The 68,770-nt window shown below is 48.5% G+C and overlaps 2 protein-coding genes and 1 pseudogene across 3 annotated transcripts; all 3 read right to left on the bottom strand.

Annotated features, from left to right (window-relative positions):
* Positions 1-8,757: 8,757 nt before the first annotated feature.
* On the bottom strand, positions 8,758-13,047 carry Serpina6 (serpin family A member 6). Of its 2 annotated transcripts, none has more exons than XM_004665619.2 (4): positions 12,438-13,047; positions 11,751-12,024; positions 10,747-10,897; positions 8,758-8,943 (listed from the first exon to the last, which is right to left on the bottom strand). In XM_004665619.2, the coding sequence occupies exons 1-4, from the start codon at positions 13,045-13,047 to the stop codon at positions 8,758-8,760; spliced, it is 1,221 nt and encodes a 406-aa protein (XP_004665676.2). The 2 variants fall into 2 exon arrangements, with proteins under 2 accessions (XP_004665676.2, XP_045011415.1); XM_045155480.1 differs by having other exon boundaries at positions 10,747-10,894.
* A 24,332-nt stretch (positions 13,048-37,379) lies between these two features.
* Positions 37,380-44,899, bottom strand: LOC101615284 (alpha-1-antitrypsin-like). Its single transcript, XM_045155603.1, has 4 exons — positions 44,281-44,899; positions 41,245-41,515; positions 38,968-39,118; positions 37,380-37,571 (listed from the first exon to the last, which is right to left on the bottom strand). Exons 1-4 carry the CDS (start codon positions 44,897-44,899, stop codon positions 37,380-37,382), a joined length of 1,233 nt encoding a protein of 410 aa, XP_045011538.1.
* A 7,782-nt stretch (positions 44,900-52,681) lies between these two features.
* Positions 52,682-53,139, bottom strand: LOC101611608 (annotated as a pseudogene).
* Positions 53,140-68,770: the final 15,631 nt, after the last annotated feature.

Below are 68,770 nucleotides of genomic sequence, written 5' to 3'. Positions count from 1 at the left end.
ATTGGCCTAGAGGCAGGTTTTGTGAGAGGATGGCTGCACTATCCTGAGAACTTAAGCAAAGCTAAATTTAAAAGTAATAGAGCTATGCGTGGTGGCACACACCTTTAATCCCAGCACTCAGGAAGCAGAGGTAGGAGGATCACTGTGAGTTGGAGGCCACCCTGAGACTAGTGAATTCCATGTCAGTCTTGGCCAGGGTGAGACCCTACCTCAAAAAAACCATTAAAAAAAAAGTAATGATAGAACATATAATAGAAGGAGATAGAAATAAAGAAATGAAAGTTTGGGGCAGGAGGCAGCAGTCTGCTTCTTCTGTAATTGTTTGTGAGTTTGCCACCATTGAGATTGGGACAGCTGTCCTGCATTCGGACAGCAAGAAGAATGCTAATTCTTTTGAAACTAGGGAGCCTGAAGGAAGAATGCTGAAGGTATTTTCCTCTTCTTGCAATTGGCTTTATTCTCTGCTGGATTCCCAATTTTGCAGCAAAGCCATCTGGTACTGGTTTTGGAAGTATAACACATGTAGGAAAGAGCCATTTGGATTTGCCTCTTTTGGAGCCGGCCATGAACAATGTGAGGTAGGGGTGCTGGGCTCCCTGCATGGAGGACTGAAGAGTCAGGGCATAGATGAACCACGAGCTACAGTGGGGACCCCAGGATTTTGGAGACGCAGGAAATATAGAGCAGCCACCCAGGAGAGCTGCCAGTTTGGATGGAGTTTTTTTGCCCAGTCTGGCTGGTGGGATGTAATTAGAACCCCAGAGACTTTGTCACGGGTCACGTTTGTCAGACACAGAGCTGCGGGATTTGATGTCTGCCCTGTTTTAGATCTTGCATTGCTTCAATCTTTCCTTGCTGTGCCCAGTGGCATCTTTTGTAGTGTGGATGTTTGCTGTGTGCCATCAAGTGTATTTAACTTGTGTTTTAATTTTACAGTCTTATAGTTAAGAGAATGTCTTGAGTCTCAGATGAGACCTTGGATTTGGACTTTTGAACATTGTTGGGGGTTGACAAAAAAAATCTACGAGGACTTTTAGAGTTGGACTGAATGTATTTTCACATCTTGAGATGCTCATGAACCTTATAGAAGCCAGGGGTGGACTGTGGTGGCCTGAATCATATATCCCCCATAAGTTCATATGTTCTAAATGTTTGGTCCTAAGCTGGAGGCAATTTGGGAAGTGGAGCCTTGTTGGAGATGTGTTTGGGGGATGGGGTTAGGGAATTTTATAGCCATCTTCCCCTTGCCCCCAAAGAGTGTCACTAAATGGGTACCATGTATTCAAATTCACACATCTGAACCCCTATGGGGCATTTTATATTCAAACCCGAACGTTCTGCTCCTGCCACCCGCAGACTCGTGGGCCAATGCTGGGATTGAAGGTGAGGTCCGCCCTCCTGGCAATGTCAAATTTCTTTTTTTTTTTTTTAACTTTATTTATTTGAGAGCGACAGACACAGAGAGAAAGACAGATAGAGGGAGAGAGAGAGAGAATGGGCGCGCCAGGGCTTCCAGCCTCTGCAAATGAACTCCAGACGCGTGTGCCCCCTTGTGCATCTGGCTAACGTGGGACCTGGGGAACCGAGCCTTGAACCGGGGTCCTTAGGCTTCACAGGCAAGCGCTTAACCACTAAGCCATCTCTCCAGCCCTCAAATTTCTTAATATGGCCTACTCCACTAGTATGTTAATATATTCATATACCAGTACCACAGTTTTAGCTAAAAGTCTGGAAGAGCCCCTCACCTTTTTCTTAGTCCTGCAGTTTTCCATTTTTATTGTCCTGAACATTCTATCACCTATCTATCTATCTATCTATCTATCTATCTATCTATCTATCTACCTACCTACCTACCTATTATCTATCTATCTAAAATCTATCTATCAAACATCTATCTATCTACCTACCTACCTACCTACCTACCTACCTATTATCTATCTATCTAAAATCTATCTATCAAACATCTATCTATCTATCTATCTATCTATCTATCTATCTATCTATCTATATATCTATCATCATCATCATCATCTATGTATCTATGTATCTATCCATCCATCTGATTACCTGTTATCTAGCTTTCTAGCTTTTTGTTCTCTTTACTTTGCGGGGTACCAGGAAAGGAACCTATTTCCTCCTGCACTTCTGCAGTGTCTCTCTACTGCCCTCTACTGACTAAGTCTGGCATAATGTCCAAATGAAGCAAAAATACTGACAGATCAGACATCGCAGAGCAGCAACTAAGAGAGGATGGGAGCAAAAGCAGGAAGTGGATGACAAGCAGACCGAAATATGTTCTTACTGTTTCTTCTCCAGGCATTCACATTTAAAGATAGTTTTGTATATACTCAGCACACAACCACTCTATAATGGTCAAAACAAGAAAATTGCAGGGATACTATGTTATATAAGTAACATTCATTATTCAGATTTTTCTTTTCTTTCTGGCTCATACCTTCCTTTTTGTGGGGCTCAAATTTCAGGTGGTAACATTATGTTGAAGGCTTAGGTCACATGGGATTTTACTTGCATTGCTGTTGGTTTTTAGTATGTTGGGAAGATGTGCAAGAAATTAATATTCAGTTACCTACCATTATTACTGGGCCAACCAAGAAATCTCATTATGGGCCTTTTAAAATAGCTGGCTTGCCAGGCATGGTGGCACACACCTTTAATTCCAGCGTTCGGGGGGCAGAGGTAGGAGAATTGCCACGAGTTCAAGGCCACTCTGAGACTACAAAGTGAATTCCAGATCAGCCTGGACTAGAGTGAAACTCTACCTTGAAGAAACCAAAAAATCTGAAACAAACAAACAAACAAAAATCAGGTGGCTTGTAGAAGAAATGGGTTCTTTTCATCAGTTTGTCATTTGTCTTTGAAATTCAATTAACTTTGTTTACATAGCTAAATGTGTCAGCCTTTTCTTTAATAGTTGTGGTTGTTTTCAGCACTTTTTGATAAGTCTTTCTCCTTCTGAAATTATTCTTAGAATAATCACATCTACATTTTATTCTATGCTTTAATAATTTCAAATTTTAAGTTATTATTTTTTAAAAATTTATTTATTTGAAGCCAGGCATGGTGGCACACACCTTTCACCCCAGCATTCAGGAGGCAGAGGTAGGAGGCTCACTGTGAGTTTGAGGACACCCTGAGACTACATAGTCAATTCCAGGTCAGCCTGGGCTAGAGCAAGACCCTACCTCGAAAAACCAAAAAAAGTATTTCTTCTTAAATTTGTTTTTGAGAGAGGCTGACAGAGAGAGAGAGAGAGAGAGAGAGAGAGAGAGAGAGAGAGAGAGAGAGTGAGTATGGGCATACCAGGGCTTCCTGTCACTGCAAATGAAGTCCAGGTGCATGTGCCACTTAGTTCATCTGGCTTTACATGGGTACTGGGGAATTGAGCTCTAGTCCTTAGGCTTTAAAGACAAGCACCTTAACTGCTGAGCCATCTCTCCAGCACTTAAATTGTTTTTTTTTACGTCTGTGTACATCATGCGTGTGGTATGGAATGTGTGATGTGTGGTGTACACGTGTGTGTGTGTGTGTGTGTGTGTGTGTGCAGATGCAGGTGCACCATGTGCATGTTGAGGTCAGAAGGAATGCAGGTGTTCTCTTACCATTTGTCTATGTGTTTCTTGAAATGAGGTCTCTTCCACAGCCTGGAACTGCTGGTTTTGACCAGCAAGTCTCTGTGGTTTGCTAGTCTTCACCTCCTGTGGACTGGGCTTACAATCTGTGGCCATGCCCAGCTTAAAAAAACCTTTTGGGTTGGAGAGATGGCTTAGTGGTTAAGGTACTTGCCTGCAAAGCCAAAGGATCCCAGTTGACGACTCTCCAGGACCCACATAAGCCAGATGCACAAGGGGCGCATGTGTCTGGAGTTCATTTGCAGTGGCTGGAGGCCCTGGGCCCCTTCTTTCTCTCTCTGCATCTTTCTCACATAAATAAATAAATAAAACATATTAAAAAACTTTTGTTAAAATGTCCATGAATATAGACAATATAGCATGATCATAATCTCCTCCCACAGTCCTCCCTTTTCCCCTTCCCAAAAGCCCATCCATTGAATCCTTTCTAACCAGTTTCTCTTTTAATTTGATGTCATCATTTCCCTCTTCCATTATGCAGGTCTTATGTAGGTAGTGTCAGGCACTGTGAGGTCATGAGCATCAAGGTCACTTTGAGTGTGGAAGACAGCATTGTAAGCACTCCTCCCTTTTGTTTTTAGCTCTTACGTTCTTTCTGCCACCTCTTCTGCAAGGGTCCCTGAGCCTTGACGGGTGTGATAGAGATGTCTCACTTAGTGCTGAACATTCCACTGTCACTTTCTCTCAGCACTTTGGTGAATTTTGGTCATTGACATCTTAAAAGAGAAGCTTCTCTAAGTTGAGAGTAGCATTATATATGGGCATAAAAATAAGTGTTTAGAGGAAAGTTACGTGGCCATACTATATCCATTTAATCAAACAATAGAGATAGTTTCCCCCTAAGGCTTATTATCTCCTTAGCCCCAGGATTTTGACTAGATTTCCAGTACCAGGCATGAATTCCCTCCCATGGAGTAGACCTCAAGTCAATCAGAGAGCAGTTGGTTCCCCACCCAAAAGACATGCTACTATTGTACCAGTTAGTATGTCTGGCCTGGTTGCCCAGCTATAAAATTTGCAAGGTCCACTGCTGGTTAAGATCATTGATGACTTTTCTCCTCCCAAAGGTTTTATAGCTCTTTCAAGCATCCTGATAGCTAGTTAATAGGGAGGAGGCTTCCAGCTCAGCTCCAACTTGATTCCTCAGTGACCTGCAGATCAAGCATGTGGAGTCTTCAGCAATAGGGTCTTGCCATCTAATTTGGGTATGTAACCAAGAGACTAGGCAATAACCTGTAACATTTTGGGGACATCAGAGGCATCCCTGACCAATAGCTCACCGGAAGGTATCCCACCTCTGACACTGAAAATTTTCTGGTAATAATCTATTGCTTAAGGGCACACTTTATCCATCTCTACAAAATACTTCTGCCCAACTTCTCTCTTTTTAAATACATTTTATTAGCTAGTGAAGAAGTAGGTTCTCATATGGCTTATTTATACCATCGTGAATTTTGAGTGACCTTCCTCCCAACCGCTGCTCTCCTCCATTACCTCTCTTGATCCCATTTGGACCCTTTCACCCCCAGCATTACGCCCCTCTACTTACATATCTATTATGTCCTCCCCTTAATCCCTCCCAGCACCTCCCTTCCTCAGAGCCCCTTTCTAGCTTCCTGGCCCCTACTTCTGACTTTTACTCCAACTCACGTATAAATGTAAGCATTAGAAGCTAGGATCTACCTATGACAGAGAACGTGCACATGCCCAGCTCTTTATGTGGATCCTGGGGAGTCAACTTTGGTGGTCTCTGATCCAAAAGGCCTTCATACTTAAGTGGCAAGCTCTTTTAACTACTGAGCCATTTTCATCTTTTTAACATTAATTCTTTGGATGCATCTGGAATTGGTGTAAGAATGAGAGTGACTCCATATCTAGTTTCTTTCACAGCTGATCTCCTGGGGGTTTCCAAACAACTTCAAATAAATACTCCTTGTATGGCCTCATTTCGTTTCTCTGTGCATGTATTTATATGGTGCACATGTGCACACATGTTCACGTGCATGGGTGTGAATGTGGGCATGTGGAGGTCGAAGGGTGACATCCAGCATTTTCCTCAATTACTCTCTGCCTTTTTGTTTTTTGAGGTAGGGTCTCACTCTGGTCCAGGCTGACCTGGAATTCACTATGGAGTCTCAGGGTGGCCTTGAACTCATGGCAATCTTCTTACCTCTGCCTCCTGAGTGCTGGGATTAACAGCATACACCACCACGCCTGGCCCTTTCTGCCTTATTTTTTGAGAGAGGGTTCCTCACTGAACCCAGAGCTCAGCTATCCATCGAGACCCCTGGCCGCTTGCCCCTGGGGAGCAGTCTGTGTCTGACTCCCCAGCACCAAGATCACAGGTCCGTGCTGTCATGGCTGGCCTTCTCATGGGTGCCGAGGATCTGAACTTGTGTGACAAGAACATTATCAATTGAACTGTTTCCCCAGACCCCAAATAAACACAGCATCCTTACTACTGCTTTCAAGTAGCACTTCTGACTTATTCTAAGCTTTCATTAATAAAAAAGCAGCTTGTGAAATTATATTATGCAAAATTACATACACACACACACGTGTGTGTGTGTGTTTAGAAGGGTAGAATTAAGAGAAAGGAAATTTATAAACTGTGTTTGACCCAAAAATGAGCAATTTAAAGCAAGATTTGAAAAACAAAATGAACAAGGGACTGGGAAGATGGCTCAGTCAGAATAGTGCTCGCATTGCAAGCGCAAACCTGAGCTTGACCCCCAGAAGCCGCGTGAACCTGCACAGTGTGGTGCTGGATGCTTGTAAGCCTAGCGCTGGAGGCAGAAGCAAGTAGCTCCATTGACTAGTCAGTCCAGCCTAACGAGTGAGCTGCAGGCTACTGGGACAACCTGTCTCAAAAAAGTTAAAAATAAAAGTTAAAAAGATGGCTGGAGGGCTGGGAAGGTGGCTCGGTAGGTAAAGGTGCTTGCTTGCAAGTCTGCTGACCTGGGTTCAACTCCTCAGCGACCCATGTAAAGCCAGATAGACATGCTATTGTTTTGCATTGGCAAGAGACCCCAGCGGACTCCCCCACAAACAGACATGCAGATGCATACACAGACAGACAGACATATGCAAATACATAACTTTTTGTATTTTGTTTAATTAAAAAAAATTTTTTTTTTTTAAATTTGAGAGCGACAGACACAGAGAGAAAGACAGATAGAGGGAGAGAGAGAGAATGGGCGCGCCAGGGCTTCTAGCCTCTGCAAACGAACTCCAGACGCGTGCGCCCCCTTGTGCATCTGGCTAACGTGGGACCTGGGGAACCGAGCCTCGAACTGGGGTCCTTAGGCTTCACAGGCAAGCGCTTAACCGCTAAGCCATCTCTCCAGCCCATGAATTTTGTTTAATTTTTTATTTGAGAGCGAGAGCGAGAGCGAGCGAGCGAGCGAGCAAGAGAGAGAGAGCGAGAGAGCGAGAGAGAGAGAGAGAGAGATGGGCACACCAGGGCCTCCAGCCTCTACAAACGAACTCCAGATACATGACCACCTTGTGCATCTGGCTTACGTGGGTACTGGGAAATCAAGCCTTGAATTGGGGTCCTTAGGCTTCACAGGCAAGCGCTTTACCACTAAGCCATTTCTCCATCCCCAAATAAATAATTTTAAAAGGAAGGTGGTTAGTGCCTTAGAGGAATGACATCCAGAGTAGTTGTTTAGCCTTCACATGCATGTGTACACATGTCACACACACGAGCACGCACACACATACAAAACAAACACAGCAATAGAACAATGAAGCAAATGGCAATTGCCTGCCAAACAGAAGCGGTACTCTGTGCACTTGAGGACGCCATCATGCCGGGCTGGGGGCGGGGCCACCACCTCAAGATGGCTGACCCAAGCCTCCCCCTGCCTTCCCCACCCCAGGCTTTGGATCAGTGAGCATGTGTATTGTCTTTGTAAATAAGAACAGAACACCAATGAGTCACAAGTGACCCTGCACACTTGCTTCCTTATTTCTGGGATGAGACTGGACCACTCATGCATGACAAGCTGCATATGTCAGACTTGTTGGGAGTCTAGAAAGTTCTAAACCCCTCTCCCAACCTTAGAAAAAAACCAGTCACCACAGCAGCTCACCTGTCATGACCTGGATGAGCTCCTGCCTCAGACCATTCTTATTTGGAAGCCTTGCTCTTTCCCATACTCCTCACTCACTACACTGAGTCCTGGACCCATGACTGGTTCCAGATGCTCTGTCTTCCAGGGCCCGTCATGGAGAGGGGTGGGTTTGTTGGCTGTTGGCTCCTCCTGCTGTGGATTAAATGTGCCCAAATTTAACTTGAAACTCAAGGTGCAGGTTGTTAGCATTCAAGGCCTATCAGAGCCTGAGGACAGGGATTAGGTCATGAGGAATGGGACAGTGCTGTAGTAGAGAAGCATCCAGAAGTTCTTTTTGCTCTTCCTTCCATATGAGGGAAGCAAGGAGGCGCCATCTGAGCCAGCAAGGTGCCTGTGGTGGTTTGTATAAGATGACCCCCATAATCTCCTGGGTTTGGAAGATGGAGCCTTGCTGGAGGAGGTGTGTTTCTGGGAGTGGGCTTAGGGGTGTCATAGACAGCTCCTCCTTAACAGAACTTGGATCACTCTCCTCCTGCTGTGTCCACCCACTGTGGCAGAGGTGATGTCCAGCCTCTGCTCATACCATGCTGCTCCCTGCCATCATGAAGCTCCTCCTTGAGACTGTAAGCCAAAATAAGCCCTTTCCTCCCACAAACTGATTTTGGTCAGGTGTTTTGTCCTAGCAACTAGAAGGTAACAGAACCCTTACCAGAACCCAGCCAAACTGGCTGGTCTCGGTCTTCTGGCCTCCAGAACTGTTAGAAACAAGATCCTGTTGTGAAGTCATGATCGCTAATCTGTGATGTGCTGTTATGGCAGTCCCAGTGGGCCTGCACAGGAGGTCTAAAGTTTTGCAAATCCATCCTGTTCCCAATGCCTCCCCTCTCAAGAGTTGCAGCAACTGTTATTTATTACAAGATACTTAAAAGTGGTAACAAGGGGCTGGATGGGGAGACCCTGGAGGACACTGGAGGAAGGCTCCCATTCTCTCAAAGTCAGATGGCAGCAGGGTTTTTGGGATGCAGCTCTCAGGCTGGGTTCACAACCTTGCCCAAAAACAAGGTACTCCATGTGAAGTGGTCAAAGATGAGGATGAGGAAGGGCCGGTCGAAGCGGAGGGTGACTGGCTCAGACGTCAGAGGCAGGGCGTTCTTTGTGGGGGCAGCGGGCGCCATGCCTCTCTCATCCAGTTGCAGCATGGCCTTGTGGATCACCTGTTAGCAACACACCAGAGATGCGAGATGAGTCCCCGCTGTGGGACAGGCACTGTTCATGCCTTATCATGTGAACACCTCACATGCTCTGCTCTGCCGAAGGTGACGCCAAGGTACCCGGAGCAGCACGTGCTGGCCCCTTGTCTGAGCTGCAGCCTCGGGCTGCGCCTACGCTTCCTGCCTCTTGGTAGGGCAGATGGTACCTGTCACAGTTCAGAGAGACTGTGCTTCATGGTCCATCCTGGGTGCTCCTTATGAGGACCCAGGCTGACAATGACTTCAAGCTTGTCTACCATGTTAAGATGAAATGTTTGCAATGAGCTTCTGCTACCTTTGCAGGGGAAAACCCAGCCAGAAGCTCAGATGCAACTCTCTCACTATTGATAGGTTCCTCCTTGTGATCAAGTGAGACAGGATTCTGAAACCAGCCATGTGGCTGCCTAGCCAATACAGGAAACCATGGTCAGATCACACCTACATAACAGGTGGCCTCAGTGCCCTCACAGCACACCATGGGACAAAAGCTGCACTTCACACAGCAGGCCTTCGTGGCTTGGCGTGGCGTGTCTGTGTGATAGAAACAGAATGAGCTGGGGTGTGACCCCCCGGCCCCAGTGGATCTTGAGAGGATGAGGTTTTGAGTTAACACACCCAAGGTCGAAGGCTGCGCTGCTATTTGATAGCTCGGTGAGCACGGGCGGGCCCTCCACCCTCCCCGTGTCGCAGATCCCCAGCGGCTGAGGGAACGGAACGCCCACCTCCCGTTAGAAACGCAAAGCGCTAGTCACTGTTCTTCAGGGCTGAGGACATTTGGCCCCAGTGTTTCCAGTGTCGTTGTACTGAGTGAGCTAAGTCCCTTTCCTGCTTTTCAAAGGAGAAAGAAGAATGGAAGGAAGCAAAGAAGGAAGGAAAGGAGGGAGGGAAGAAGGGAGGAAAGAAAGGAGGCAGTTGCGCTGTGTGTCTAATCGCTGTAATCGCGCAGCATACATTTCACTGAGCAAGCCCTTCCACCATCCCAAAGCCCTTGTGCTGTGAGGACAGTGGCCTCCTCTCAGTAACGGAAACAAACCCAGGGCCTGGCACAGGCTGATATGCATCATAGGTGGTCAGTAAAAATTTTCTAAATGCATTTGTTTTCTGAAGCTGAAGAATGATGAATGGACTTGAATGGGAGACTCAGTGTGACCTCGGATAGACTTACCATACCCCTGCTGCTTCTTGCCAGGGGCTGCTCACACGTCTCCCATGATCACTTTGTTTTCCAGTGTCTCCTTGTGGTGGTTTCAGTCAGGGGTCCCCAATAAACTCAGGTGTTCTGAATGCTAGGTTCCTAGCTGATGGAGATTTGGGAATTAACGCCTCCTGGAGGCAGTGTATTGGTGGGGGAGGGCTTATGGGTGTTCTAGCCAGTTTGGCACACTCTCCTGTTGCTATTGTCCACCTGATGTTGACCGGGGGTGATGTCCACCCTCTCTGCTCATACCTTTGTTTTCCCTGCCATCATGGAGCTTCCCCTTGAGTCTAGAAGCCAAAACAAACCTTTTCTCCCACAAGCTGCTCTTGGTTGGGTGATTTCTCCAGCAATGTGAACCTGACTGTGACACCCCTCCTTGTCCCCTCCTGTGTGATTGTTTTCTAGCTGAGCCTTTGTTTATCCCCTGTGGATGGAGAGGTTGGACTTGGGGTTCTCAGCCTTGGATTTAGGGGTCCATTCACAAATGGGTTACATTGCTTGCTGTCATGACTTTTAGTGTAAGTTGTGGAGAGAGAGAGAGAGAAAATATGGGCTCCTAAGACATTTACCTGTGACATGCTTGGTGGAGCCTTCTGGGTAATGCCCGAGAAATTTGCTTGGTTGGAGAACAAGTCTGAAATGCCCATGTCCACCAGCACACTCTTGAGGTCATATGTGCCGGAGATGGAGACCTTGGGGATATACAGGTCCACTTGGCTGCTCAGGGATAAGCAGAAGAGGTTATGTAGTCCAAGGCTGGGCCTGGAAGTGGGCAACAAGATATCCTTCCCCAGCCAGGTGTTCACCCAGCAAAACCAGCCCTGGAGCTCTGTCCAGGAGAAAGGCCACCAGCCAAGTCTAAGGTTTAAGCCATTTTTTTTTCCCGAGGTATCTCCCTGTAGCCCAGGCTGACCTGAAATTCACTATGTAGTCTCAAGGTGGCCTCAAACTCATGGCGATCCTCCTAACTCAGCCCCCCCCCCACCCCCCCGTGCTGAGATTAAAGGTATGCACCACCACACCCAACTTGAAGCCACAGTTTTGGAAAGGAGTTGAGAGTTATCAAAGAGAAGTGGGATATGTAACTTTTCCTGTTGTGGGTGGAATGATTTGGATATGAAGTATGCTTTCAAAAGAGTTGTGTGTGGGAAACTTTTTGTCTTGAGAGTACTACCTTCACCAGCAGATCAATCTATGAGTGAGTTTATAGCTGAATGGGATGTTAGGAAGTGGGCCCCGCAGGAGGAAGTAGGTCACTAAAGGCAGGCCTTTAAAGATAAATCTTGTCCCTCGCCCTTGACCTGTGCTCCCGCCGTCATTCTCTCCTCACTAGCATACAAACAAGAAAGCAGTTTCCAAACTTGGAATCAACCCCTCCAGTTTCCAGATTGAAAGACTAAAACTCCTAGTGACTGAGGAATTGTCCTAAAGCTACTGCTGGAAGGAAGCAGACCAGAGAAGATTGAGACTGACACTTCCTGGCTGCTCCTGGCGTCATGGTTCTGCAAAAGCGAGACCGTGGGGCTGCGGGGCCCCCGTTTCTGCCTGGCCCCATGCCGGTTGGTGGGCTTACTTCCTGAGGGTCAGAGTGGTGGACCATCTCTGAATCGTGTCCCGGCTCAATGCTGCGATGACCGTGTCCATGTGCCCCTTGTCCGGGAGAATGAAGAACACAGTCCCATTTCCCACGTAGTTGAGCTGCACCACCTGGCAGGGGACCACTGAGTCATGAAGGTACAGCATGACGCGGGACTGGGACATCATGGGCACCTTGACCTTGCTGGTCTCATTCACATAGAAGCTCTTCTCTTTGGTGTTTTCTGGATCAAAGGGGTATGCCCATGTACCTAGAAACAAGGGAGAAAGGGGGCAGAAGTCAGACCTGCAGGCCCAAGAAGTGACAGAGGCCACATAGCCTCAGCGGCAGCGCCAGAAAACCACTCGTGTCCAGACACACGCTTTGTGGCAGCCTTCAGCATGCCTGGAGTATCCTTGCTGGGGCGCAACTTTAGCCTTCCATAATCCCAGCACTCAGGAAATAGTGGGAGGAGGATCAGGAGTTCAAGGTCACCTTCAGCTACATAATGAGTTTGACGCCATCATGGGCTACTTGAAACCCCGTGTCAGAAATAAGTATCTCTGAAAATGTTTGTCACGAGCACTGGAAACCCAGTTCAGATCTGGGAGAGGTTGGAGTTTGGTGCAGCAGGCTCTGAGCTCTGGGTCTATGTGTGCTGGGAAGAGGAATGGGGAAAGGTACCTTTGAGGAACATGTAGTTGACCAGGATGAGGGTAGCTAGGCTATCCAGGTCTGAAGACACATCCACAATCTTCCCCTTTGTCTTATTCCTGACATACTCATTGATCTCTCTACTGGCTCTCTCCCAGTCCTGGAAATCTGTGGCCAAGGCCTCTGACTCATAGTAGTGTTTGATGTCTGCCGAGAAGGATTCCAGCAGCTCCAGATTATGGTCAAGGAACAGAGCATTGCCCATGATCATCTCCAAGCTTCTTTCCAACTCCCCGAGGAGATGGTGGAGGTACTGGAAGCCCTGGTGGATCTCTGCTTCAGATATCGCTGTGAGGTTGAAGCCCAGGCCCTGGAGAAGCTGGCTCCGTGTGCGGCTGCCAGAGCCTAGGGACAGCATGGCCAGGGTCATGGAGATGCTCACTGGGGAGATGAAGATATTCTTATTGGGAGCCCAAGCTACTAGGTGCTGAAACAGGTCAAAGGCAAAGTCGACGTTGGTTGGAGCCAGGCCCCGGTGAGGGCTCCTTGCACTCACAACAGCACTTGGGTCCATGGCCTGGACAGTCCAGAGGCCACTGGTGGAAAGCCAGAAGAGACAGGTGTACAGGACAAGTGGCATTGTACAGTATGGCCAGGACCTGTCAAATAAGAGTGCTTGTTATACAGTGTGGAGACGCTGGAGTCAGGGGACATGGTGCCACAGGAGGTGGGCAGAAGACCCACTCGAGAGGCTGTGGGGAAGGTTCAGCTGGTAAAGCCCTTGCTGCGTGAGTGTGAAGACTGAGTTCAGTTCCTGAGCGCTGTGTGAACACAGAGCATGGCGGCCCGCCTATACTCCCAGCAAGTGGGAGTTAGGACAAGCTGACTAGCTAGCTAGTCATAATGATGGGTTCTGGGTTCTAGCAAGAGACTCTATCTCAATAAGCCAGGTAGAGAGTGATTAGGGAAGTCACCTGACATCAACCTTTGGTCTTCAAACACACACACACATATGCACATGCACCTGCACACATACATGTGCCCCCACACATGTGAACACACATAGATGTATACACATACCATGCACACACACAAAAATAGCTCCAAAGACTGGATGCCACTCTGACTTCTGTTCCTTCATGCACATTGGTCTTTTGACCCTGGGAAAGCCACAGCCGGAGTCTGGGCTTTGGTCTCCTGGTCTGAAGACATAAATTATGCTGTGATCAGTCAAATGCTGCCTTGTACCCAACACCAATCTAGCCATTTTGCTCACAGTCTGTCATGTAACTTCCATCAAAACCCTCTAAGTCAATATTAATAGCCTGACTTTTGGCAGCTAGCTCAGAGAGGTTCAATATCCATCTACCTTATATATTCAACATACCAAGAGAAAAATAAAAACAGTCAACCCAAGATCTTGCATCTGGCCCAACTCCCCTTCAAAAATGGAGAGGAGGGCTGGGGAGACGCCCCAGTGCTAAGCATGTGTGTTGCTTAGGCGTGAGGAGGACCCAAGACTACTTGAGTTCATTCAGTTCCCCAAAACCACCAAAAGCTGCGCATGGCCACACACATGTGTAACCTTGTTGCGTGAGAGGAGACTGGAGAATCACTGCGGCTCGGTGACCAACAATGGCAGCTCTGGGTTGGGGGAGGGGCACTGTATGGAAGAAGTACATGGGTGATTTGGTAGAAAAGGACCCCCAAACCTCTCCTCTGGCCTCCGCACACATGGGCGTGCATGCCACTCATGTAGCTATATACACACATTCATGCACTACAGCACACACACTCTTCACAGGCATGTGCAAAAAAGAAGAAAAAAAAAGAGCAAATGAAGACATTTGTTGATAAAGCCCAGAGAGCTCAATTACTACATTGCAGCCCTGCCAGAATGAGCTTGATTTTGATTTCAGATCAGAGTGAAGACGCTGAACATGAACGAGTATGCGATGAAGAGGCAAAGACACCTGATAAGTGAAAGTGTGCAGGCAGTCACCAAGGCTAGAACGATTGCAACTTTACTTTGCAGTCCCACCTTTTATATTCTGTGATCGAAAAGACTATTGGGTTAACCAATGATCAGTTCTGAATCAGTAACTGAAAGGGACCTGGGATGCTTCCACGGAGAAGCAGACTTTTCAATGTCTCCCTGGTGTCCACAAAAAGTTGAGACTCACTGATGTGGCCCAGGGAGCCTCCTGACCCAGTGCCTGATGACAACTTGGCCTTGGCCTTGATTGTGACTACTTGAGATCTCAGTCACAACAGTGCAGAGGTTCCCGCTGGCACATGCCAGACTTTCACCCTGCCTCAGGGCAGGGCAGGGCAGGGCAGGGCAGATCATTACAGTCTCCACCGTTTGTTGAAACCTGTTGTGGCTCGACACCTGGACATAAAGATGGCCAAGGACCAGGCCTACCTATGTGGCTCATCTTGTAGGCTCATCTCCTCCCTGCCTGGCCTAGCTCATTCTCTAGTAGTTTTTGAGACAGGCGCCAGATCACCTTCTCTAGGAAGTCCTGCATCTGTCCTTCTCTCTACCCTGTGTGTATATTGCACACAAAGACATATTTGTTTCAGCAATAGGTCATACCTCTCTGAACCCCTATGGGTCTCCCGTAAAAAAGGCTAGGAGCAGGCTGGACATTACTTCTCCTACTGCTGTTTCCATGGCCACAGAGCGCCTGCCTCCTCCACATCAGTCCTCCCAAGACTGCTGTTTCCAGGGCCCCTGTGCGCCTGCCTCCTCCACATCAGTCCTCCCAAGACTGCTGTTTCCAGGGCCCCTGTGTGCCTGCCTCCTCCACATCAGTCCTCCCAAGACAGCTGTGTCCAGGGCCTCGGTGCTCCTGCCTCTTCCACATCAGTCCTCCCAAGACTGCTGTTTCCAGGGCCTCTGTGTGCCTGCCTCCTCCACATCAGTCCTCTCAAGACTGCTGTTTTCAGGGAAGCTGAGCACCTGCCTCCTCCATATCAGTCCTACCAAGACTGCTGTTTCCAGGGCCTCTGTGCGCCTGCTTCCTCCACATCAGTCCTACCAAGACTGCTGTTTCCAGGGCCTCTGTGCGCCTGCTTCCTCCACATCAGTCCTCCCAAGACTGCTGTTTCCAGGGCAGCTGAGCACCTGCCTCCTCCACATCAGTCCTCCCAAGACTGCTGTTTCCAGAGCTGCTGTGTGCCTGCCTCCTCCACATCAGTCCTCCCAAGCCTGCTGTTTCCAGGATCCCTGTGCGCCTGCCTCCACCACATCAGTCCTCCCAAGACTGCTGTTTCCAGGGCCCCTGTGAGCCTGCGTCCTCCACAACAGTCCTCCCAAGACTGCTGTTTCCAGGGTCCCTGTGCGCCTGCCTCCTCCACATCAGTCCTCCCAAGACTGCTGTTTCCAGGGCCTCTGTGCGCCTGCCTCCTCCACATTAGTCCTCCCAAGAATGCTGTTTCCAGGGCAGCTGAGCACCTGCCTCCTCCACATCAGTCCTCCCAAGACTGCTGTTTCCAGGCCCTCTGTGCGCCTGCCTCCTCCACATCAGTCCTCCCAAGAATGCTGTTTCCAGGTCCTCTGTGCGCCTGCCTCCTCCACATCAGTCCTCCCAAGACTGCTGTTTCCAGGGCCTCTGTGCGCCTGCCTCCTCCACATCAGTCCTCCCAAGACTGCTGTTTCCAGGGCCTCTGTGTGCCTGCCTCCTCCACATCAGTCCTCCCAAGACTGCTGTTTCCAGGGCCCCTGTGCACCTGCCTCCTCCACATCAGTCCTCCCAAGACTGCTGTTTCCAGGGCCACTGTGAACCTGCCTCCTCCACATCAGTCCACCCAAGACTGCTGTTTCCAGGGCCTCTGTGCGCCTGCCTCCTCCACATCAGTCCTACCAAGACTGCTGTTTCCAGGGCCGCTGTGTGCCTGCCTCCTCCACATCAGTCCTCGCAAGACTGCTGTTTCCAGGGTCCCTGTGCGCCTGCCTCCTCCACATCAGTCCTCCAAAGACTGCTGTTTCCAGGGCCGCTGAGCACCTGCCTCCTCCACATCATTCCTCCCAAGACTGCTGTTTCCAGGGCCGCTGTGCGCCTGCCTCCTCCACATCAGTCCTCCCAAGACTGCTGTTTCCAGCGCCCCTGTGCGCCTGCCTTCTCCACATCAGTCCTCCCAAGACTGCTGTTTCCAGGGCTGATGTGCACCTGCCTCCTCCACTCAGTCCTCCCAATACTGATGTTTCCAGGCCCTCTGTCCGCCTGCCTCCTCCACATCAGTCCTCCCAAGATTGCTCTTTCCAGGGCCTCTGTGCACATGCCTCCTCCACATCAGTCCTCCCAAGACCTCTGTTTCCAGGGCCCCTGTGCGCCTTCCTCCTCCACATCAGTCCTCCCAAGACTGCTGTTTCCAGAGCCCGTGTGCGCCTGCCTCCTCCACATCAGTCCTCCCAAGACTGCTGTTTCCAGAGCCCGTGTGCGCCTGCCTCCTCCACATCAGTCCTTACAAGCGTGCTGTGAGTGCCAGTCATGGCTGTTGTCCATGCTTGGCTTGTACTGCATGGGTCACCCTGGGACCAATTTGGTGGATTGGGAAACAGCTTGACCAACCAGAGCATCCCATGCCTGGCAGTGTGCCTTCAGAGCCTTTGCCACTGCACGCTGTCTGTCTCTCCAGAAAGCTACCTCTTGAGCCAAGTGGCTCTTTAATTACTTGCCTTTTAAAAAATGCTGAGGGTTAATTCTCTTCGTGTATTTCATTTCAGAAACACCCTCCTTAGTTCTCTCGTCACTGAAATGATTCAGGGTGTAAATGCTCCTTGTGGTCCCCCCCGTGGGCCTGGCAGGGCCTTAGAACACGTGGCACGACACCGACGATTCATGCAGACCCTCCCTTCTACTTGTCTCATAGCTTCCCAGGGTTGCTGTGGACAGCTATGGTAGCGTGGTGCGAAGGACTCTTTAGAATCTCCCTTCACAGTACCAGCTGCGTGCTCCAACCCCACCCTAGTTGCATCCTCCACCAGGGTACTGCCGGGCAGTGCTCCATCCCAGCTCTCAGATGCCCACAAGGCTGTTGTCACTGCTCCGCCAGGCTTAAGAGCATCAGTCATGTGACATGTGGGGTGGAGCTCAGCGCAAGGCCCTTGCAAGACAAGAGCCCAGGCTACATCAAAACCCTAGCGGGCAACCCATAGACTCCACGGACCTGGAACGATCTTCACAGGGCTGCCTCCTGTCACACAGCTGCCTGTCCTCATGTTCAGTGCCAACAAGCGGGCTGCAGATATGACTCTACCCTGGAGGGCAGGCCGGGACAGGGCGGGAGGCCCAGAACCCTGTCCAGGGATTACTCACCACGGTGCGCTCAGGCTTCTAGCTCTGGCTCTGTCCTGCTGCCCGGGAGCATAACCCACGTACAGTAGGCTGGTGAGGAGACCGCTGGCTAAATCTTGTTTGCCAGTTCTCTGCTGGTTAATGGTTAGAGGGAGGGGGACAGTGGCCTTCACCATTTGGTGGTCCCCGCCCCCCATCCATCGACCAATGGAAAGCTTTTTAGAAAATGAGAGTAAACACAGCGATGATGCAAATTAACTTTCTCTGAAGTTTTCTTTTTAATATCAAAATGTGGCTGAGTTGTGTCAATGTTTGTGGTGGCCTCATGGCAGTGGACAGAAAAGTCACCCATGTGTTTAATAAGCGCTATGCTATGAACTCCAAGAGGAACCGGGTGCCCAACTCCGGGTGGGAATGAACTCAGCCAGGTCTTGCCTTCAAGGGGGCTTTAGTCTGGAGGGATAGGCAGGCATGCGCCATAGTCACCCTAGGGCTCCTATGAATTGACTGATGTTAGTATTCTTCTTATGATATAGAAACCAAGACACATGAGGCTGAGTGAGCTATCCTGTCATCCAAGACCATTCCACTCTAACGCCTAGCACTTTCCCCATTACCCACGTGTTTATCCAGTAGTTTTCTTTTGTTGCAGGAGACAGGCATCAGCGTCAAAGCATTTTACAGCAAAGGGGAATGCTTATTTGGTTTCATGAACTGGAGTTCCAAAGAATGGGTCCCTCCCCCCCAGAATCTGTGTGTATGTGTTCATATATGTGAGTGCAGGCTTGAATGTGCCACACTGTGTAGTCTCAGGGTGACCTCCAACTCACGGCGCTCCTCCTACCTCTGCCTCCTGAGTGCTGGGGTTAAAGGCACCTTTATCTGCTTTGCCATATGTGCGCTGGGATCACAGATGCTTGCTACTGAGCCTGGCTTTTCATGGCTTCTGGGGATCTGAACTCAGGTCCTCAGGCTTGCACAGTAAGTGCTTTAGCCACTGGCCATCCCCTCAACCCTGTCCATCTTTTAATGAGTCTGGTCCTCTCACTAGCCTGTAGTTTGTGAATTAGGCTAGATTAGCTGGCCAGCTAGCCCCAAGGATCCTCCTCTCTCTGCCTCCCCAGTGCTGTGATTACTTGTGAGCGTGCCACGCCAGGTTTGCTGTGATTATGCGCATGCGTGCCTTGCCAGGTTTGAAGTGGGCTTTGGGGCTCCAAACTCAGGTACTTATGCTTGTGGGCCAAGCACCTTACCCACTGAGCTATCTCCCAGTCTTACCCTCCTTTTCTGTTTTCTGGAGACAAATGCTTAGCTTCCTGCTTTAGTCAGCTTTTGCATCACTGTGACTAAAACCTTGACAGCAGGAGCTTGAAGGAGGAAGGATTTATTTCAGCTTCTGGTTTCAGATGAGTTCAGTCCATCATGGCAGGAGGGGGTGGCAGAGCGCCTTAGTTCACATCTTGGCTGGCCAAGAAGCCACGAGACAGGGAATGCTGATGTGGACCAACTTTGTCCTTGGCCCCTTTTATTCAGTCTTGGACCCCAGTGCATGGCATAGTGCCACCCACACTCAAGTTGGGTCTTTCTCCCTCCTTTAATCTTCTAGGAGAACGCTTTCATGGACACACCCAGAAGTAAGCCTTGATCTCCTAGGTAATTCTAAATCTGGTCGGGTTGACAATGAAGATTAACCACCACAAGGCCATTCTTGGTCAGCAATGTCACTTTAAGCCATTGTATTCAATCTCTGGTTCCCAAAGCTCATGCCCATGTCATAATACAAAATATATTCAGTCTACCTCAAAGAGTCCCAACAGTCTTAACAGTCATAACATTGTTCAAAGCCCAAGTGCAGAGTCTCTGCTGAGACTGAGGGAGGTCTCTCAGCCACGGACTGTCATAAAAACAGGTTAGTTAAATACTTCCAATGTACAATGACACAGACCCACATTCCTATTCATAATAAAAGAGTAAGAAAGGACCAAAGTAAAACAGAAACCTAGCAGAGCAAGCATGAAATCCTATGGCTCCATGAATGGTATTTGCAGCAGACAGCTTCAGGTTGCTGGGATGAACCTCCAGACCAGACACAGTTATGAGACGAAGGGAATTTATTGAAGCTTACAGATCCAGGGGAAGTTCCATAATAGCAGAAGAAGCTGGCCTACTTTCATGGGTCCATACACAGAGAGAAAAGCAACAACCACTCCAAAGCAACCACACACTGGGAACCCCAGGGAAAGCTCAAGCACTCTGCATATCTTAGGCTAGAATTCCAAATTCACCCCCACACCTTAGGGCTGGCCCTAGGATCCACCCACGGTGACACTAAGTTATAAGCTTGAATGAAACTCATTTTTAATGTTTTTTTTCCCCCTCAATTTTTATTAACATTTTCCATGAAAAACTCTTGAATCTACTGGGGTACATCCATTCAAACTACCGCAGTATCTGGGGCACATGCTGGCAGGATGTGAATTCCAACAGGTTTCAGTGGCCTTGGCCCTGTGACCTTGCTGTTTGCTGCCCACAGGGCCTCTCTCCTGGGCTGGCCTCCCTCACTGCCCAAGGTTTCTCTTGGCAGATAGTCCACATTCCTTGAATTCTCTAACATTTTGGGATCTCTGCTGAAGTTTAAGCCCACCTTCACAGTTCACACTTCACCGTCTCAGGCACTGTCACAGAAAATGTAACCCTCCTGTACGCTGCCTCACCGCCGTGGCCTTCGTGAAAATCTGGATGGAAGCCACAATGACCCTGTCACTTTTATTTTGCAAATTCAGCACCATGTGGATGGTGCCAAGGTCTGCCATCTGCTCAACCGGTAGTCAAATACCCTTGGGTTATGTCTACAGTGGCTTCCGAATGTCTAGGAGGCTGAATCCAGGAAAACACATCCCTCATGTAGCGTTGTGGCTGGGGACAAGACACCCAACCAAAAGCAGCGTGTGGGAAGAAAGGGTTTATTTCAGCTTATAGTCTCAAGGGGAAGTTTTGTCATGGCACAGAGAGGGGAGGCTGGGCACGGCATCTTGCCACTGCAGCTGGGAGACAGCAGCAAGAACGAGCTGGCTCTGGGTCTTGGGCTGTAACACCCCAAGTCCTGCCCCAAGTGACAAATACCTCCTCCAGCGAGGCCCTACCTTGTCCTAAGTTGCCACCAGCTAGAGATTGAGTATTAGGCTTAAACACAAGCACATGAAGCTATATGAGAGCATTTACATTCAAACCAGCACACCTATGTAGCTCTGTTCAAAGAGTGTGTCCTAGCAGTTTCTTAAGGGGAGGCTTTTCAAATGAGCTTACAATTTGATACTCTGGATTCTGAGATACGTGGAGTCTGGCTAATTTCCTACTGTCCTAGTGCAAAGTACAGGGCTTCTCTTCATGGGTGCTAATCTCTTTAACAACCACACTCTCCTCATCCAGAACATCCAATGTGCTTCGCTTCTGGTCAACCGCACATTTTTAAAATATTTCTTCTTCTTCGTTTCTAATTTCTCACTGAAAACCTGGCTAAAAGCAATCATTTGTAACTTTGTCATAACCTGAATGTTCTGCTATCCTGAAATTTTCTCTGCCAAATTAATTAGTCTGTCACCTTTAAGTTCATTCTTCCATAAGTTTCAGGACATGGAAAAATATACATAAGATCTTGCCAACAATAACATGAATGATCTCAAGTCTAATTCCCAGTAGAATCAGGGTTCTCTAGAGGAACAGAACTGATAGAATCAAAATATACTACAAGGGGCTTTTATTCAATTGGCTTTTGTGATATAGGCTGGCTAGTCCAACAAGGGCTACTTGCAGGTCAGAGATGCTGAGGATCCAGTAGCTGCCCAGTCTACAAGGCTGGATGTCTCAGCAGTTCCAGTCTGGTGATCAAGGCCAAAGAAGCTAGGTTCCGGTTTAAGCTGCATTAGGTTCTCAGAGGAACAGAACCAGTAGCAGGAGTATGTATTATAAAGGGGATTTATTGGGTTGGCTTACAGGATATGAGCTGGATAGGTCCAACATTAGTGGTCTGTCTGAACCCTGGAAACTGCTCAGTCCACGAGGCTGGATGCCTCGGCAGTCCAGCATTCAATCTGGCATTGAAGGCCTGGAGGGTTCCTAAAGAGCCACTGCTCTTCAGTCCACACTGGAAGGCTGAAGAAACTCAGTTCCAATGCCCTTGACGAATATCCAAAGCAGGGCTGGAGAGATGGCTTAGCCGCTAAGGCACTTGCCTGCTAAGCCTTAGGATGCAGGTTCAATTCCCCAGAACCCATGTAAACCAGATGTACAAGGTAGTACATGCATCTGGAGTTTGTTTGCAGTGGCTAGAGACCCTTGCTGTGCCCATTCTCTCTGTCTGCTTCTTTGTCTCTCCCCCTGTCTCCCAAACAAACAAATAAACAAAATATTGAAAAAAGAATAAAGGCAGGGAGATGCACACGTGAGTGAATAATGGGGGCAGCTAGGTAGAACCATGCACCAGCCAGTAGCATGAGCAGGTACATGAAAGAGCTCTGTGTCTCTTGAGCTTCTAGATGTAGAATGGACCCCTGGAAGGACCGTCCACTCTGGCATAAGGACTTCCTCCCTCAGTTGGTCCTTCCTGGAAACACCCTCACAGACCCCTTCCCCACCCCAAGTGGCTTTTCTCTTACTCGATTCTTGACCTGGTCAAGTTGACAGCAGAATTTAAAGGATGGCATTGATAGGGCCGATGTGCTCACCAGCGAGGAGTGAAAGGGTCAGGCGAAATCTTTTCTCTCAAACCTCTTTCTATCTGGGCTGCCCACTCCGGGGCCAGTGTGTGAGGGGAGATGTTTCCCCTGAGTTAATCCTGGAAAAGTCCTTCCAGACCGGCTCAGTCACATCTCAGGAATCAGTGAGTAGATGGAGATTTACCACCCAGTGCTTTACCTCTGGAAACCTCATGAACACACCCTTGACTGTCTGTATTTCTGTTATTATTCTGGGTTTTGGAGCTCTCACCAGCATTGAGGACTGAGCTCTACTTACAGCATTCTGAAAGTTCTCTAGCCTGTACTTCCAGACTCTTCCAAGTATCTCCTGCAGAACCATTTCAAAAGCTTAGGAGTCACACAGTCGAGTTTGGTCACACAACAACTTCTCTGGTGCCAATTTTCTTTTCTTTTCTTTTTGTGGTTTTTCGAGGTAGGGTCTCACTCTAGCCCAGGCTGACCTGGAGCTCACTATGTAGTCTCAGGGTGGCCTCGAACTCATGGCAATCCTCCTACCTCTGCCTTTGGAGTGCTGGGATTAAAGGGTGTGCCACCACGCCTGGCTTGGTGCCAATTTTCAGTCTTTGTTAGCTCTTTGGTTGCTTTGACTAGATACTGTGCAGAAACAAGAATGATCTGCTTTGGCTCATGACTTCCCAGCGTTCTGCCTGTCATGGTGGAGGTGTGTGGCAGAGCACCAAGAAGCAGAGAAAAGGAGATGTCACACTCTGCTAGCTTTCTCCTTCTTACTTAAAAAGACATTTCCAGGTTCCATATAAATATATTTAAAGTTAATTGTTTTCATTAAATAATGAAAATAATCAGCTATGTTTCATGAATATTCCTTTCACTGTAATTTTTTTAAGTACTTTTAAATTTATTTTATGGCTTTGCTTTAACTAATGGTAATTTAGAAATACATCATTTAGTTTATTGAGAACGTTAGGCTATTCTTTGTTCATAACATTTAATTTTATCATAGTTAAAGATCATATATTGGGAACTTCTGGCCAAGATGGCGACTGCCTAGCTGCCCTGCAAAATACCTGGGAAAGAAAGATAGATACAGATCATAAGGAGAGAGCCACCCCATCATACCTCAAAAAGGCCCCGACTGAAACTAAGGAAAATTGGCAAAACAAGCAAGGGTGCTGTTTTCCTGATGAACTGGATACCAGCACAAGAGGGAAGGAGACCAACACAGAGAAAAATCAACTCCTACCAAATCAGAGAGCCAAAGCCTCAGAGGCCCCCAACACCTCAGCACTGAAGCAGACCAAAAATGAACCCAACATAGCTCAGGGAAATTTTGCTGAAGAGGGGGCGGAAAGAATGTCAGAGCCACATGTTGGGTCATGATATGCAGAGACATTTATCGTACCAATAACTGTGGGCTAACTCCACAATGCACGACCCATTTACATCAACAGGAGGGGCCATTGGGGAGGGGCTAGGTCTAGGATGAGCCTAATAATGGTACCAAACTACCTGTATTTGCTGAATAGAAAACTAATAAAAAAATTTAAAAAAAGATCATATATTGGGGGGTTCCACTCAGGGTGAGTACTCTACCACTGAGCCACACCTGCAGGCCTGTATATGCATGTGAATGTGTAAGTGTGCATATTATTTTAAGATGACAGGGACTCCATAAATTGCCTTGGCAGGTCTTAACTTTGGAATCCTCCTTTCTCAGCCTTCCAAGTGGCTGGCAACTTCATCTTTGCACACTCAAGGAGTGTGCTCACATAAACACAGCAGTGCTGTCGTCACTGGGTGACATGATCTCATGGGCTCACCATCCTATGTGAGATCTGTTATTGACCAAAGCATCGCTCTAAGTCACATGGTTGCATGTGTATTGCAATACAGCATTCTAGGCTTGTGCTGGAATTTTTTTTTTACTCTCACTGGAATTTTTTTTTTCAAGGTAGGGTCTCGCTCTAGCTCAGGCTGACCCGGAATTCACTATGTAGTCTCAGGGTGGCCTCGAACTCACAGTGATCCTCCTACTTCAGCCTCCTGAGTGCTGGTATTAACAGCATGCGCCACTACATCCGGCTCTCATTGGGATTTTTTGATGAGTACAGTTCATAGTTTCAGTGACGTCCTGTTTGTATACTCATCCTCAGACAGCTGGCTCTGCCTGTGTGCTGTGTTAGAGATCTTGGCCCACTTCCTTGTGCAGCACCCTCTCTTGGCTTTGTTTCAAAAGCTTTGTTGCGAGCTGGGCGTGGTGGCGCATGCTTTTAATCCTAGCACTCAGGAGGCAGAGGTAGGAGGATCACCATGAGTTCGAGGCCAGCTTGAGATTGCATAGTGAATTCCAGGTCAGCCTAGGCCAGAGCGAGACCCTACCTTGAAAAACAAAACACAAAACAAAACAAAAAAAAAGATTTGTTGCTTTGCTTTTCACTTGTAGAATTTCCTTCTTCCTGGAGTTTACATTTGTATATGATGTGAGGTAGGAGCCATTTATCTTTCTTCATGTGTACTGTGACACCATTTGGTGACAGTTGGGACCTTGTTCTTTTTTAAAAGTCCATGTCTTGGGAAAAAGAAAAAGCTAGAGGAGATTTAAGACACATGGTGTGTGTAATGTGATTTCAGGAAAGGATATGGTCATTCTTGGAGGGATTTGGCAAGAAGCTTCTTTAAGGATTTGGAGTGAGCCATTGACAATCCAAAAATTCATGCTTGATGGCTTACTAAATGTATAGCCTAGGTTCCCCATGAAGGAAATGTGGCTGTGGAGACAGACTGAACTGAATGAGCAGTAGTGCAGGTAAGGGTGTTCGAGTGAGGCTGCTGTCAAGTCGGATTTCTTTGTGTTGACAGCTGTACTGAAAAACAACACCTCAGTGTCTTTGAAGCTGTGCAGAGCAACTGTCACGGGCGAAGGGAAGGATGTGTGCAATCCATTCAAAACATTCTTTGTGTGTGGGGGCAGGGGAGAAGGTGGGGTGTATGCATGCGTATGTGCCCTTGTGGCATCCCACGTGCTTACCTGTGGTGGGGTACACTCCCCCAAGGTGGCTGGAGTGGAAAGTCAGGTGTTCCACTCCATTGTTCTTCTGCGTGTTCTTATTTAAGTTGGAGTCTCTTATGGTTCCCAGAGCCTGCCTGCTGACTTTCCTGAGTTCTGATGGTTCTCTGGTCTTTCCTCCCCTATGGGATGTAGTTACAGATACGCACAGGCACACCCGGCTGTTTACGTGGATCCAAGGAATTGGACTCGAGCCCTCTCTTGGGCTTCCTCAGACCCTCATGCTTGCACAGGAAGTGCTCTTAACTTCTGAGCTATCTCTCCAGCCCCAAAATATTCTTTCCATATACACATGCATACTCACGTGTGGACAGCGGGAAGATACACTGCTATATGGTTGCTCTTTGTACTATTTTAAATCTTGCAACTTTTTTTGTAGGTTTACAATTCTTTCCAACATGGAGTTAGTGAGATCATGTTCTCTGTCATTTCCTGTCTGAGGGTGTCCACTCTCTTAGGACTACGAATCCCCCCTTCCTCACGGGTTGCTGTGAGTGCCAGGCAATGCCATGGACCTAGCATAGTAGCTGACACATTTTAAGGCATCAGTTGAGAGAACTGTTATTAAAATTGCTGCTGCTTTTTCTTTCTTGTGACTGGTGCTCACTAAATCCTAGTTCCTATGGGATGGTGCAAACAAGACCTTCTCTTTTAATCATCAACCTCTTTTATCTTAAAAGAGAAAAATGTATCTTAAGCAAAATATAAGAATATTCTTTTTTTTTTTTTTGGTTTTTCGAGGTAGGGTCTCACTCTGGTCCAGGCTGACCTGGAAGTAACTCTGTAGTCTCAGGGAGGCCTTGAACTCACGGTGATCCTCCTACCTCTGCCTCCCGAGTGCTGGGATTAAAGGCGTGCGCCACCACGCCCGGCTAAGAATATTCTTTGTGATTCTTTGATTTAGCACCTGCTCCCTGAATCATAGTCAATGCCCACCAGATCCTAGCTAGTAGCCTTCAAATGGGAGAGACCTGCTTCTGGATTAGCATAAAGTTCAGTTGTTCAGGGCTGGGGAGATGGCTCAGATTGTAAAGTACTTACTATGCAAGTGTGCGGCCCTGATTTGGATGACCAGGACCCACATAACTGTTGGGCAGACATGGCAGCCCTTCTGTCACCTCAGCGTCTGGGAGGTAGCGATGGGGCTCAGGGGCAGGCTGGCTAGCTAGACTCCTCAATCAGCAGGCTCTTGGCTCAAGTGAGAGCCTCTGTCTTAGTAAATAAGATGGAGAGTAACTGAGCAAGACACATGAGATCAACACATGCACCATAAATACACACATGCACACATACCACATACATGTACACACATAACACATAGATACCCATATACCCACACCACATACATACACACACCACATATGGGCACCAAGCCCAGTTGTCCCCTCAGAGGAAGAGCTGTACCTCCCAGAGAAAGAGGCTCTGGCTGTTCAGGATCTCACGTGCAGTCCTGGCAGGAGCTCACACTGAGGCCGTCCCCGGACATCCATTCCTTGAAGTCACATTCTTACAGATGGGTTGTTTGAAGTCTTGTTGCCCCAAATCTGTTGACCACAAACCTTGGCTCAGGGCCTCTGAATTTCTCCATCATGTGGAGAAAGCACTGCTCTTTGGAATCTCATTCCCAGGAAAATGCCCTGCCTGGCATGAGACAGGCCATGTGAAGCCAAGGACTACAGTGGGCAGACTTTCTGGAGGAAGGTCTTGGCTGGCCTTCCCAAACTCTGTCTGGCTATTTGCTCAGAGACATGAGATGTACTGGAAAGACAGATGCCACTCTTGGTGAGTGGGAGAGCATGGGTGTCCTTTGAAGGGCTCCCACTGCCATTCTCAGATCTTGGGCTGTTGAGGTTGGACCTTGGCAGTCTGTCACTGGTGCTTAGACCCGCCTTTTGGGTCATGAGAGCCCTGTGGATCCTCTTCTGCTGGTCAGTGTTGCTGGGTCACCAGTCTTCCCTTGGGCTCAGGCTTTAGGAAGATCTCAAAGCATCAGTTCTAAACCCCTCTCATCCCATTTACATTCCCTGGCTTTCTTTTTTTTTTAAATGTATTTTATTTAATTAATTAATTAATTAATTAATTTGAGAGAAAGAAAGAGGGAGAGAGAGACAGAGAGAGAAAGAGAGACAGAGAGACAGAGACAGAGAGAGAGAGAGAGAGAGAGAGAGAGAGAGAGAGAGAGACAGAGAGAGAGAGACAGAGAGAGAGAATGGGCAAGCCAGGGCCTCCAGCCACTGCAAATCAATTCCAGACACATGCGCCCCATTGTGCATCTGGCTTGCGTGGGTCCCAAAGAATTGAACCAGGATCCTTTGGCTTTGCAGGCAAAGGCCTTAACCTCTAAGCCATCTCCCCAGCCCCCCCGGCTTTCTGACAAGGAGTCGACGCTGGCCGGCAGGTCTCTCCTGTCTGCCTTCTTCCTGCCTGCCTCTCGTTCCACTTTACTCTGGTCTCCCAGCTGCATGCAGAGCACTGTGCAGAGTGTCATGTCTACTGCTCTCACGGGCAGCTCTGCTCTTGGATATATATTGACTGACCTGTGTGGTCCTTACTAGAACCCTGTGGGTAGAGGATTGGTCATCCAAAGTACCATCACAGTCAAGAGCAAGAATCTAGAGCTCTCACTCTGTGGTGTTAGCTGGGCAATTTCTAGGGTCACTTCAGTACCCGAGTCTCTAGATGTCCATGGAAGTTCCATAGCAGGAACATGGCCTACTGTCTGACATATTGTAACTACATGTAGCATGGACGCCCATGAGTATTGCTACTTCCAATGGGCAGATTGAGAAATGAGCAGAGATCACATGAATCCCAAAGTCACACGAAGCGAGAGTCAGAATTTGAACCCAGGTACCCTAGCCAAAACCCGCGCTCTGCAGTAAACAGAGCTCCATTGCCCCCAGCTATGTTCAGCCCTCCCACGCCCTGTCCCACACTGGGGCTGAGGTCACGACACTCCGAGTTTGAACCTGAGGAATGAATTCTACCTGGCAGATTCTGGGCCCAGTGTCTAGAATGGGGCATTCAGCTGGGGTTTTGAGTTGTGGTGTTAATTGGTATATACAGTTGTGGCCATGAATTGGGGCTTAGAACTGTGGTGTGAATTGGGGCATAGAACTGTGGTGTGAACTGGGGTTTAGGACTGTGGCGTGAATAGCCACCAAGGCCACCAATGGTGTAGGTATGTCCCATGGATTCACAAGTCAGCAGTGGCCTGAAAAAGTTCCAGAAACATGCAGCAGTGCAGGCCAATTCTACATGCACCAGAGTTTCTATTGAGAGAAGCTAGGCTGGTTCCTGGCGCTGCCTATCACTCTGCCACCACTGGCTCCGTGACCATGAACAAATTGCTTGGAATCTCTGGGCCTCAGTGTATCAGTTTGTTTTCATTACTGTAATGAAATGCTGGAGGCTGGGCAGCTTAACAAAAGGGTTTAATTCCCTCACAGTTCTGGAGATTCAAGGCCATGTCACTGCATGAGCTCAGCTCTGGTGAGGATGACGTCATGGTGGTCAGAGCACACGTGTAAGAGTGAGATTAGATGTGGGGGGGGGGCAAGGAGCAACTGAGACCTAAGCAAGGCCCCACCAGGGCCACAGCACTACCTGCTGAAGACATGGCCTCCACGAAGCATCTGCCACCTGGCCTCGTCTCAGAGGGAGCCGCACTGCGGCGGTAGGGCAGGAAGATGCACTGCAGCCTCCCTCGGTTACTCCACATCCAGCTCCTCACCAACCTGCCACTAATCCTCTGCAAAGAAAGAAAGTTCTGGCTGCTGCTGGAGAATGGAGTTAGAATCCGAGGTCTTGGGTGGACATTACTCCTCATTCCTAAAGTATCATGACTCGCTAAACTGCCAGAGGAAGGGATAAACTACATGGATGTATGTAAACCTATGCATGCACACGTTCATAGATGCAATGGCATGTGTGACTGTAAGTGCATTAAGTTGAACATAAACGCTCAGTCATGTTAGATTCATCTTGATTACCTGTTGCCTCCCACTCCACTGGCTCCCACTGGACCCGTCCGTTTCCTCCCTTCTGTAGGTAGCCTGCTTAGTGGTGCTGGATTTGTTAACCTGTACGCTGTGGGAACCAACTTTAGTAACTAGCACACGGTTCAAATGCACGCGTGTTCCATTGTCTCTGCCCTTGCATACTGTGCTCCCTCCCAGGGTGGCTTAGGCTGGCATTCTTCTCCCTGCCACCACCGTCCTGTCAGTGAACATGCCTCATACATTTTCACATAGCTGTTTTGTCGCATTTTTCTCTCCACCCTGAGATTTCTCAATTCCTAAATGACTTTTATTTGAAAGTAGCATATTTTCAGATTCAATTTTGTGTGTTAAGTTTTATTGGTTTTGACCAATAGGTTGTGCCATGTGTCCACTATGACCACATCAAATAAAGTATTTCATCACCTGACGCCCCAGCTGCTCTAACTTCCCTCTGCCCTTGAACTGACAACTACTGACTGTCTCACTGCAGCTGCAGTTCCGTGTTTTCCAGAATGTCATGGAAGCAGAGTCATGCAGCCTGTCTTCTTTCAGACTAAGTTTCTCTTACATAGCAACAGGCGTTTCAGGACCTGTGGTAGTTTATCTTGTCAGCATGACAGCACCTAAGATCACCTAGCGGTTAACTGAGGTGGGAGGGCCCACCCGTTAGCTATGGGTGGCTCCATTCTGTAGGCTGGGGTCCTGGGCTGAACAGACAGGAGAGAGCTGGCATGTGGCACTCTCTGCTTCTTCACTGTGGACTGAATGTGAGCAGCTCTCATGCCTGCCCTGACATGATAGACTTAACTCCAAAGTAGACACTTTCTTAATTTGCTTCTGCTGAGGTATTTAATCCAAGCAAGGAGAAAGTAACTAACACAGGCCCCTCCATTCTCTTTGGATTTCCCCCACTTTTCCCCTTTAAACTCCATTCTCCATCATATCCCCTGCCCCTCTCAATCAGTCTCTCTTTTATTTTGTTGTCATCATCTTTTCCTCCTATTATAAAGGTCTTGTGTAGGTAGTGTCAGGCACTGTGAGGTCAAGGATATCCAGGCCATTTTGTGTCTGGAGGAGCACATTGTAAGGAGTCCTACCCTTCCTTTGGCTCTTACATTCTTTCCACCACATCTTCCGCAATGGAGCCTGAACCATGGAAGGCGTGATTGAGATATTTCAGTGCTGAGCACTTCTTGTCACTTCTCAGTACTATGGTGCATCCTCAGTCATCCTAAGGTCACTGCCATCTGAAAAGAGAAGGTTCTCTAACCTAAAGTGAGAGTAGCATTAATATGTGGGTATGAATGTTAAGAGAAGTGCTTACTGGGCAGTTTGATGAGCATAGTCTATACATTTAGCCAGACAGCAACAGACGTTACACCCCTAGGGCTCATGACTACCCCTGTTTTAGGTTTTCGTATCAGGGATGTATTCCCTCCCACTGAGTGGGCCTCCAGTCCAATTAGAGAGCAGTTGGTTTCCCCCATAACAGATGTGCCACTATTGTACCTGTTGGCTCATTTGGTCTGGCTGGCCAAATATAAGGCTTTCAGTGTCCACTGTTGGGTAACTTCTAATTTTTGAATATAGTATAATATGAGGTGAGATTGAAACTATGATTTTTTTCAGACTTCTATTCCTTTCCCCCTTCCTCTACTTTTCTCTCCCCTCCCCTTGTAACAGGGTGTAGGGGTTTAGGAAAGTCCTCAAACCCCCATACCCTAGGTTTTTGTCTAACTTTAATGAAAGAATTTAATGAAATAAGACTGATAAGGATAAGTATTAAATTATTGTATTTATTTAGGGAAGTACAGAACCAAGGGAAGGAGAATGAATATACCCACGTGACTTGAGAGCCTGGAAAAGCCATGGAGGGACAGAAGATTAAGTGTGAAGAGCTCCTACCATGTGGCAAGCAGAAAGGGTGAAGAGCCCATGTGGAAAGTAGGAGTCAGGGGTTTCCCCCTTGGTTCTGCCCAGCTGGGCCAAGCCAAAGAGAAACTCATCAGAAGCTGGAGGTTCACAAATGGTCAGGCAGCTCAGTGACTTTGATCTCCCCTTGCAAACATATTTATAACCTTATGGTGGTGGGTCCTACCTTCTGGCTCAAGTGAGCCAGAGGGACAACAATTGGTCTGGGCTAGGGGCTGTCTCAGGAAGAGATTAGCCATGACGTCAAGTTCTGGGGCTGAACTTGACCAACCACAATGTCAGGATTCTAGAAAAAGACCTCCCTTCCAGGGAGGGGATCAGGTATGGAAAAAACAGGTCTAGGGAACAAGGGAAGAAACAAGAAGTCAGATCATATTTGATTTCTAGCAAGTACAGACCTTCCAGGGCCTCTGTCACCCTAACTGCCTCACAAAGCCACCTGACTTCTGCTCACTCTCACTCTTTTTACTTTTGCAGATGGATATCCCAATTTACCACTGGTTGAAAATATTACCTATTCCCACTTGAATGTTCTTGGTACTTCTTTTGAGAGCTGATTACTAATATGAATTTACTTCTTTAAAAATGTTATTTATCCATTTTATTTATTTATTTGAGACAGAGAGAGGAAGAAGGAGCAATAGAGTGAGAGTGAGCATGCCAGGGCCTCCAGCCACTGCAAATAACTCAGACACATGTACCACTTTGTGCATCTGGCTTACGTGGGACCTGGGGAATCAAACCTGGGTCCTTAGACTCTGCAGGAATTTGCCTTAACTGATAAGCCATCTCTCCAGCCCATGGATTTATTTCTTATAAGTGTAATGTTGTATACAATTAATTCTATAATTCTCTGGATATTTACCAGATAGTATATTTGTCTATTTTTCTATATCTTCTGTTCTTCCTTCTTCCTTGCCTCATCTTTGACTCCACCTGTAGGAAGCAGTTGTAACAGTTAAGGAGCGACATGCAGAACATGGGTGAGAAGGCAGTGAATGGTGAGTAGTTGGACTCTAGATATTTTCTGGAAGAAGGGCTGATGGTGTCTCCTTATAGATGCAATGTATGGTATGAGAAAAAGAGGTGACTTGAAAGGTTTGCACCTATACAGCTGGAAGGGTAAAAGTACTATGAAGTAGGACAGGTAAAGGTATTTAGGCCGCAGGGGTCAGGCACTCAAGCTGTGACCACAGGAAGTATGAGATGACCATCCAACATCAAGTGGAGAAGGCCAGAATGAAGCTGGATGTGGGTCTGCAGTTCAGGCACACATAGGTTCTGGAGGTATACCTGCCTTCAGGTGATATTAGTATCTATTGAACTGGATGAGATTACCCAGTGAGTGAGTGTGGACAGGAAAGAAAAGGAAGAGCCGAGGATAAAAAGAGAAAGGAGGCTGGGCTGAGCAGTAGCAGCCACCCAGGTGCCACATCACAGGAGAATGTGGTGGCCTCAGGGGTGGAGTGTGGCGTCCTGTAAACCAAGAGGCAAAAGCATCTCTACAGGCAGAACCTGCTCACTCTGTGACACGATGCTTAGAAATCAGTAACGATGTGGAGTGACAAGTGACTGGCGCGGGAATCAGTGACTGAGCTCACAAGGGGAAGCAGGGTGGTGTTCCCTGGTGGGGCTGGTGGGACAGGGATCGTGAAGGGGGTTGAAACTAGGGCCTTGGACATGCCAGCCAGGGGCTCTAACACTGAGCTACAAGCCTAGCCTAAAAAGAGGAATTGTGAGGCGAACAGTTTGTTTTGGTTTATGAGGAAAATATTCTTGGTTTGAGAACAAAAGTCCACATCCTGTGATTTCAAATCTTGTGTCCTGGAGCTCTTTCATTTTCAGGCAAACTGGGATGGCTGTTTCCCCTCATTTGACTATAGAAGAATAAATAAACTTATCAACTTATGGAAGATTAGCTAGAAGGGGAAATGATCTACTGTCTACCTACGTACCTACCACTCAATTAATCCTCTACGTGTTGTGGTCCAATGTCTCCCAAAGCTCATGTGTGTGAACACTTGATCCCACTGGTAGCACTGTTCTAGAAGGTTGTGACAGGCAGAGCCTTGCTGGAGAAAGGAGGTCACTGTGGGTGGGACTCGAGGCTCATGGCCTGTGTTTCTGTCTGCTTCCTAGCTGGCTGTAATGCGATGAGCTGGCCTGCTATGCCTTCCCCATCCCCACGGGACTTTCCTTCTAAATGGCGAGTCAAGTTAAGCCTTTTCCTTTCTCAAGCTGTGTCTAGTTGAATATTAATTCTCAGCCACAAGACAGTCACTGATTCATCTTTCATCTATCTTTATCTTCTACCTACCTACATATCTACCTGTCAATCAACCTATCTGTTTGTCTGTCTGTATCTCTCTTCTATGTCCATCTGTGTCAGATACTACCCCATCACTGTGACCAAGCACCTGACCGGGAGCTACTTAAGGAAAGGTAGGCTCTGGTTTACAGGTTTCTTTTTTAAAATATGTTTGTTTATTTTTATTTATGTATTTGAGAGAGACAGAGAGAAAAATAGGCAGGGAGAGAGAGAGAGAGAGGGAGAGGGAGAATGGACACACCATTCATTACAAATGAATTCCAGGTGCTTATGTGGCTTATGTGGGTCCTGGGGAATCGAGCCTGCAAGCGAGTCCTTAGGCCTCACAGGTAAGTGCTTAGCTGCTGAGCCATCTCTCCAGCCCTGGTTTACAGTTTAGAGGGGAAGTAAGTTTCACGGTGAGGATGGCATGGTGCCAGGAGCTGGAAGCTGCCTCATATTTACTTGCAATCAGAAAGCAGAGGACAAACAAGAAGCAGGATCACGATATAAAACCTCAAGAGCCGCCCCCCCCCCCACCGTGACCTGCTTCTTCCCGTGAGCCTCTGCCTCCTAAAGGTGCCACAAACTCCACAAACAGCACCACCACGTGCGACCAAGTATTGAAACAAGTAGGAGCTTCTGGGGGGATATTTTACATTTGAACCATGCCACCATCTATTTTATTTTTTACTTTTAAAAATATTTATTTAAAAGAGTAGGTATGGGGGCACCAGGGCCTCTTGCTGCTGTAAATGTACTTCAGACACATGTGTCACTTTGTGCATATGGCTTTATATGGGTACTGGGGAAGTAAATGTGGGCAGGCAGGCTTTGCAAGCAAGTGCCTTTAACCATGGAGCCATCTTCCCAGCCCATCTCTCTCTCTCTCTCTCTCTCTCTCTCTCTCTCTCTCTTTCTCTCTCTCTCTCTGTGTGTGTTATTAAAGGTATAATCTCATTCTAGCCTAGGCTGACCTGGAATTCACCAAGTCGTCTCAGGGTGGCCTTGAACTCACAGTGATCCTTCTACCTCTGCCTCCCAAGTGCAGGGATTAAAGGTGTGCGCCACCACGCCCAGCATATCTCTGTATTTTAATATGAAAGCAACAGCAGAGTGTTTATATCCTGATAGGAAGGTTTGTGGCTGGGGAGCTAGGGGAAGGCAGTTTTGGTGGCAATTGTGGCCGAGACAGGTGAAATGCAGAGGTGGTATAAATGGAGGGAGGTGGGCTCAGCTCTGGCGTGTCACAGGACGGAGGGCAGGGCTGGCATAAGCAGTTGTGGGTGAGTGGTCAGGGGACTGCCAGTACTTTTGCCATCAGTGAACTAGGAAGTGAGGATGCCAACTGTTGTAGTTTGAATGTATGTCTACCGTAGACTCAGCAATTTTTTTTTTTTAGCTTGTAACTTAGATCTCCAGCTGCCCGGCTGGAGGTGGTGTCACTGGGGGCAGATCCTGGAGGCCAGCCCTAAGGGGTGTTTGGGAGCAGATCTGAATTCTAGCCCAAAGGTGCGTGTGCAGAGAGGTCTGAACCATGCCTGGGTCTCTGCTTGTTGTGTTTGCTTTTGCTGCTTTTGGTTCTTGTTGGTTGGTTGTTTCTCTCTGGTCGGATGTATGGAAGCAGTTTCTTTTGCCACTGATGGAGGTTCCTTCCTGCATCTGTGAGCTTGAGTAAAGCCCTCCTCCACACACTGTGTCTGTTAGGCAGCTCATCCCAGCAATGCGAAGCTACCTGTACCCCCAGCGGAGAGTGACCAGGGTGGGGAACGGGAGAAGGGAGAAGGGAGAAGCACGAAGGCGCGTAGCCACTGCGCTGGAGGCCCCAGGCCCTGTGAGGTGCGTGGTCCTGAGCAGTCTGTGTGTGCGTGCTGGTCTCCCGTCATGCTCAGCGGCAGTTCAAGTGCAAGCGTGGAACAGAACAGAGTTGGGAGATTTTGCTGAGCCACACAGCCTAGGCCAGACAGGTGTCTAAGAGCTGGGATCTGACTACGCACGGGAGTCAGCCTGGGCGAGAAGGGAGGGATGACTCAAGAGAAGGGAAGTGAAAACCCGAAGGCCCCACGGGTGGTGCATCCTGTTCCTGGTGGGACTGAAGTGCTGTTGGACTTGGGTCCAACTGGAATGCAGCTGTGTGCCGGGCAAGCGCTCAGCCATGGCTCCCCTCCCAGCTCGAGTGGAATGGGGGAGACTGCTGGGGCAGCTGATATAGGACGGCGTCTATGAATGACCATGGGGCAGTCTCGGTTCCCATACTTCCTAACTGGCAGCTGCTCCCTGGCACAGGCTTGCTGAGGGAAGGCTGCCTCTTCTCCCTCTCTCTCTGACGGCCAGGCTCCTGGTGCTGGGCTGCCTGCCACTCACTGAAAACTCCAGCTAACACACCTGCCACTAAGAACATGGGTCTTGTTTGTGGAGCAAGATGACGTCACACTGTTAACATCCGCCCACGAGGTGCCCAGCATGGCTGTTGCATGGCAACGTGCCATGAACCGGCATGTGGGGTGGTTAAGGGGACAGATGCCCCCCTCTCCTGATCCTGCAGCTTTGGGACTATGGGCCTCACACAGTGCCCACGCAGTGGGGGCTTTCTTTAATGACCCATGGAGAATGGGGCATCGTGTGAAGGTGGTGGTGTCTACAATGTGGTCTCCCCCTCAGAGGAGGGCTCCCTCTAGGAGAGGACCTTGCGGACAGGACTCTGGGGTGTTTGTGCTGAGTTAACCCTTTCAGGAACACAGCTGGATGAGCACAGACGGCCTTCAATGCAACCTGAAGTCACTAGCCTTTTTCATCAAAGGGACAGAGAAGGAGCTGGTGGTGGGGGGACTCAGTGGGTGAGAGTGCTTTCTGCACACACAGGAGGAACTCAGTTCAATCCCCAGCACCCCGCGCCGAGGGCCAGAGAGAGCAGGATAGCTAGTCTGACTGGACAACGTTGCAGCTCTGGGTTCAGTGAGAGACCCTTGTCTCAAGGAAATGAGGCAGGAAGAGTGATGGAGGATGCCCAACATCTTCCTCTAGCCTCTACACAACATCACACGCATGCACACCTACCACACACACACAACACGGAAATAGAGAAGTTCCCTGTGAGACTCAGCTGACACTTGTGAGCCCCTGGACCTGCCAGTTGCCAAGAGGCGGCAGCGCTAGGATGGTCCTCTCTTCTGGTTCACAAGCCTGCTCCCCGGCCACTCTCAGCCGAGTCTCCAGCTCCCTTCTGGGGGAGAGCCAGCACCCAGACCCCTCACAGTGTCCTCATTTGCTGTTTTATTGAACGACAGAAAGGAACATGACTGTGCTACAAACCGGGTGGTGAGGTGCTGAGAATATCAGAGGCCAGGCACTGGTCGAGAACCTGACAGAGGACAGCAAGCAGGTAAAAGACCAGGAGAGTGACTTGGGTCTAACACACTCAGAGGAAGGCCGCTGTGGGGGCCCTGAGCTTGGTTTTCGGTTAAACAAGGCTGTGTCCTGGGCCTTTTTTGTTAAACTGTGATTGGGGTCATCATTCGCCAGGGCTCTGTGCAGACACACGGAGCTGACCATCTGTCCTGGCTCTCCTTTGGAAAAGGCAGGAAGAAGCCTAGGACAAACTGAGGCCAGGAGTCCGCAGCCATGCCCCTTGTCACTTGTCCCCTTACTAGGACTTGGCAGTGGGGTCCATCACCTTCCCCATGAAGAGAAGGTTGTGACTGTTCCGCTCAACCATGAGCAGTAGGAAGGGCCTGTTGAAGTGGAGGGTCGGGAGGAGCTGCTTGGGAAGAAACTGGAACTCGGAGGCAGTGTCTTCTACTCCGTCCTCCTCCACGGTCAGCTCCACCTTGTGCACTGCCTTCGGGAGCCAAAGTTCACAGTGTTAATCCAGCAAGAGCTGTCCTTCATCTAGGGAAGGAGACCACATTGACCCACTCTCTGCGGTGGGCTCAAGGAATCCAGAGTCCTGTCTTGGTGCTGCCCCGGTGGGGACCAGGGCATGGAACCAGCTCTTCCCAGGTGGAGACTCGGTTCTGCAAATTCAAGGGCTCCAGGACACTGCTGCTCCCTCTCCACCCCATCTGCCCCTCTGGGCTCCACACCCCACTGGACTTCTTCCCCCACAGGCGGACTGGGATTCTGGGGAAAGGACCAGTGTGTGATCCTTTGTGCTACTGTGATGCCCTGGTAACTTGTATCATATTCTCTGTTCCACCTCCCAGAAACATGGCTTCATTTCACTGCCCCCTCTCAAGCCACATGGTCTTGGCATTTCTACCTCTAACATGCACCATTTCCAGCCCCTCTTTCAGTTTCCCATCCTCTTCTCTGAAGCCTGCCTCAGTTGTCACTGGCTAACTTGCCCCTGCTGGCCTGAGAACCTCAGGCTTTTCAATTCTCCTCTTAGGCTGGGGCTCCCTAAAGCTCAGATTCCATCCAGACGTTTCCTTCTAGAGCCCTCTGGTGACCCTCCTTCCCCGGCAGGTGATGAGTGGCCTTCCAGCACTGGCTGGAGCTGTGCCTGGGGCCTCCCTGTTCCCCATGCACTCACTCATGTCCTCCTCTGCAGCTCGCTTTTCTCCTCAAAGCTGTGATTTTGAAGCACCTCCTCTTTCTGTTCCCAAGAGAGTCTGGTGGTGGCATCCAAATGTGAAAACTCCATTTATGAGGAGCTCATTACATGACCCCTCCTTGCATCACCTAACCCACCCTCATCCTGCGTAACCCTGGGCAGCAGCACCCGTCCTTGAATCACTCGCCCGTACCACTCTCATGTAACCCGAGAGTGCCATCCTGCCTCTCCCCCAACCGAGGGATCAGACTGCGTACACATATGCAAACTCATGGCTACTTCCAGAGCAAGTGGTGAGCTTGGAGACCCTACCCTCAACTTCCCCAGGCCAGCCATCACCAGGGACCAGCTCTGCCCAGGGCAGCAGAGGGCATCATTTATCAGTTCCTCATGTTTCATCATCAAGCAGAGGGCAGCACTGTGGCAGCCCCAGGGGCTCTCTAAGTGAATCAGGAAGCGGGAACCACACGGACCATTAGTTACCAAGAGGCCTGGTCCCGGGGCCTTTAGCCTACCTGGGAGATTTTTTTTTTTTTTTTTTTTGAGGTAGGGTATCACTATGGCCCAGGCTGACCTGGAATTCACTATGGAGTTTCAGGGTGGCCTTGAAGTCATGACGATCCTCCTACCTCTGCCTCCTGAGTGCTGGGATTAAAGGCATGTGCCACCATGCCCGGCTTACCTGGGTGATTTTTATGGGCCAGTTTTCTAGGGAGATTCCTGAGAGGCCAGATTGATGACTGAATATATACAAGCTTTCTGGTAGAAACTTGAGTTGCTCCAGCAGAACATTGCCAGAAAGGGTGAACTTGGGGAAATACAGCCTCCTTCTGCTGCTCAGGGAGAGAAGAAAACAGAGCTGAAACAACGCTGTCCAAGAAGCCTAGCCCAGCCAGTCATCTCCCTGCACGGACAAAAGAATTCAGTCAGTGCTGCCGTGTTTACGACGTGCCTGCCGCAGGCGGGTCTGGTTGGGCACGCTGCAGAGCAATCTCCTTTCATCCCGGACACAGGTGCTCCGAGCATCTACTGCAAAAGAGAAGATGAGCGGGCCGTGGTGGCGCACGCCTTTAATCCCAGCACTCGGAGGCAGAGGTAGGAGGATTGCCGAGAGTTTGAAGCCACCCAGAGACTACACAGTGAACTCCAGGTCCGCCTGAGCTACCATGAGACCCTTCCTCGAAAAACCAAAAAGAGAGAGAGAGCGAGTGAGAGAGAAGAGAAGGGTTAAAGGGCTACGAGTTTGCCCAAAGCCACACTGCTTCCCAAAGCTGAAAGTCCTTCTCAAGGGGCGCTGTTGCCCCTCCCATGGACTGAATAAGAAGCCCTGTCTTTCTGTCTGTGTGTGGACCAATGCAGCCTCTTCCCATTTCCTTCCCCAGTGGGCCCACAATCACACTGTGTGCCACTTTTTCCTGCTGGAACCCGTGGGTGCCTTTCCATTTCTTCACCTCAATATTTCCCGAGGGGACATGATTTACTCTCATGAGGGGTCTGAAGTGTCACTGTGGAAGTAGAGAGTGGATGGGGTAGCCAGAGGCTGAAGTGGAGGGCTGGCCGATGGTTTTCCTAAGTCAGGATGGATCGTTTTGGGTTTCCAGCCTGCAGCACAGGCCTGGAGGAGCTCACACTCCTGCGTGCATGACACTGCATCTCTCCATCCCTGTCTTCCTCACTGTAATGCTCAAGGGCTGCCGTCACAAGAAGCGTGGTTTCCTCCCTCTCCCCTGACTCCTGGGCTCCAGCCCACTGGAGCCTCCTGACAGCTCTAGGTGCCTTCTTGGATCGACCAACCAGTAGGGAGCCATGAGAGAGTTCCTCAGCTATCTCCGGGGGAAGGACCTTAGGGGCAGAATGTCAGACTTGGGACTGAGTGAGTGCCCACGCCTTCTTCCTGCAGCGCAGCCCACGCTTGACTGTGGATTTGAGCAAGCAACTCTGGCCCCCTGGGAGACGTTGAGCAGTGACTGGAGGACGTGTCTGGCTCTCGTATCTGGGGTAGGATACTTCTGGCATCTGGAAGGCCAGAGCATCCAAGCACAGTGCTAAGCACCCTCTGATGCTCAGGACAGCCCCACCCAACAGAGAGTCTCTAGCCCATCCCATGCGTAGGTTGAGAGGACAGGGCCAGTACAGGGGACAGAGGACTGGTGTGCACAAGGACTTGGCTCACAGCACACAGTGGTTTGCTTGGTGGGGGGCTGAAAGGCTTGTCTAGAAGCACCGCAATTAACCTGGAGTCTGTGGCAGGGCTTCTCAGTCTCTAAGCCATACCCGACCCCTGCAGCCTGGTAAGGAGCCCCGTTCACAGGAGTGGGATGGACCCGAGTGCTCGTGTTTCTGGCCAGCGCCCAGGAGGAGCAGTCAGCGGTGCTGCCAGAGCGCGTTTGAAGATGAGCAGATGGATGTGAGGACATGGCAAAGAGGACAGGTGGCTGGAAAGTCACAGGCTCTCCCACAAAGCCTCTGAGCAGTCAAGAGGCGGCATCCTAGTTCCCTGTTGAGTCACTCAGGGGTTGAATTGGATTGAGTAGCAGAGCAGGTCCTTGGTAACCCCTCAACAGGGGATCCCACAGCACTGCGGTGTGCTCATACATCCCCTGATAAACTATGTGGCATGTTCAAGCCTTCCTCGGGAGGTGCTGGCTCTGGGCTTTTTAAGTGACACAGTGGCCACTCCTTCCTAACCTGGCAGCACTTTAAAATGCTCTGGGGCCTCTCAGAGGAAGGAGTGGCAGGCTGATCCCAGGAGGATGGTGATGGGGTCCGGGGTGCTTGTGTTGTGCTGAGCACTCTTCCCATGCAAAGGGCTGAATCTCGTCTGATGATTAGCTGTGACCCAGTCCCAGCTCCCTTTTCATGGCCCAGAGACTAGAAATATCTCAGCACCCCAGAGACCAAAGTGGGCCTTGAGAGGGTCTTCCTGCGCACGAGGTGGGTGGAGATAGCTGAGTCTTACCTCAGTCCAATGGGCCGAACCCACGTGTTAAAATCTTCCTCCACCAGTGCCTCTTCACACTCCCGGACTTTTCCCACATCTGGCAGAATAAAGACTGCCATGATGTTGCAGCTGTAGGGCAGCTGGAGGATGTGGCTGTGCAGGTGGTAGAAATGCTGCAGCTGGAACCAGCCTGCCCGCTGCATCATGGGCACCTGGATGGTGAGCTCCTTGCTCAGCGAGAAGGGTCTCATCTCGGTGAACCTCGGGTCAAAGCGGTGTTCCCATTTCCCTGTAAGAGAGTCCACGTCAGCAGGACCAGCAGAACCCCGGGCACGAGCTACGCATTTCATCCACATGGGAGGACTTCAGGCTTCTGTGTGCCAGGCATGTTCTTTGTGGCAGGCTGTGTGGGGACATGTGAGGGAGCCCTGTGCACACAGATCTTACACACTGGCAGAATACATGGGAAAGAATCAATAAGAAAGTCAGATATGTGGTTCTTTTCAGCAGGAGTCAGGCCATCTAAGGCCCCTGTGACCTCTCTGGAGGGGAGGCAAGGAAGACTAGTTAAGAGGTTGCTGCCGGGCATGGTGGTGCACGCTTTTAATCCCAGCACTCGGAGAGTTCAAGGCCACCCTGAGACTACGTAGTGAATTCCAGGACTAGAATGAGGCCCTACCTTGAAAAACTAATAATAATAATAATAATAATAATAATAATAATAATAATAATAAAAAATAAGTAAATTACTGTCAGGCTCCGCGGAGCATACTCAATCATAAAGGCAACACCAGCCTGGGCTGTATAAAAAAATAACGATAATAAAACCTTGTTAAGGTGTTTGCCTGCGAAGCCAAAGGACCCAGGTTCAATTCTCCAGGTCCCACATAAGCCAGATGCACATCATGGTGCATGTGTCTGGAGTTCATTTGCAGAGGCTAGAGGCCTTGGTGCATCCATTCTCACTCACTCTCTCTCTTTCTCTCCCTCTCTCTGTCTCTAATCAATCAATAAATACAAATTTGAAAAAACATTGCAGGAAAGAAAAAAAGAAGGGAAAAATGAAGAAGCAATTGCATTATTTTGGTAGGAGATAATACAACTCTGTACTGGAAAGGAATAGTGGCCCAGGGGCCAGATGGAAGGAGATTAGAGCTCTACATCCCCAGTGTGTGGATTTTCTGTAGTGTGCAGCATGGAGAGAAAAAGAGACCTGTGCATCTGCCTCCCTGGCCGTGAGAGAACCCCAAGGTTCTCCTGGGTTGGCTGGACTTGGAGCGTTTACTGAGCCTTGGCGGAGAGGAGTGGGAGGAAGTCTTTCTGAGTAGACGGACTGGCAGGAGGAAATCCTTTGGTTGAGTAGGCTGAGTGTGGAGCGCTTCTTTCAGAAAGAACTGAGCAGAGGCACGGAGGTCTAGGCACGAGATGGGGAGTGTTTAGTACATGAGAAGGTTGGGGGCAGCTGGTGTGGCCCAGCTAGTCTGAGGAAGATCCTAGAATAGGAGAGAGGAGCCAGGGTGGAGCTCCCTAAGTGTCAGCGTTGCAACAGGCTCACAGGAGAGGAAGAGGCGCAGTGGGGAGAAGGAAGGCCATGCTGAGACAGGAGGTGACAGCGTCTAGCAGGAAGGTCAACGCAACAGCCACTGGCAGCCAGACCAGGTACGTGTGAAAGGATGAGGTGGTTCCATTCGAAGGAGCTACTTGTGTGGGGTGGGTCGGAGGCAGCTTGATAAAATAATTTGAGCAGGCTGGAGGGATGGCTTAGCGGTTAAGGTGCTTGCCTGCAAAGCCAAAGGACCCAGGTTCAACTCTACAGGATCCATGGAAGCCAGATGCACAAGGGGGTGCACACATCTGGAGTTCGTTTGCAGTGGCTGGAGGCCCTGGTGCGCCCATTCTCTCTCTCTCTCTCTTTCTACCTGTCTATTTCTGTATCTCTCTCTCAAATAAATAAATAAAAATAAAATATAAAAAATAATTTGAGACCAAGACCTGTGTTTGGTGGATGGAGGCCCATTGGCATAGCTCATGTGGGCAGAGCTGGCTCCCAGGTATGTGAGCTGGGCAGTTCCACAGGCCCCCACAAGTGGCTGAATGCTCTGTGTCACATCCTGGGAAGTACTTTTGGAGAAAATGACCCCAAATTCTCACTTGTCACTGGGATCAACAGATGATGTAGTTGGTTCTGAGTCAACATGCCCTGTCCTAAAGCTTGGTTGTGACAGGCAGGGGTGTGTGGGTGTGTGTGGGTGGGAGCTGTTGTAGTTGGAATAAATGTTAAGGTAAAACAGCAAGGATTGGAACACTGTGGAAGAGAAACAGGAGGGTTTCCAGGTAGCCAAGCTGACCAGATAAGGGAAAGGATTGGCCTCTGGGAAGACTGGTTTCTGAAGATTCTGGCCAGCTCCCATGAAGCCCCTCGTTGAGGAGCATGTGCCAGACACTGTTGCCCTTTTCCCCAGTAAACTTCTTTATACATAGGCCTCTATTTAATTGTACCAGACTGAACTGTGGGTAAGAATTCCTTCTACGAAAGTCTCTACCTAATATAGGAAAGAGGCCAACCCAGATTGAGCAAAGAAAGAAGAAATGGCAGACCAAGATTTGTAAGCCAGGCTTGTAGAGGAAGCCCATGGCTGTTGCTCTGGGCTTGGTTAAGTCTCTGCTCAGAGGGTGGGCTTCCTTCTTTTGCCTTCTTGTCTGCTAAAACAAACCTCAGTTACTTGCTTGTCACTTATGTCCGGGCATAAATACTTCTTTGGGAATACGAGGACCAAGACTCACTATGGTGGGGACCAGCCAGGGTGTGGGGAGGAACCTTATCTCCGCACTCATAGCCGGGGGTCTAGCTCTAAAGGGAGCTAGCTGGAATCTGCGTATTTAGGCCACTGTTCTGCCATAAGGGATGGGAGAGGCAAGCGGGTAGAGCAAAGTGTGCGGGATGCCCAGAAAATGCCACCTGGGGCAAGGAGAAGAAATACTCACCTGGGACAAGAGATGGCCTAACTTTTTAATAACTGAAAGATGGGTACAGAATCCGGGAGGTTTACTGACCTTTGAAGAAAATGTAATTGGCCAGAATCAAGACGGAGGGATCCTTTGGCTCCTGCAGAAGCGTCCTCACTTTACCGCCAGTTTGCTTGCGAATGGCGTAGTTCATCTGGTTCCTGGCAATCTGGGAATTCCCTAAATTGACGAGGAAGACTCTGGTGTGGTACAGTTTCTGGGCTGCTGCGACAAACTTGAGCACAGGTTTTCGGTTGCGGTCCATGAACAGCACACTGCCCATGGTGACGCTGCACTCTCCAGGGTGTGGGAGGGTGGAGTTCAGGAGCTTCCCGTAGCGCATAAGCTCCCGGGTCTTCGGGATTTCCGCTGTGCTGAACCCTAGAACCTGCAGGATCTGGTAGCGGGCTTCTGGCTTGGCCTGGACTGCCAGCAGCGTGAGTGGAACCGAGAGGCTCAGCGGGGAGAAGAGCACGTTCCTGCCTGGGTTGCGCACCATCACCTCTCTGTAGAGGCTGAAGGCAAATTGGGAATTATTGAAGAGGATGGAGGGTGCCCCCAAAGTCACTGGCATTAGACCATTCTCCTGACTGGGTGCTTCCTTGTTACACGCGTGGAAACCCAGCCAGGCCACCAGCAGCCAGAGGGACAGAATGGAGTGTGCCATCCTAGACAAAGAAACAGAGCGAGGTCACCCAGCTACACCATGCAGTCCAGCAAGGCCTCCTGCAGCTCTAGGGACCAGAGGGGTGGGGTTCTGCGGAACCAGTGAGAGGCTGGGTAGAGTCAGCCTGGGGAGACCCACAGACCTGGATTCCAGGCCTGACTTGGGCTCCACGGTGGGATCTTAGCCACCTGCCTGCCCCTTCCCCGTGGAGGTCCCAGGTGCGAATGGAGGCTTGCACACCTGAGCAAGGAACTGTGTGAGGCTTGCTGTGAGGACAAAGTGGGTGGAATGCAACAGGGGTTCAATAAAGCGGATGTTAGTAAAGAAACCTGGCCACACGCTGGAGGCTTCTCTGGATTGCTGTTACAATGTCTCACGTTCTATCCATCATAGGTTTTCAATACTATGTATAATATCAAGTTCAGCTCTCTATCTGCTCACTCTAAACCTGTCTGCCAACCCCTGCCCAGATCTTTGCTTTTCCTCTGCTTGTCTCTTGGAGGCTGAGGCTTTGAGACTAAGCCACCAGCTAGCTCTTGTATATGACAGTAGGTTCCTGGCAGGAGAGGAGAGACCAGGCCTTGTTACCCTCCCTCCCTGGAGCAGTTCTGTAACTCATCATCTCTCCCTCCGTTCCTCCCTCGGTCCCTCCTCCTCTCCCTCCCTTTGTCAGCTCAGAAGGCTTGCAGGACCCCAGCTGTCTCCAGGTCCTGCCTGCTCCCTCAACTTGGGGCAGCTTCCCACTCTTGTCTTTCTCTAGGCACCTCCCCCTTGAGTTCTTCCCCTAACCCATTCCATCTTTCTCTCCCTCTAGTCACTTCAGTCATGTCTTGCCCCTTGTCACTGAGCAATGTTTCATTTAATTCTCCAACCAGGCCTGCAACACACTGGGCCCAGGAAGATCAGGTGGCCCACTCAGTGTCCAACACTGGCTGAGCTGGGTTCCAACCCAGTTTGCTGCCATGAAACATGGAGCTTTATTTTGTCCATCACTGACTTTCTAGTTCACAATGAGGTATCCCTCTACACTAAGACCCCCCCCCCACACACATCGGACATAAATCTCAGGCCCTGTGGCACACTGCCCTTGCAAGGCTGGGACACTCAGTGCTACCTCCCCCTTTGGTGTACAGCCAAACTGACAGCTGTCTCCCCAGGGACACACGGAGCGCTGGGGTCCAGACCTCAGGCCGGCGGAGGGTGTGCTTTACTTACAAGCCATGCACTGGCAGCATCATCGAATCTTGCCTCTGTGGGTAGCTGCCCTGGACTGGGCAGTGAGGGGGCAGCTAGCATCACTTGCCAATCCTGGCAGTTATATCACATGGGAAGGCCAGCGTGTACCCTCCTCAGCCAACTGTTCCAGCTACAGTGAGTGTTGCTCACTGGTGTGTGGGGACAGCTGATCGCACAGCAATTGCCGAGCTGGCGTAGCGTGGTGGAAGGAGGTCATGCTGTGCCGTCACGATGAAAAGCAAGGAAAGAGGCACCGTGCACCAGGGCAGTGCGTCCTCCCGCCCCCAGCCGTCCACCCGCCCATCCGCTTCTGAAATACCTGCTGTGGGTCCGACCACTAAGTGAACCTTGAGGAGGGATTAGCAAAGTGACACCTGGTCACTGTCTTCACTTGATCACTGTGTCTGTCCTCCAATATCACTGGGATGGGGGACAAGAGTGTAGGAATGACTAGACTGGGAAAACCCCAAGTGCACGGAAGGTCTCTGAGTTGATAAAGTTTCTGTTGAGCTTACAGAATTCAGTTCCCATTCACTAAGATGAATTCTCCTCCAAGGGCCAAGCACAAGCTCCGGAGCTCAGTGGAGGCTCCTGGAAGGGCATGGCTTTGAGCTGGGCCTGAAGGAATGGTAGCTGTTTATAGCAGAAGGAGGGAAGAAGACTTTCTGACTAAACAAACTTAAGCAGTGCCCAAAAGGTCTCCAAGCCCAGTGAATTCACGCCCACCACCCCCGCCCCAGCTCATAGTCTTTGCTCCCTTTGACATGTATCCAGGGGCCAGTAGCATTTGATTGCCCTGTGCAGAAGCCTGAGCAGTAAAAGATCAGTATAAGAACGGCACTAAGAATGGTATGAGAGCACAAAAGAAAACAAACAAGGGAGAGCAGCCACTCACGTTCATCAGCTCATGTCTCCTAAGAACGTGCTAGGCTTTGAAAGACCCTTCAGAAGAGGCATTAGTCATATTTTGCAGGCAAGCACGTCCTAAGATTGAGTAACTTGTTCAAAGCAAACAGCTCTTAGAGACTGAGGCGGGCTTGGCAAGCTGAGCAGCATGGCACCGGGCTCTGCATTCCTCCCGTCCTAGCAAACAAGTCACGGGACAAAGCACATTGGGGGTTGCAGTGGTGGGACTAGAACCTGACGAGCGACGATCAGATGATTACTCCAAACAGCACCGCTTTGGAGCTGATGTCCACAACATGCATGCAGAGACAGTAACCATCCGGGAACTAGTTACTCAACGAAGTTACCCACACCAAACTCTAGACAGCCCCCCGAAGTGGGAGAGGAGGATACGGACTCTTAGGACAAGTCCCTGGGTACCATTCCCAACACAAGGTGTGTATTCATGGAGGACTGAGCAGGATCACCATGAAAGGTCAAGTGAGAAACGGCATTCAATCAACAAGTTAATTTAGCAAAACAACATCTGTAAGGGACTTTGGGGCTTTCTAGTACTTCCCTGGATTGAAGACTGGGTTAATATTAACAGGCCCAAGGTGAAGTGGGCTTGTGCAATCAGAGGCTTGGCCACCGGATTCCCAGACATTCTTGTCATCACCCCATCGCCTGAGCCTGCTACCCTCTACCTAAAACGCAGGAGAGAGGAAGCCCAGAAGAGTTCCAGTCTCAATTGTCGGGATGTCACTCTCAACCAAGAATGTCAAACTGTAGTCCACCACATCAGTGCCTTTTCAGTGTGTGCTGTGAGCCTCGAGGGCAGAGGGGCATCAAAACCCCCTGTAAGGGGCTTAAGTCCAGAGGGCATCAGATGTGTGTGATGGGAATGGAAAGCCAGGGATTTCCTATATCCAGTTTTTCCCTGACAGACTTCCGTTGCTACTCCCAGAGTGAGCCACCTACATGTGAATCTGCTCAACACCCCTTTTAAGAGCGTCCCCACCCCCTACAGAGCAGCGCTTTCAGGGCTGTGGAAAGCTAGAAATGATTCTGTCAAGATGGTTTGGGGAAATCCTGCACCCTCCGTCTCCCACTTTATTTAAATAAAGAGCTGAGAAGTCCTTCAGTAAATACATAACTAGAGTTTTCCAAACCCATGTGACTAAGGGGCCTTCCCTGCTGATACAACCTAACCCCAGTAGAGGAATTCATCCCTGCAGCCTCGACCTCTAATTCAGCTGAGACAGAACTTCCTCCCAGACCTACCTGCCTTTTTTTTTTTTTTTTGATTTTAATAATTTTTATTCAAACCCTTTGCTTAGCATTTATATTTCAGCTAGATTACCATACATAAATATAAATACAAAATTTAAACAAACTATCTCAGAAATCTCATTTTAACTTATTTTGAAATTAATATTATCCTACCTGCCTTTCTTATCCCCAGCATCCCTTCCACTTAATTCTTAAATTAATAGTCGAAGCCCTGTGTGTGTGTGTGTGTGTGTGTGTGTGTGTGTGTGTGGTGCATGCATACATGTGTGTTAGTGGTGGATGTGGAGGACAGAGTGTCGTGAGGACCTCTCATTGATGTGGAACTCAAGAATAGGCTAGACTGGCTAACCAAAGAACCCCTCAGGGATTTGCATCTCTTCACCTCCCCAGAACTGGCTTTTTGTTGTTGTTTCTTTATGAACTTTACTGCATGAACAGATTACAGACCAGTCACATTCCCCTTGTGTTAGCCTCTTACAGTCCCCTGTCCCCACTGCCATTCCACTGAGGGGCCTCCTCAGTACAGTCATTGCTATTGACCATGGGTGATGAAGGCACGTTCTCATACTTGCATGACATTATTGTACTAACAGCTATTTCTCCAGCTTTGGTGGTTGGATTGCTGTTAAAGGCAAAAAGACTTAGGGGCTGGGGACATGTCTCAGTGGACAGAGTGTCCTCAGCTGTGCTCCGAGTTCTTTTTGTGAGATGGGGCCTCTCACTGGTCACATAGCTCACTAGTTCAGCTGGCCAGCAAGCCCCAGAGACCCTCCTGCCTCCATCGCCACAGAGCTTGGATGGCAGGTGCCCATCACGTGCCCTGAATCTTACGTGGGTGCTTGGGATCTGAACTTTACCAACTGATCCATCCCTCCCAGTCCCCCATTTTCATTTATAATCAGAAAATGTAAGACTTCCAACCTTGCTTATCTCCCCCCCCCCACCAAGACTGCTGTGGCTATTTGCAGGGGTGGAGAGGTTTCATATGCATTTTGGGATGAATCTTTTTTAGTGGTGTTTTGGTAGGGATTGCAATGATGCGTAGATGGTTTTGAGTTGTATTGGTACTTTAACAAGAAAGCTTCCAGCCTGTGAATGCAAAATCTCCTTCCATTTACTTGTGCCTTCTTCAATTCATGTCAGCAACGTTTTATATATATTTATATTAACCATTTTATTATTTATTTATTTATAAAGAGAGAAAGGCAGAGAGAGAGAGAGAGAGAGAGAGAGAGAGAGAGAGAGAGAGAGAGAGAGGGAGGGAAAAGACAGGGAGAGAATGGGCACATCAGGGCCTCCAGCTACTGCAAACAAATTCAGATGCATGTGCCACTTTGTGCATCTGGCTTACGTGACTCCTGGGGAATCAAACCTGGGTCCTGTGACTTTGTAAGGCAAACACCTTAATTGCTAAGCCATTTCTCCAGCCCAGGAAATCTCTTTTTTATCATGGTGAATATGTCTTAATGTGCTGATAAATTCTGTTAGTATTTCATTAAGGATTTTTGTATTAGTGCTCAAAAGTGACATTAATTCCTAGTTTTCTTGGGTCTACAGCCTGATTGTCAGGGTAATTATAATTTCAATTTTCAGATATTGCTTCCTTTTTAATATTTTGGAAGAGTTTAATGAGGATATGAATACTGCTACTTTTTTAACCTAGAAAAAAGTTTCAATTTTCTTTTTAAATTTTTTTTGTTTATTTTTATTTATTTATTTGACAGTGACAGAGAGAGATAGAGAGATAGAGATAGAGAGAGAGAGAGAATGGGCGCGCCAGGGCCTCCAGCCACTGCGAACGAACTCCAGACGCATGCGCCCCCTTGTGCATCTGGCTAACGTGGGACCTGGGGAATCAAGCCTCGAACTGGGGTCCTTAGGCTTCACAGGCAAGCGCTTAACCGCTAAGCCATCTCTCCAGCCCTCAATTTTCTTTTTAAAGAATAACTTAAAATTTTTTTTTCTCCACAGTTTCCCTATTATCTTCTATTAATAATTTCTCTGCTCTTTTGCTATTTTTATTTTTGAGAGAGAGAGAGAAAGAGAGAATGTGCATGCTGCCAGGGCCTTTTCAGCTGCTGTGAATGAACTCCAGACATGTGCGCCCTCTTGTGTGCAAATGTGACATTGTTCACTTATATCACTGTGTTCTGGCTATGTGGGACCTGGAGATTTGAACATGTACTCTTAGGCTTTGCAGGCAAGTGCCTTAACCACTAAGCCATCTCTCTAGCCCTCCTCTGCTTTTTATTTAAAAGAATTGTTTTGTTTATTTTTATTTATTTGAAAGTGACAGACAGGGAGAGAGAGAGAGAGAGAGAGAGAGAGAGAGAGAGAGAGAGAGAGAGATTATGGGCACACCAGGGTCTCCAGTCACTGCGAATGAACTCCATAAGCATGTGCCACCTTGTGCATCTGACTAACGTGGGTCCTGGGGAATCAAGCCTTGAACTGGTGTCCTTAGGCTTCACAGGCAACCACTCAATCGCTAAGCCATCTCTCCAGCCCCTCCTCTGCTTTTTAAAAAGTAGCTACTTTGTAGATCTCTAAACTTTAATTTCATTCATTCTGTTAACTTTGGGCTTTTTTTATTTTCTCTAATTCTTGAGCATTCTGTTAAATCAGGCTTTGCTTGTAAAATTTTTACAGATACAAAGTTACCTCTTAGTACTGCTTTTTATACATTCAAAACGTTTTGGTATATTATATTTTCATTTTAATTTGTCTCAAGGAATTTTCTAACTTTTCTTACGACATTTTTCTTTGGTTCATTGATCAAGACAATCTGTGCAATTTCTGCCTACTTGTTGATTTTCCAGTTTTTCATCTGCTGCTGATTTCTGGTTTTATTCCATTGTAGTCAGAAGAGGATTTTCAAAATTCTTTTTAAATTTTTGAAGACTTGTTTTAAATTTAAAATTTTAAATCTTTTTAAATTTATGAAGACTTGTTTTATGGTCCACTATGTGGTTTTTCCTGGGGAATAGTCCATATGTATTTGAGAACCATGTGTAGGATGCTATTGTTGGCGTAGGGTTCTGGATATATCTCCTGGGTTTACATGATGAGAGTAGTGTTCAAGTCTGTTTCCTTATTGATTGTCTGATTGGTCCGTTGATTATCAACAGTGTATTAGTTAATTCTCTTACTATTACTATAGATTGCAATGTGATTGGTTTGCTCGTCCAGCCTATGTTTATGTCATATGTTTAGGAGCCCTGGTGTTTGGTGCACAAATATTTACAACTTCTATTTCTTCACAGTGAATTAAGTGGCAGTTTTTTCCCCTAGTGTTCTTTGTTTTTGCATTTTTGCATGTTTATATGTGTGGTGTCCATGCATGTGTGCTCATATGTATGTGGGCATGTGTGTGATCACATGTATGCATATGCATTGAAGACTAGAAGTTGACATCAGGTATCTCTCTATAGCTCTTCCCCTTATTTACTGAGCCCAGAGCTTGCCAATTCCTTTACTATCGCTATCTAGCTCACCCCTCTGTGTCTATCTCTGGAGTGCTGATCTTACAGGCATGTGCCATCATACCTGGCATTTAGGTGGGACTCAGGTCCATATGAGTGTGCAGCTAGCATTTACTGGGCCATCTACCTGCTCCTGTTGACATCTTCTAAAGTCAAATCCATCAGTTCTTGCTTTTCTGATTTCTGGGTTTTTTTTTTTAGAATACCAAAAAATATTTTACTAATAAAATTTACTAAAGCTTCCAGACAAGCCATATAAAATGGTCACAAGTGTTTTCTTTCTTTCTTTTCTCTTTGAAGGGGGAAATCTACACATGACAGCAAAGTCACAATGTTATCAGTGAGGGCTGTGGTATTTGCCTAATGTTCCCATTTTGGTTCACTCAAGCTTGTCCATCTCCAGTGTCTAAGTAGAGTGAGACCTGGTTAGAGAACATATTCTAAAGAACTGGTCAGCTGCTTTTAACCAATGCAATTAGATCCCCATAAAAGTGGGGGAAGGAAGGAGCCCATAAAATTAAAACTACTTTCCCCCTTAAAAATAAAACGCAAGCACCCATACCCTGGCAGCTAACCCCAGTAACTACCTTCATTCACAGTGCTTTTTACTTAGTCCATGGTGGGAGAAACAAACAGAAGCAGGGAGCCGCTGCCTTCACATGATGCACAGCAATCCAGATGATACTTGCAGCCTCTGCTCATGCTTTACAACAGTGAATCAGGACAAGACATAGATTGCTAATGTGCACTTAATCACCAAAGGACTGAAGATGCCTGGGCTTTATTCTGTAAAGGTTCTAAGACTGTGTCCATTAGATGCAAAAAAAAAAAAGGAGGAAGTCTTGGCAGAACAGTAGAAGTGACACGTACTTGGGGACTAGATCGATTAAATATTGTTCATGGCATATAGCCTAGTCCACGCTCTTGCTGTTTCTCTGGCCTGGGCTTCACTGGTCTCCCATTGCTCTGCTCCATCATTTGCTAACGGACCATCTGGATTAGGAGCACTTAACAAAGCCTGGGTTGACAGCAGAACTGTGTGGGTCTGCAGTGCTCTGGACCATTTATCTTTCAAAATATCCAATCGTATTTTCCCCAACTTGTCTACATTAGGATGATAAATTTTGGTTATGAAGTGTACTTAAGATGCAGCCATTGGGTATTCCTCTGGAAGGAATAGTTCAAGTTTAAAAGTCCCTCCCTCAAATGGGGAATCCTGGGGGCCAGCAATGACCACATGAAAATAATGGGCATTACTTGCATCTGGTTCTGCGCTGATGCCAGGAACGGGTCTGCCAGCAAACGCTGGGTTTCTTTGATGATCCTGCAGGGCAGCCAGGCCATCTTGCCACATCCTGACTCTGGCCTCTGCTCTTGTCTCCCTATTTCTGTTTTTTTTTTTTTTTGATCTTGTTTAAAAAGGCATTATCCACTTGAAAAGACAATAAATTAACCCCTGGTTTCTTCAAGAGCATTTATGTTTTCTGTTTTAATGTTTGATCCATCCAGAGACCCAAACATTACTTGCTTTGAACTTCAGCTTTGAACACTGAACTCATTGTGATCCCTCTTTGGCCTTCTTGTTTAACTCCCATTCTTGCCTTGCCAATGTCTTTTTTGATGGTCTCACTCCTACACCCCTTTGAACATTGAACTAGATGTCCCAGCACACCTCCACAGAGGTCCACTCCTACCATTGCTGGCTTTCACATCTGTTACAGCTCCTACTTAGATATGGGCCAGGGAACCAGTGGGGAACTAAAGGTGAAGGTTGGGGTCATGGACATAGATAAGAAGGAGAGAGGAGGGCACATATGTACAGTTATCTGAGAAGTTAATGAACACACCTCTCTCTCCCGCCTGGAGCTCCTACTAGGAGATCAAAGCTATATGCTCCCTGAGGCTGGAAAGTGGGCCCCACAGAGCAAAGAGGTGGGGACACTGGACTATCCTTAGGAATTCTGGTAAATATGTTTTGATAAACTGGAACCAAAGACATGGGGGAGGTGGCCGGCTAGGGCTGAGTTTCCAAAGGCAATAGGTAAGAAAATAGGCAGAGCAGCTCTAGTTCGGAATAGGGTTGAGGTTGCCCAAGGTGGCTCTTCAGATCCTCTGAACACAGACACCAAGGGAAGGCAGGAGGTTTGGGGCCAGCCCAGGCCCAGAAGGATGCCTGACCAGTAGGTCAGCCTCCCTTAGAACTCACTCACGAGCTTACTACATACTGGTAGCACAGGGAGGAATTTCTTCTCCCTTGGATCTGCCACAGCTACAGCTGTCTAGCTCAGTTTCTAATAAATAAATATTAATTAAAGACACTGGCCCAGGCAGAGAGGCTGACAGTGCCCAGCAAGTGGGCTCAGGAGGAAGCTGGAAGAGAAGGATATACTGAGCAGAGTCCCCAAGTTGGGTATGTGTGGGCAGGAATGTAGCACCAACTGTCTCTCATGCTGCTGCCCTGGGGACCTAAAGGTGAGATAGGGGTCAGAAGACCTCAGTTCTTGTGTGCCCAAGGAGACTTGGTGCTGGAGAAGAGCCTGGGGCACTTTGATACCTGGCTAGATCATGTTGTACCATGTGCTTCTTGGACCTGAGGGCTTGACTGTCCTTCCCTGAATGGACTTAGTCTAGCAGGATTAGCTAGTGTCATCCATCTGGAAAGGGAAGAGGTTTCCATGGCCACCCCAGCCCACCTCGCAGACCTGCTGAGAAACAGCAATGGGCTTATAAACTTCCCTATTCTAATGCTATGCCTCAGCTGTCTCCTATAGGACTGGAAGTCTGTGCTGTGGGGCTTCAAAGCCCATTTATGTTGGTCTAGAGGGTAGGTAATAACCCAGTGCCAAGGGCAACAAAAGCGATTAGTTTTTTTTTCCCCAGGTGGGGTCTCACTCTAGCCCAGGCTGACCTGGAATTCACTATGTAGTTCTTAGGGTGGCCTTGAACTCATGGTGATCCTCCTACCTCTGTCTCCTGAGCAATGGGAATAAAGGTGTGTGCCACCACACCCGGCTGTGATTAGTTTTTTTTTTTTAAATTATTATTTATTTGAGAGAGAAAAAGGCAGAGAGAGGAAGGGAGGGAGGGTGAGGGAGAGAATGGGCATGCCAGGGCCTCCAGCCACTGTAAACGAACTCCAGATGCATGCACCCCCTTGTGAATCTGGCTTACATGGGTCCTGGAGAATTGAACTGGGATCATTTGGCTTTATAGGCAAATGCCTTAACCACTAATCCATCTCTCCAGCCTGGGGTTAGTTTTTTAAAAAATATTTTATTTTTATTTATTAGAGAGAGAACTCAAGGATACAGTGAGAAAATGGGTGTACCAGGGCCTCTAGGCACTGCAAACAAACTCCATGCACCACCATGTGCATCTGGCTTATGTGGATTCTGGGGAATTGAACCTGGATCTTTAGGCTTCACAGTCAAGTGTCTTAACCACTAAGCCAAAATGGACAGCACAGGTTTATTCATACCAGCCCAGCGGGGCCAGCACTCCAAAGGTCTGGACCCCAAGCTCTGGTCACTTGGGGTTTATACAGGCAATTTGACATAATCTAAGATTTTTTTAAAATTGACAGCCAGGTATGGTAGTGTACACCTTTATCATTATTTTTATTATTTATTTGACAGTGACAGACAGAGAAAGAGAGAGAAAGAGAGAAGAATGGGCATACCAGGGCCTTCAGCCACTATAAAGGAACTCCAGACGCATGTCCCTCTTGTGCATCTGGGTAATGTGGGTCCTGGGGAATTCGAACCAGGGTCCTTAGGTTTCACAGGCAAGTGCTTAACCACTAAGCCATCTCCCCAGCCCCATCTAAGATTCTTTACATTATTGGTGGGCCCCAGAGGCTCTGTCTGGGTGATCACAATCCTTGAGTGAGAATTTTTCTGCAATAAGCAAGTTGGAAGGTGGTTTGCTTGGGGGATCATGCTTATATTTATGACATGGAATAGAACAGGGAAAACTAGCATGAGTTACAAAATGGAAGCTGTCAGTCGGGACATGGCCTTGAAGCAATACAAAGAGTGCAGAATGCAACATGACCTTGGGGCTTCAGGACCAGGTCATTTTCTGAGTTAGATTTTCGGGCTGTAATTCTCCCATCAAAGTGTTCGTTGCAAGTCTTTGTTGTGAGTAAGACATGCAGCTGAGGCTCAGTAGCCTTTCCAGAAAGAACCTGCCCACATAAGGGAAGAATTACAATGGGAGAAAGACACGTGGCTGCTAGCTTCTGCATTAGCCTTTGATTTGGAAAGGAAAATGGATTAAAAGGAAGAGATGAGATGGAGGTGTTGGCCTGCCACTTGTTACTGGTGGTGGAAAGTAAGGAACAAGAGTACAATTTAGATACATAATAAAGAACCCTTCTTGGGATCCAAACCTTTGGAACCCCATGGTAAGAATTGGACAGTGGGAAGGGAGAAACTGAGGTAGAAGTGATGGTATATATTCCTCAGGTCATAAAAAGGGAACATTCTATCTACATGCAGCATGTAGATGTAACCTTAATGTTGGCCTAGCTCAAGAAATTATTATAATTAGGGGACACCCCACACCTGTACTGCTTGAATTTGGAAAGGCTTTTGAACTAAAAATGGAAGAAGCTCTCACAGCCTGGCTCATAAGGCTGTGGGTAGATGGGATCAGTCTGAAATTTGTGGAAACGGAGGAGCAGACATATAATTACCTATCCCCCCTTGAGACAAACTTATACAACCTGAGGTGATACAACGGAAGTCAGTTCTGATGGACTGGCTCATATGAGCCATGGCAGACACTAGGCTATTGCTGTCTCTGGTTCCAATAAATATCAGGGACTAGAAACAACAAAAGACAGGCATTATCAAGGGAACTGAGCATGCAAGAGGTAGGGTTTGATGCCCAGGTCCTGAGCCAGTTGGGACTACATTGACGGGAGAGTTTCCATGAGGTAGAATTGGCAGGAAAGTCTGGGCTGGTATGAGCCTTTAGTGACTTTGCTGAGGCCCTGGGTGGGGCAGGACCTTTATGAGGTGACTCTGAGGCCCCACATTATGTAGTTGAGAGCCATGGGCCTGCATGTTCCTCAAGGAACCTTGTTTATTAATAGATCTGGATGATTTTGACTGAAACATAGAGCAGGTTCAACGTGTAAAGTGGAAAAGCAATCTAAAAGACATGAGAGATGGCCGAGCCGACAAAGAGGTTCAGGCCACTTAAAGGCAAATGTGGCAAGACTTAGGTCAAGCCAGAGTTTGTAGGAGATCTGACAGAAAGCCAAATGCTGTGCTAGTGAGCTTCTGGAAGGCTTTAAAGGACAAACACAAGTTCACGAATGAAAACATTGCGCTTGTCCGGTCTGGCATTTATTCCCCTAGAGTAGGTTATTAAAAGTGCTCTGGGGATAGAGATTATTTGCCCAGCCTGGGGCCCTGTCAACAGCTAGCTGTGACCAGTGGAAAGGCAAGAGACACAGTGCTGGCTCTGAGCTGGTGGAAACATCAGGAGCCATGGGCAAGAGTGAAGCCCTGCTCTGCTTTGGGCCTGACCCAGGCTGAGCAGCTTGAGGCAGCCTTGCTGAGCCCATGAGCACAGAGAGACACCCAGAGGCCCCACGAGTGAACCCACATGTGGTAGTGGGACAGATCATGGAAAACAAATATAGACTACAGGGAGCTAGATAAGGTAGTGTCTCCCATCCATGCCAAGCCATCCAGCTTTGCTCATTTGAGAAAATAATTGAGCCAGGCATGGTGGTGCATGCCTTTAATCCAAGAGCATGGAGGCAAAGGTAGGAGGATTGCCATAAGTTTGAGGCCAGCCTGAGACTACATAGTGAATTCCAGGTCAGCCTGGGCTAGAGCGAGACCTTGGAAAATGAGAGGGAGGGAGAGAGAGAAGGACAGAGAGGGAGAGAGAGAGAGGGAACAATTGATAAAAGTAATGGGATCTTGTCATACTTCACTGGACCTTGCTAATGCCTGTTGTTGTTGTTTGTAGGATACACTTAGCTGTCAGTTCCTGAGCCCAACCTGCCCTTGCTTGGAGGGAATGGTGATAGATCTTCAAAGTTCCTGCCCACTGTCTGTAGAAAGGTTTCCTTACATAATTCTGATCCTTAACTGCCTAACAGATTTGGAGAACCATCTGGAAGAACAGCAAAGATTATAGTTAAGAATGTACAAGAAGGTATCCTGAATGGGTAGGAAGAGGTACCCTGTGGTGATTTGATTCAGGTGTTCTGAATGCTAGGTTTCCAGTTGATGAGATTTGGGAATTAATGCCTCCTGGAGGCAGCGTATTATTGGGGGTGGGCTTATGAGTGTTATAGCCAGTTTCCTCTTGCCAGTGTTTGGCATACTCTCCTGTTGCTATTGTCCAACTTATGTTGGCCAGGAGGTGATGTCCACCCTCTGCTAATGCCATTGTTTTTCCCTGCCATGATGGAGCTTCCCATTTAAGCCTGTAAGCCAAAATAAGCCTCTTTTCTCCCCCCACAAGCTTCTCTTGGTTGGGTGATTTCTACCAGCAATGCGAACCTGACTGCAACAGTAAAGTTGGTACCCAGTGTGGTGTCATTTGCTGCTAGACACCTGACTGTGTAGCTTTGGCCTTTTGGAGCTGATTTTCAAGAGGAATATGGAAAGATTTGAAACCTTGTCCTAGGAGATATCTTGCAGTGCCATAAGTATAGCTTGATGGACTATTCTGGTCAGAGTTTCAAGGCCTGAATGCAGTAAGAACTATGGACTGTGAGGTTTGGCTTGTGAGGGTGAAGAAAGGGCTTTGCTTGGACTGTACTAGAAGCAGTTTGTGTGAGAGGCTTGCTGTTATGCCCGTGTTGTGAGAACTAGCATAGGGCTTTGTGTAGAAACAGACTGATGTGAGCAGAGGGATATGGCACAGAAAAAATGAAATCTCTGGGCCAAAACTGCTGCCTGTTCAGCTGCAATTGTATGAGAGATTACAACCATTGAGATTGGGCCATATGACTTGCACTGGGGAAACAGAATGTAGACTCTTTTGAAGGGGACTGAGTACTCAAGGAGTTTCCTATTCTTCAAAGTCTGCTTTATTCCCTCCAGGATTAACAAATTGACACCCTATCTGGTATTGTGGAGTTTAAGAAATGCAGGAAAGAGAGGGTCATTGAGTTTGCAACATGGTCTTGTGTTTTGGAAATAACCATGGACAGTGTAAAGCAGGTTTGCTGGATGTCTGCATGGACACCTGATGGAGCCATGAAGATGAACTGTGGGTTGCAGTGGAGACCCAGTGGAGATGCTGGGACCACAAGATGGTTGCTAAGGAGAGTTTCTGGCCCCAGATGAAGTTTTCCAGGACTTGGGTAGACTAGCTGGAGGGGTGGAATTGAGACTCCAGAAACTATTTGCTGGTTAGAATTATCAGACTTGGAGACTTGTCACTGATGAGAGTTGTTGGACTTAAAGCTATGTTTGCCCTGCTTTGAATCTTGTATTGGTTGAATACTTCTTTGCTATGCCCAATGCCATCTTTTTCAGGGTGAGTGTTTATTCTGTGCCATTATGGCTGTTGGGGGGATGTTTGAACATCATTGGAATTGATAAAAACTATGGGGATTTCTAAAATTGGACTGAATGCATTATATTTTGCATCATGTATGGTTATACTTTATGGACGCCAGGGGCAGAATGTGATAGTTTGATTCAGGTGTCCCCCATAAACTTAGGTGTTCCAAATGCTAGGTTCCCAGCTGATGGAGCTTTGGGGATTAACGCCTCCTGTAGGCGGTGTATTGTTGGGGGAGGGCTTATGGGCTTTATAGCAAGTTTCCCCTTGTCAGTGTTTGACATACACTCCTGTTCCTGTTGTCTCTCTGAAGTTGGCCAGTAGGTGATGTCCACCCTCTGCACAGGCAGCATCATTTTCCCTTGCCATCAAGGAGCTTCCCCCTTGAGCCTGTAAGCCAAAATAAACCTTCCCCCCACAAGCTGTTCTTGGTTGGGTGATTGCTACCAGCAATGAGAACCTGACTGCAACATTCCCCAAAGCCATAAGGTTGTTAAGTGAAGCTTCTAGTGCCAGGGGTGTCCCCAAGATCTTCTGAAACTGTGCTCAGGGCCAGCAGACAAGTACCAAACTGCAGTCTGCCACAAAGACTGAATGAGGCCTGCTTCTCCCTTTGCTCATGAGCAGCCTGGAACCATTAGGCAGAACTGTCTTCCTTTGGCGTCTGTTGGTCAGATCCAGCTGTGCTCTGCAGAAGGACCCTTGTCTGCAAGTTGGTAATATGTGGCTTGGGCCCTATAGGATATCACAGGTATCAAAAACAGCAATGGCCTGAGTTCCTCACTTTTATTGCATTGGATTCTTAGAGCTACAGCCAGCTTTGGGTCAGTTCTCTCTTTCCTATAGAAAGACAATAAGGGGACCATGTGGTTCTCTCGGGGTTTTGCTCTTCTGTGGGTTGTTGGAATGAGAACAATATGAGATTGTGCGGCTCTGCCACTACACCCTGGGGCAGCCACATATGGTCTTGTGGACACATTATATAGTTGAGAGTCATGGGCCTCAATGTTCCTCAAAGTTCAAGGAGAATATTCATTACGTATGTGTCCAGTGCAACCCCCGGAGGAGGGATGGGGGAGATGGTGAGTTCTGTAGGAGGAAGGAGTGACCCTGCTGGAAGTTTTTTCCCTAATGAGCAAGCAGCTCCCTCACAGTGCCTCAATTTTCTCATGAGTAGGATGGGTGTTTCAGTTCACCATGGCCCTATGACGTGCTGCTATGGGGATCCAGGGAGAGGCTGTCAGGCATTGCCTCCAGGGGTCCAGGCACACAGAGAGGGCTCCTGAAGGGAAGTCACCACTCCTTACATGGACACAAGTGTTGGGGTGGTGGGAAAGCATTTCATGTTCTTATGTAACCTCACAGAAAATCAAGGTAGATGATCTTATTCCCAAGAGGGATATGGAGGCGCAGAGAGTTTTGGTGATTTCGCACAAGCCACACAGCTGCTATACATGAGTCTCAACCTAAATCCAGGTGCTGAGTCCCTCAGGTCTGGCCTACCGTGTCACCTCACCAGGCCTGGACCCTCTGTCTCATTGGCCAGGGAGGGAGCCTGAGAGTGAACAGCCCTTCCTTCTTTTGGTAATGGTTGGAGTGCAAGTGGAAATCTGCTGGAACCACACACACTCTACCTTTCTATATCAAGGCTTGGGTATTGCCATGGTGCCAATGAAAATGGAGCACTTGGTGGATGTTTTAGACTGGCTGGTTCACTGGCTCTTCTGATTGGCCCCCAAATTCTTCACTTTATTTGCATGCACCAATCATGGCCTGCCTATGTCTTACATAAATTCATGCACTCAGCAACTACATAGTGCAGAAACCCACAAGGCTCCAAAGGGGGCAGCTTGGGCTCAAAGTGCCCTGGGGTCTCTTACATCTGTTCCTGCCTTCTAGAGCCCCAAAGCCACTCAAGCCCTGAGCACTGAATCTGTTCCTGCCTCTTGCAGGCCTGAAGCTGCCCTCAACCTGGCTCTGTTTCCATCACTGTCACCTATGCTCTCTGGGCCTGCATTCTTTCCTGCCTCAGAGAAAGACCCAGCTGGACCCACTGCTTTGGCAGCCTCTGGCTCCTGCTGTGGGACCTGCTTCTGCTCCAGCAGTCCACGTTTCTGCTTCAACTCCTCTTGGCTGGCTTACCAAACCCTGCTAAGGACTTTGAGCTTTAACAGTGAATGAGACTCCTCTTGCCAGGCATCCCGAAGTTCTAACCACTTCCATTGTAAGCTCTTGATCCACAAATCCACTGCCACCAGGAGTCAGCCGTAACCACTTGTGCCCTCCTGGATGGCAAACCCATGGTCACCAGGAGTCCAGGTTTATTGAAGCTGTTGTTATGCTTCCCTGCGAATATATCCTTGTCTGTTCTCCCTTCACACTCCATCCCTCCATTCTGCGGGTGGATAGATAAGAACCTGGAGAGAATAGACCATTCCACAGGAACCTCAGAAGTATGGATTTAGGGAATATGGACACGCTCTGATGCTTCATGTCTAAATCTCAGAACACAAATGGAAACTCACACACCACAGGAAAGAGATTTGCAGGTCACACTCATGTCTGGGCAAGACAAGCCTGTGTTTAATGTCAGCAGAGACAGCCATGGCCTTGAGGGAGGGACTGAGTTCTGAGAGCTGTCATGGTTGGGGACTTATCACTTTGCCCATTAGTAGCGGGGATAAGTTGATACGATCCAGGACATAAAGTAGGAAGGGCCTGTTGAACACGAATGAAGGACAGACATGCCAGGACTGAACTTTATACAAAAGATTCCTAGATGGTCTTGTGTCTTGGCTATCGAGGTTAAAAATTGCCTTATGCATGGTCTACAGGGAGAGAAGCAGAGGTAGGTCAGAGCTGTGCAGTCCTCACTCTGGGCTACAAGAAGGCCCCAAGTGAGAACTTCACCCAGGGAAACCTTACTAGGTCTGTGTACCTTACCATGGTTTTCCATGCTTATAGCCTACCTTCATGCAAGGTCCATCTCTCCCTCTGTCTCCATCTTTGGCCTGCTCCCTCCCCACTCCCTGACCCCATCTCTCACAGCCTTGGATGCAGTCAGAAGACTCACAGGGGGAGAAGCCTCTGCATTCTATGTTTCCTGAACTTGTGTCCCCATGGCTATGAGCTCCATATGATAGACCCCAAATGTGCATAGCCCATGCTGAGCTGCCATTAATTTCCCTGAACCTGACATTATCTAGATGTCACAGATGGAAGATTCTGGAACATTCTCTGAGGTCATTGGACATAAGTCTCCACATGCATATGGGTAAAATGAGTTCAGGGACTTAAATGCTCTGGACAATGAGGAGACCAAGGGCAAGGGCATACCCTCAGGGGAGGTCCCATCCTGTCCTGGGGGAATCTCCAGAGTCTTCATGAGGAACTCAGTCTGGCCCTTGTCTATGACTCCTCACTTCATGAGCCTCATGCCTGAACCATACCCACCCCCTATTAGACCTGAACAGACTCCTGGGACAACACCACGAAGAGTGAGCTCACCTTAGAGAGCTTCAGGGACGGTCCCTGTGATTCTGGAGAGGTCAGCAGAGTCACTGAAGACCTCGGTGATGCCCAAAGGGTTCAGCAGTGACTCCAGGTCATAGGATCCAGAAATAGAAATTTCAGGGATATATAATCGGAGACCTCTGGTGGGTAGGAAAGGAGGGAGACTTTAGTGTCAGAGACTGTTAACACACTGTGGTGTGGCTCTTCCCTGGGCTCTGGATATTGAGGACGAGCTGGGTCCATCCTGGGATGGACATAGCCTAGGTGTCCAGGATGCCTTACCTCTTCATTTGGAGCATTGTCCCACTGGGCTGAACCCAGGCTACACTATGCAGAAGTTCAGGGTTGTGCACCATAATGGCTGTGGTGGCCCTGGCCTCTGATCAGTCCTCTAGGACATCAGTCACGTTGTGGCCCGGAGGTCTGCTGGCTCTGGAAACTGGGGAGCACCTGTTGCTGAATGTTGCCATAACAGTGTAGAAATGCCTGAAGGTCAGTGTCTGTTCCACCTGCTGCATCTTCCCCTCATCAGGCATTATCAAGTAGACATAGGCATTACTCAGTCCGGACTTAAGCAGCACCCAGCTGGACAGTGGCTCATACTGCTCCAGGGAATAGACACCCTCGCGATACAGCATGTGTACCATGATGGTTGTATTCTCATCCACATGAAATTCCTCTTTCACAACCCTCTGAAGCAAAGACATATCATACCATATGCCTGGAGAGAAAGAAGGGTGGCATCATTTAGAGGTAGGATCCAAGTTTAGGTAAGTGTTTTTAGAAGAAAGGAGCCTGTCTTGAAGGGTGGCTTAATTGATAAAGCACTTGCTATAGATTTATGAAGGCCTGAGTCTGTGTACCCAGCACCCTTAACAATCTGAGTACAGCAGCATGTGCCTTCGGTGGAGTGCCTAGGATGCAGAGACAGGATAACTCCTGGGCATGCTGGCTTTGTAATATAGCCGAATCAATGAGTTCCGGTTCAGTGACGAGATCTTGTCTCATTCCTGAGGAATTATACCCAAGGTTCTGTGGTGTACACACACACACACACACAAACAAACACACACACACACACATGGCAATGCATGCCTCACACACACACATGCTTATAAACATAGGAGCATGCATATACACACACTACACATATATAGACATGTCCAAAAACAAAAAAAAAGAAAGAAGCCCCAGTTCTCCACTCTGAGCCTCAGCTTTATCATCTGTAAAATGGGATGAAAATATAACTTAAAAAGGCTGGCCATTGGTTTGTATAACAATCACCTGAATTTATAATGGAGCAAAATTTTCAAAACAAATTTCTTCTGATTTTCAAAACAAAACATCCTCTCTTTTGCTTTTATGTTTATTTACTAGTTCTTTGTAGATGCTAAGTGAAAATGAAAGTACATGGTCAGAAACTTCTTTGTTATACCTATTTACCTCTTTGCTGGAAGCTTCCTGTCTCTTGAAGACAACAGTTCAGTCTGTATTAGGACAAAATTTATTTCCAATACATTGCAATGTTCCCTGGGCTCAGAGTATAATGCAGGTACAAGGGCAAACCTTCCCTCTAATGGCTAAGAGCATCACCATTAAGACTTTCACAGTGGCCAAGCCTCAGGGACCTTGAATTCACCTTCTCATTAAACAGGAGGAGGCAAAGGGGCCGTGGAAGGGATGGGGTCTGCCCCACCTCACAGATGGGGTCACACATGTGCTGGCTGTGGTCTGCATGTTCTGCTCTTCAGGACTCTGCCCAGGGTCAAAGGAGCCCCTGGTTGGGAGGAGCAGCCCCTGGCTGTAATCTATCCTCTCCCCAGGATGTTCTGGGGAACAGTAGCTGACTTCACAGCTTTGATCTAATTGGTTCCAGGCAGGAGGGCAGGCTGGGGAACCAGGTTAGCTGGCTAGGTGTACTGACCCACCCGGCCCTATGCACTGTGGAAGTTCACTGATTCATCACTCAGCAGTGGGATAGCTGGGTCCAGGGTAAGACGCACAAGCACTCCCCAGCAGATAACCAGGCTTGTTCAATCTCAACAGGTAAACTATGGAGACTGCACATTCCTTTGTATGACACTAACATTTCTCCATACATGTTGTGAGAATTATGTCTGGTGTATTCTCTACCAGAATTTATCTGGGGACCCATTGAGCATTCTTGCTCTCTGTCTGTCTCTCATACAGATGACTTTGGGTTTGTTGAGTGCAGCTGAGAGGAAGATATAACTCATCATTTCCCAACCTTATCCATGGATGGACATGGTTAAGCTGTTCATTGGTGGGAAATTGAGGTAGCTCCTCGCAAAAGCCCTACTCTGCCCCATTCTGAGGTGTCAAGGGAAAAGAAGAATTGGAACATGAGCACATGCTTGGGTGGTTTTCCTAGAGCCAGTTCAGCCTGGAGGCCCCACCTCACCATGGAAGTCCATGATGTTCACCAGGACGATAGACGTGCCCTTCTCTACCTCGCTGAACACCTCCGGAATTTCTGAAAGGGCTTTCTGCTTTATGTAATTGTTGATCTGTGTTTTGGCCTCCATAGTGCCTGTGAAGTTGATGGAGATGGCTTCGGTATGGTACAGCTCCTTGACATTTTGCATAAACCTGTCCACTATATTCAGGTTCTGGTCGAGGAACAGGCTTACTCCGCCGGTCACTGGTGCTCTGCTCTTGGGCTGGTGGAGTCGGAAGAGGTGTCTCCTGAAGCAATTGTGGGTCTCAACCGAGGACTTCTTGATGTGGTTGAGCCTCAGCCCCTCCATGATCTGCCTGTAAGAATCACCCTTGGCAGCCAGGCTGATCATTGTAATGGCAGCAGCCATGCTGATTGGGGAGAATAAGACATTGGAGTGATGTGACTTCTGGGCTATCTTTCCAAGCAAGGTAAAGGAGATATTGTTGATAGCAAGAGCAACCTCCACACAGGGTGGAAGCCTTGTGTGAGCAAATGGAGAATCATAAAATCTGTAGTCTGGGAGCCAGCATGTAGGAACCAAAGGCCTGCCAGCAAGAGAGGGACAAGGGAGAAAGGGGGCGGCATTGTCCTGCAAGACAGAAGAGAAATCACAAGGCCTGAGTCAGGGCCACCGCGACCCCCACCAGCCAACGACTGACACCATGTAAAAGCCCCAGTTTCCTAAACACCTTCCATGGGCTCAGCCTGGACGAGGCATGATTAGAGTCCTCATCACCGAGTGACCTGGGCAGGCCCATCCGTCTGCCTGCACTATTGTCACCAGTCCCACAGGGCACTACAGCCATAGAAGCCCAGCGTGGTCCAAGGTCAGTGAGCAGGTGGAGTGTTGGGCCAGATTCCATGGCAGGCTCTCCGGTCCTGAGTGGAGGCTCTTAACAGCTCTCCTTCCATCGGCAGAGACTCTGAGTGCAGGACAAACTGCCCTGTTTAACAAAGAGCTCTGTCACCAGAACCCGTGGAAGCCAAGAGAAAAACGGAACCTCTTGGGCTGGAGGGATGACTTAATGGCTAAGGTGTTTGTCTCCAAAGTCAAAGGATCCAGGTTCAGTTCCCCAAGACCCATGTTAGCCAGATGCACAAGGGGGCGCATGTGTCTGGAGTTTGTTTACAGTGGCTGGAGGCCCTAGCATGCCTATTCTCTCTCTCCCTCTTTCTCTGTCAAATAAATAAATACTAATACTACAAATAATTTCTAAAAAAAAAAAAAAAGGAACCTCTCTCAATCTTAATTTAAAAATGGAAATCAGGCCTGGAGGGATTGCTTAGTGGTTAAGGCATTTGCCTGCAAAGCCAAAGGACCCAAGTTAGATTTTCCAGGACCCATGTAAGCCAGATGCACAAGGTGGTACATGCATCTGGAGTTTGTTTGCAGTGGCTGGAGACCCTGGTGCCCTCTTTCTCTCTCTTCCCTCTCTCTTTCTCTCTGTCAAATAAATAAATAAAAATATTAAAAAATTGAAAGCCGGGCGTGGTGGCTCACGCCTTAATCCCAGCACTTTGGAGGCAGAGGTAGGAGGATCGCTAGGAGTTCAAGGCCACCCTGAGACTCCATAGTGAATTCCAGGTCAGCCTGGGCTAGAGTGAGACCCTACCTTGAGAAAAACAAAAAAAAAAATAAAAATAAATTAAAAAAATTACAAAATTGCAATCATGGGGATATTAGTGTCAGTACTTACACCACGTATGACCTCAAGAGCTGCTTCTAGGGCAGGAATGGCGGGGTTAGAAGTCTGCCAGCCTTCAGGACCAGCTGAAGGCTGACAGGTGAGCGCCAGGGCCATGAACCCCAGATAAGAAAGAAAGCGGAAGGGACAGAGTGGCAGCCAGGTTATCTGAGGAGTTAATGAACCCACCTCTTCCTTGGAGACCAGAAGGTTCCATCAAGAGATCAAAGGCAAATGTTTCCTGCTTGGGGCCCAGAAAAAAAGCGAGCCATTGTCCTGGGCTATGAGAGAATTAGTTCAAAGGGAGTTCAAAGGCTCACTTTCTCCTCTCATGGAGTCAGGGACGGTGTAGGGAGTCCAAGTGTGTAGCTAGGGGTGGTGTTGCAAGGCCCTGGGTAGGAAAGAAAGACCGGAAGGCAGAGCAGATGCAGGCCACAAGTGCTGAGCTCCACAGTGCCGCTCCTCAGCCCTCTGGGGGCAGAATCCAGGGGAAGACAAGAGCACCTTACCGAAGTCGGCTCATAGGCCAACCCTGCCCACAGCCCACCGTGGGGCTATTCTGTGATGGGAGGATAAGAGTAGGGGTTTGTTCTCCAAGGGAGCTGCACTGGGAGCCTCAGTTTCCCCTAGCTGCAAAGGGTGCTGAGCCAGGCAAAGAGGCTAGGCGTTCCTACCGCGTAGGCTTGGGAGGGAGCTGGGGAAGGACTTACTCAGCAGAGTCCGGCCAGGTCAGCTGGGAGCCTCCAGGTTGGATGTGCGACAAGACTGTCCCCGGAGCTTTCACCCTAGGGACTACCGGCCAGGAAGTGGGTGGGACCACTCTGCTGCTATGTCTCCAGGGGCTCTCTGTGCCAGAGTAGGTCTTTGGGCACATTGGGAATTTGCCAGGTGCCTGTGGGCCATGTGCCACTGTGACCTGAGGGCACTTGCTGTACTGCTCTGAGTTGACTTAGTCCCGTGAACCCCCTCATTCGCGCCATCCACCTGGAAGGGCATGGAGAGGGGCACAATGGCCACCTCATGGAACTACCATGAGGAGGTAATGGGTTCATGCACGCCAAGAACCTAAGGTTGTGCCTGCTTTTATTTATTTATTTATTTAGGTTTTTCAAAGTAGGGGCTCACTGTAGCCCAGGCTGACCTGGAATTCACTCTGTAGTCTCAGGGTGGCCTCGAACCCACGGCGATCCTCCTACCTCTGCCACCACAGTGCTGGGATTAAAGGTGTGTGCCACTACGCCTGGCCTGCTTTTTTATTTCTTCACAGATTGTCACCAGCCTGAAGCTAGGGAACATGCTTCTATCTCTGCTCTGCTGGTCACACTTAGGGAGTCGGAATCCATGCTGTGTAGACAGCAAAGCACTTTGTCTTCATGCACAAGGGAGGTGACAGGTCAGTGCCCAGGGCCACAGAAGGGCTCCTTGGTGTGACCTGAGACAGCATGGTGCTTGCTACAGCAATAAGGGGCTTGGCCTTGATGTCAAGTTTTCATGTGTGTGTGTGTTCCATGCAATACCTACTCCCCACAACACAGACACAGTGAATAGAAACCAAGGATCCAGGGCTGGAGGGATGGCTTAGCGGTTAAGGCATTTGCCTGCAAAGACAAAGGACCCAGGTTTGATTTCCTAGGACCCACGTTAGTCAGATGCACAAAGGGGCACATGCATCTGGAGTTTGTTTGCAGTGGCTGGAGGCCCTGGTATGACCATTCATTCTCTCTCCTAAGTAAAATAATTTAAAGGAAACCAAGGACCCAAAGATACAGATATTAGA

Source organism: Jaculus jaculus, chromosome 7 (genome assembly GCF_020740685.1).
Source record: "Jaculus jaculus isolate mJacJac1 chromosome 7, mJacJac1.mat.Y.cur, whole genome shotgun sequence".
Lineage (NCBI taxonomy): Eukaryota > Metazoa > Chordata > Mammalia > Rodentia > Dipodidae > Jaculus > Jaculus jaculus.
The sequence above is the reverse complement of the archived record's forward strand: the minus strand, read 5'-3'. Positions and strand labels throughout refer to the sequence as shown.

What these genes read in the sequence shown, in the direction of transcription:
- Serpina6 (XM_004665619.2), bottom strand. Translation starts at nt 13,047, where the DNA reads ATGCCACTTGTCCTGTACACCTGTCTCTTCTGGCTTTCCACCAGTGGC. An exon ending in CAACTACATGTTCCTCAAAG is followed by an intron (nt 12,025 to 12,437) that starts GTACCTTTCCCC and finishes CCTTGTTTCTAG; the next exon opens with GTACATGGGCATACCCCTTT. An exon ending in CTCCACCAAGCATGTCACAG is followed by an intron (nt 8,944 to 10,746) that starts GTAAATGTCTTA and finishes TGTTGCTAACAG; the next exon opens with GTGATCCACAAGGCCATGCT.
- LOC101615284 (XM_045155603.1), bottom strand. Translation starts at nt 44,899, where the DNA reads ATGGCACACTCCATTCTGTCCCTCTGGCTGCTGGTGGCCTGGCTGGGT. An exon ending in GTTCGGCCCATTGGACTGAG is followed by an intron (nt 39,119 to 41,244) that starts GTAAGACTCAGC and finishes CTCCCTGAGCAG; the next exon opens with CAGAAGGAGGCTGTATTTCC. An exon ending in GGCCCATAAAAATCACCCAG is followed by an intron (nt 37,572 to 38,967) that starts GTAAGCCGGGCA and finishes TGGCTCCCGAAG; the next exon opens with GCAGTGCACAAGGTGGAGCT.